General features: G+C 42.4%; 4 protein-coding genes and 1 long non-coding RNA gene across 9 annotated transcripts in view; 3 read left to right on the top strand and 2 right to left on the bottom strand.

The window, feature by feature from the left end:
* The window catches only part of fignl2 (fidgetin like 2), a 19,146-nt gene extending 16,697 nt beyond the window's left edge, over positions 1-2,449 (top strand). Inside the window, exon 3 of the mRNA XM_042099534.1 lies at positions 1-2,449. This exon is cut by the window's left edge and continues 990 nt beyond it. Within this exon, the coding sequence (XP_041955468.1) occupies positions 1-1,163 (1,163 nt within the window). The 3' untranslated portion in view covers positions 1,164-2,449.
* Positions 2,450-20,580: 18,131 nt separating this feature from the next.
* On the top strand, positions 20,581-55,989 carry stat6 (signal transducer and activator of transcription 6, interleukin-4 induced). 3 transcript variants are annotated; one of them, XM_042099578.1, is made up of 21 exons: positions 20,581-20,903; positions 23,056-23,178; positions 34,015-34,155; positions 34,613-34,757; positions 34,935-35,012; positions 35,137-35,368; positions 36,452-36,543; positions 38,865-39,013; positions 39,398-39,532; positions 39,895-40,071; positions 40,715-40,802; positions 42,550-42,672; positions 43,384-43,476; positions 45,605-45,808; positions 45,905-45,999; positions 46,116-46,249; positions 48,144-48,293; positions 48,459-48,537; positions 48,628-48,699; positions 49,148-49,240; positions 54,804-55,989. In XM_042099578.1, exons 3-21 carry the CDS (start codon positions 34,025-34,027, stop codon positions 54,871-54,873), a joined length of 2,340 nt encoding a protein of 779 aa, XP_041955512.1. In that variant the 5' UTR covers positions 20,581-20,903; positions 23,056-23,178; positions 34,015-34,024; the 3' UTR covers positions 54,874-55,989. The 3 variants fall into 3 exon arrangements, with proteins under 3 accessions (XP_041955512.1, XP_041955513.1, XP_041955511.1); XM_042099579.1 differs by having other exon boundaries at positions 34,005-34,155; positions 48,462-48,537; XM_042099577.1 differs by having other exon boundaries at positions 34,005-34,155.
* LOC121714294 lies at positions 50,919-51,645 on the top strand. The gene is made up of 2 exons (XR_006033075.1): positions 50,919-50,986; positions 51,029-51,645. It is a non-coding gene; the product is annotated as an uncharacterized LOC121714294 (long non-coding RNA).
* A 3,162-nt stretch (positions 55,990-59,151) lies between the features above and the next one.
* Positions 59,152-61,951, bottom strand: mipa (major intrinsic protein of lens fiber a). The gene is made up of 4 exons (XM_042099580.1): positions 61,083-61,951; positions 60,337-60,501; positions 60,113-60,193; positions 59,152-59,965 (listed from the first exon to the last, which is right to left on the bottom strand). The coding sequence occupies exons 1-4, from the start codon at positions 61,440-61,442 to the stop codon at positions 59,780-59,782; spliced, it is 792 nt and encodes a 263-aa protein (XP_041955514.1). The 5' UTR covers positions 61,443-61,951; the 3' UTR covers positions 59,152-59,779.
* Positions 61,952-65,583: 3,632 nt separating this feature from the next.
* LOC121714293 (prostaglandin E synthase 3-like) overlaps positions 65,584-72,089 on the bottom strand; it is a 7,521-nt gene continuing 1,015 nt past the window's right edge. Inside the window, exons 1-8 of one of the 3 annotated variants that reach the window (XM_042099582.1) lie at positions 71,391-71,501; positions 70,654-70,767; positions 70,383-70,452; positions 70,064-70,162; positions 69,839-69,928; positions 68,516-68,572; positions 68,357-68,384; positions 65,584-66,741 (exon numbers count right to left, since the gene is read on the bottom strand). In XM_042099582.1, the coding sequence (XP_041955516.1) occupies positions 66,722-66,741; positions 68,357-68,384; positions 68,516-68,572; positions 69,839-69,928; positions 70,064-70,162; positions 70,383-70,452; positions 70,654-70,767; positions 71,391-71,485 (573 nt within the window). In that variant the 5' untranslated portion in view covers positions 71,486-71,501 and the 3' untranslated portion in view covers positions 65,584-66,721. Of the gene's footprint in view, positions 68,083-68,356; positions 68,385-68,515; positions 68,573-69,838; positions 69,929-70,063; positions 70,163-70,382; positions 70,453-70,653; positions 70,768-71,390; positions 71,505-72,089 lie in introns of those variants that run through there. The other 2 variants (XM_042099581.1, XM_042099583.1) reach the window with 2 other exon arrangements.

The raw sequence follows: 72,089 nt of genomic DNA, 5'->3' as shown, positions 1-72,089 counted from the left end.
GCAACGGCTTCGGCTCGTCCGGCGCCGACCCCCAGCAGCAGCAGGGCTTCAAGCCCAGCAAGCCCAGCCAGGGCGGCATGGCCGGAGGGGAGGACGTGGGCAAGTACAGCGGACTCAAGCCTCTGGTGTCCCCCCAGTACGGCGCCGCAGGAGGCGACTACAGTCCCCCGGCGGCCATGACCGGTGAGAACGGCGGCAGCGAGCAGGGCTTCTCGCAGCACCGCTCCGGCTCCCTCAAGCGTCCGGCGGCCGGCTCCGGGGAGCCCCTGAAGGGCGCCGAGCCCCACATCCTGGAGCTGGTGACGGGCGAGCTGCAGGACTGCGGTCCGGCGCTGCTGTGGGGCGAGCTGGCCGGCCACGTGCACCTGAAGGCGGCGCTGGAGGAGGAGCTGCTGTGGCCGGCGCTGCGGCCCAACCAGGGCGGTCAGCCGCGCCCGCCCCGGACCCTGCTGCTGTTCGGCCCGCGTGGCGGCGGCAAGACGACGCTGGCGCGCTCGCTGGCCTCGCAGCTGGGCGCTACCCTCTACCGGCTCAGCGCCGCCGCCCTGCTGGGCAAGTGGAAGGCCGAGGCCGAGCAGGTGCTGGCGACCCTGCTGGCCGTGGCGGCTGCGCGCGCGCCCTCACTCGTCTACATCAGCGAGCTGGAGGCTCTGGAGGAGGCCGACGCTGGCGGCGTCCGGCAACAGCTGCTGGCAGCGCTGGACAAGGCCCAGCACGGGCCCAGCGGGGGCGGCTCGTCGGCGGGGGCCCCGCCACTCTTCCTGGCCTGCGCCACGCGCCGGCCCGACCTGCTCAAGGAGCCGCTGCTGCGCAGCTTCGCCAAGCGCTACCACGTGGGCCTGCCGGACGGTGGCGCGCGCCGACAGGTGCTCCTGCAGACGCTGGCGGTGCCGGGCTGCAGCCTGAGCGAGCGCGAGCTGACCGCTGTGCTGCAGCGCTCCGAGGGCTTCACCGTCTGCCAGCTGCTGCAGCTGTGCCAGCAGGCCGTGGCGTCGGCCGCCGGAGTGTCCGGCTCGGTCGGTGGGGGCCTGCACGGCCTGGGCGCGCCCCTCGCTGCCCCCGCCTTTAAAGACTTTGAGAACGCCTTCTGCAAGGTACGCCCACACAGCAGCCCCAAAGAACTGGACACTTGTATGGAGTGGAGCAAGGTATACAGCCATTGAGAAACAGAGAGAAAGAAAAGAGAGAGAGAGAGAGACTGAGAAAGGGAGAGACCAGTCAGCCACTGTTTGTAGTATGGGGGAGGACTGCTGATCCTATCTTCTTCTCTTTGCTTTTTCATGTGCAAAGCCTTGTAGAGTTTTTTTGTAACTACTTAATGACAGCCAAACGAATGGGGTTAAGATGGGGGATTTCATTTGGGTGAGGAGCCATTTGAATTGTTGTAGCGGGAGACATGGCTTCTGTCCCTTATAAATATACATATACTTTATTTTTCCCAAAGAAAAAAAAACAACATATTAGGCCTTTTCTTGGATAGGGCCATTTGAGTTGTTTTGGCGGCTGACATGATGGGAGGTCTGAATTCTTTACATCGGGTTTTCACACAGAGTCCGATTAGCCTTGATCCTGGACTAAACCTGGAGATTTAGCCCTTAGGTTTCGGATAATCAAGTTTAAGAAAAAATCCCCACAGTTTGCAACTCTCAGGATCCTATTTATTGCCAGTCCACTCCAGTGGCATTGTATTTTTTAATATGTCATTTTACTTTAATTGATCATTTGGTATTAAAAGGGCTTAGGATATATTAGAGCAACTATATTGTTTTTCTCGACCAAAAAAAGAAGATCCAAGAGTAATGTACAGGTCAAGAGTACCATAACGCTTCACACCAGTGTCTCACTCACCTGCCCTTGGCACAGTACTTCATGAGATCGCCACTGCTTTCCTGGGCGTATGTCCGACGCAAACGAGTCATGAAGCGAAAACCGTATTCTACTGAGCGAAACACCAGACACTGTAGACCCATCTGAGAGGGCGATCATGTGTGCACTTTTGTTGTTTTTTCATAGCACGTGTCATGTGTGAGTATCTTTCGCAATGACCTTCAGCAACTTAACGCAGCAACTTAGCGCAGGCCCACCGAACAGCACTGCTTAGCACAGCCACGGCAACATGTAGAACGCAGCACAGTGCACACACACGTACACACACACACACACACACACACACACACACACACACACACAAACACACATGCACACACACATATACACACACTACGGTTCAGCTGATGTTTCTAACCCCTCCACACACCGACCAGCCCAAGACCACCACTCGGGTGCTCAGGTGGCTGCTTTTTGATGTTTGACTTAAGTTTTTTTTTTGTTTTGTTTTGTTTTATTGTTTTGTTCCTCTTAGTATATCTAGTCTGGTTTGAAATACTCAGGAAAAAATGTCTTTACCTCAGAAATAATGAATAAAAAAGAATGTATGTAACCCTAGGGTAGAAAGTATTGTAAGGGAGGGGAGGGGAGGGGGTTGGGGACGAGGGTGGGGGGATTCTCAGAGGAGGGACAGGCCTGACACAGTCTTGCACACACTCACATGTAAACACACACACACACACACACACACACACACACACACACTTGTGCACATACACATAAAAACACACGTGGACAAACACGCTGCAGCTGTGCTTTTTACCTCGCAGGAGAAACTTGAAAATGCTACAAAGACTAACGTTGAATGTAATTCAGGTATTTCAGAGGATATCTGATGCCATAAAACCATGTTTTTAAGTTCTATATAAATACATTTTCTCCTTCTCTTTACCCTTGATTTCTGTAGATTTTGATGGAGTGGAAATTGTCTTCATAAAAAAAGTGTTATGTAGGTGACAGAAGCAATGCCTTTTTTGTTGGACAAACTGTTTTTTGACATGTTTACACCACCGGTACATGAGTGTGAAGTACATATTCTTACTGTATGCAGCTGGCCCAAGCTGAACATCAGAACCAAACGTTAACAATGATGTTCACAGATTTACCCGTATCAGTCGGAAAAGAAATCAAATAGGGCAAGATCCCAAAGAATAATCAGAAAATTAAATGAAAACAGAATCTTTTCATATGCAGGTGACCGCTAATCATGTCTAATCAAAGACTGTAGCTACAGTGGACACGTTGTAGATGCACTCAACACATAGACAATCCTGAGGAGACAGTATCTACCAATGTATCAAATTACCCTTTTTTCTCTTCTCGGCTGTCATTTTACAAGCAGCAGGTCAAACGCCACTCCCACTGGCTGTAATTTTTATGTGCTGCTGTTGACATACACATAAGGGTGCTCATTTTTGGTGTGATGTAACATTGTTCCCTGCAACTGCACCCCCCCCAATCCACTCTAGTAGCTGCAGACCCCTGTGGCCATGTGGTGGCCTGTCCACTCCCCCCACCCCCACTCCTAACCCCCTCCCCCGCCTCCTGCCCAGCCCCCGTCCCCACATGCAGCCCTTTTGGAGGAGCCATATTCTGATTGATGTCCAGTAACCCTATATCACTGCTCGGCCCTTTACAAGTACAGCTGGTGGCTTCAGTCATGGCAGGGAGCCCGGGTCAATCAGAATGACCCGTGGTGCACATATTGATCCATGCCTAAGGAGCAGCAAACGCATCCATCTACTACATTGCAGCCCAGGCCACGGAACACCTTGTGTCCATAGAACTGGGTGGGGGAGATTGGCTGCACAGTGAACATATGCACTGCTTGAACTCGATTACGTCATAGAATGATCCAAAGGGATAAAAAGGACAAAGACTGAGTTAGGTCAGTCTCGTTGCTCTTGCATAGAGATTGATCTTATGTGTAACAGAAATGGTGTGTGCTTTTTAATGCTAATCTATGTGGTTTCTGGCCCCTCTATGTGGTCAGTTAATATAGTGGGGCATTGGAAGGACATATGGTAATGTTATTAACACAAGGGGCCGAGCTGCATTGTTTCCAAATGGAGGCCAATTTAGAGGGGCTCATAGTTGCACATGTGAAAGCTTTATCTCATTTCATTATGACCAGGAAGTCACTGCAAGAACCTGAGATGTTTTCTTAAGTGGCTTTTATTGGTAAATTAACTGCTGTGTTCAAAATCACATTCCTGACTTCTCATACTACTGACTTGCATATCACACCAGTGTTTTAAGTATGTTTTATGCACGTGTTTCTGTCTCAAATGTCTCTACACAGCAAATACCAATGTGTTTTTATACTTTACGAGAAGTAATGGTACATTTAAGGAGGGAAACAGTTTGTCCAACAAAACTGGCATTCATTAGCTGTTTTTAATCTATTAGTAAAGTAACTTTGTTCTCAGTTCTTGTACATTTTCTGTAACCATTTCTACCTCATTTTTGCGACATATTGTACATGAAAGTATTTATTTCATGTCTTTTTTGATGTCTGTTTTAAAAATGATAATGTTCTTGAACTGTAATGGTCTACCTCAGAAAAGACTGTATTTTAAGAGAAAAGTATCACACAATATTAAAGAGAATTATGTCAACATTGGACTGGCTTATTTTTTCCTGTGATTTTCTTCCATGACTTCACCATCGTTGTCATAGAGCCAGGGTTGCCGAGTGCAAAAGAATGCCAAGGTTAAGAGCCTTACCTCACTCTACATCCATTGCATTTATTGATCCGGCTGTTAAGGTCACTTGCTATAGGACACTTAAATTAATTAACAAATGATTTAATGAAACAAAACACTAATGAGATTTAGAATCTGGTCGGGAGCTACCATCTGGCCACCTACAGGAGGAGGGAGCGTGCTTTAGCCTCCTGGCCGTACTGTTTGCTGTTGTTCCTCCCTGGGCTTCCTGTGGTCTGGCCGGAGTCAGTTCATTTGCTGCCATTGGCCCCATCCATCTCTGTCACAGAATTTGTTTCCTCATCGTGTCTCTGCGCCACATCGCGGTCAACCTCTAATGCAAGCTAAAGTGACCAGTTTGTCCACAAGAGGGATTATTTCATGGAAATGACCACAGTCATAGCAGATACTGCACCAAACCCTGGCCACATGTGTGTTTATGCTGCAATTTGTCTTAATGAGCAGTCTTGATGTCCTGGACATCCTATTAATCCCATACTTAATTTAAAGTGCGAGTGTTGTTCACATGATTAATTTCCTAATAAAGATAAATAATAAGGAATGGAGCCCTGCACATGTCCTACAGGCCCTGCTGAAGGGTAATTGCACAGCAGCTGTCAGAATTATAAAATAATTCCCCTTCACCATAAAAGTGCTAATTCAATAGCACCAAAAAAAAAAGAGAGGTAGAAAGAAATGTCCTTAGAAAGGCAAAGGGCATGAGGGATATCTCAAGGAGAGGGCGACAAGGTGAAGGTTAACATTAAGTACTGTGCTAAAGCTGAATCTACACCAACCAGGACCCGGGCTTGTATTGAAGACCATTTTGCAAGATTGAAGTAGCCAACTGTATGTGCAAAGAAACATTGTAAAAAATCGCTTGTAAGAGGAGTCTGAAGATTGAAAAACATAATGTATCATTGTATCATCAGCGTATGTGCATAAATATAAAAGATATTGTATACTGGGCATAAAAAGAGATTGGAAGTGTGTGTAAAAAGAAGAAAGGTTGCATTTGGAGATTGCCCCTACTCAATAAAAGAGACTGGCGGAAGGTGATGAATTGTGGTTCATACTGTACATGTCTTGAATTTCCCCTAGGGATCAATAAAGTATATCTATCTATGTTCTCCTCAATGCTTGCTCAGCAGGACAGAATTACTCATTTCCCCTCCCTGAGAATGAAGAGTAATTAGTGGATGGGAGTTTGTAATTGAATAATAAACGATGCTAATGAGTCTAGCGCAGCTGGTTATTTACCCATTAACCATTAAGGACAGCGTGATTGGCTGCCTTCAACAACTGCAGCCATGACACTTATTGTGAGGTTGCTGTGTTCAAGGAGGGATATGTTTTTTAAAAGAACTAAAGGATGACAATATTTAAGTTATAGGCTTTTCAGCTGAATAGAAATCCAGATGTCTCCATTGCGTTCTTTTCACTTCTGGCAAGGCCATAAGAGGGGGGTAGAGGAGGAAGCCTTACCCCTGTGATTCACTGTGAATCACTTGACTTACGGTATTTGAATTATTTGTCACTGTTGAAAGTGAGAGATTTTTTCTCATTTTGGAGAAAGTGAGATGGGTTAAGAGTCCCCAACCTGGAACCCTGCCACACAATCTACAAGCAAAATTATATTCTCAATGAGAACATAAAGGCTTTCTAATGGTTCTATTGATTCTATTCTATGTGTGCTCATCATTTTATGATCCTCAATATTAAAAGGTCTTGACTCCAGCAAGACAATCGAGCTCCATGAGGCCATTACTGAGATCATTAAAAAATAAGCCATTAACCGTATTTTGTTTGTAATTCGATCTATTAAGAGATCCACTTTTGTTCTTGTGTATTTTCTATTAGATTGGATGACAACATCCTCTATCAGAGGAAAAGAGAGGGAATGTGTGGCTAGCTTTTGTTCACTCATTGTATGTGGCAAGTCATTTCCATTTTATATCTGGAGTATTCAAAATGATTTTCCAGATTTCACTCTATCATAACACTTCCCTCTGTTCGCCTTGTTTTTTATACCATACTGAAATGCCCTTGTGTCATATGCAGAAACATATAGCTGAATGATATATGAGTCACACCACTATACAACATCATGAATGTCCATCATAAAACCCCATTAGCTTATTTATATTTTGACCAGGAAAAGGCTGTGAGATAATGACCTTCACTCTCCCTCCACTGGGGCAGCCGTGGCCTACCGGTTAGCGCTTCAGACTTGTAACCGGAGGGTTGTCGGTTCAAACCCTGACCAGTAGGCACGGCTGAAGTGCCCTTGAGCAAGGCACCTAACCCCTCACTGCTCCCTGAGCGCTGCTGTTGTTACACACCTCACTGTGTGTTCACTGTGTGCTGAGTGTGTTTCACAAATTCATGGCTTGGGATAAATGCAGAGACCAAATTTCCCTCACGGGATCAAAAGAGTATATATACTTCTACATATATATCTTCTTTAGGAGGCCATGTTATTTGATGACTAGAATGATTAAGGACAAGCTCTGCTGGAGTCCTGTCTGTTTTGTGAAGTGTCACTGGAGTGTCTTTCCATGGGAGCTGTACGAAATGCCACGCTTAGAGAGCTACAAAGGCTACGGGACCTGCTTTATGTCTGGGCATGGACACTTTAGAGTACTGTTCTCAATCACACTGTGTGACTGAAGTGGACTAAGTGGACTGACTGGTGGGGGGGGGGGGGGGGGGGGGGGGTTATCCACCTCTCAAAACAGTTTATTCACCAATTGCAACATTGTAACATTCAAACATCACACTGTATTATCCACATTCACAATCACAATATGTACACTCATTAACATTTCATACCACTGGTATTGTTATAAACATTGGACAATAACCTCCACCATCATCAAATATGTTCTTCTTTTTAAAAAAAAATCCGATTCCGCATGGCGCAGTCCACCTTACCAAGATCACAGAATTCATAGTTTACCCACCTCTTATTTTACCACTACATCCCTGGGGTGGCTTTCTCTTGATACACTTTTGTCGAGAATATCTTGTTAAGAGGAAGTCAAATTTCTGGTTCTAAGCACTTCAGAGAGATATCTCCGTTGGTGAGATTGGAGTAAGGGAAAATACACAACATACGGGTCCATGCCACAAGGAAGGCTATGGGCTTGTAAAACCATACGGTGTGGTTCTCAGAGAGTTACATATTCATTGTGATATGATGCAAAAGAACCTTGGAAAGGAGAATATGTGAATGCTCAGAAGAATGGTCAAGACACTTTTAGAATCTCAAATACCCAAATATGGTGGTGAAAGAAGCATCACTTGGCATATTCTAGTTTCTTATACAATTTGATGTCTACATGTTGATGAGTATGTATGTAAAACATTGCAAGAATAACTACAAAAGCTGCAATATGTTACTGTATATTCAACATGAGTACTACTGTAACAGTCCACTAACAGACTGAGATAACATCTGAAATGCCTTTGAGGGGGCCTTATATTAAGCAGTCAGATATTACAGCCATAATGGGTATAAATAATTCTATGCTCACACAGGACATAGATCCTCTCTGGGCTGCTTTTGAAGAAGAGGAGAATATCTAGCTTGGCCTTTTTTCGGGAAGAAAACATCCCAGAGAGGGGACATACCAAGATGAAAGCCTCTCTGCTCCTGTGAGCTCCGAGCACATGGAGCCAAGGTGCTCCTCCTGTGTGTGCTGTGCTGTGCCCTCACCCCACACCACCCCCACACACCCTCCTTCTCTCCCCTCGCACCTTCCCATTGCCAGCCCTGCCGCTCCGTTGTGCTGCCCAGCCTTGATACTGACAAGGTTGACATCAGAGGAGAGTCCTGACACTGGCTGAGTTAGGGCAGCCAGCTGTTAGCAATCAGGCCTATTTTGAAGTCAGGGACATACGGACCCCCGGGGGCCGAAGCAGTAACTAGCGCAGCCCTTTCAGCGCCCTTCCTCTCCCCAACCTCGCCGCAGCCCGGTACAGCTGTATTGATTCCAGATGTGCAGTGCCTGCAGCTAAGGGGCTTTTACCTAGGAGAACCCCGCAATAATTACACCCTCACGAGGAGGGAGAGAATGTAAGCAGAGCAAATATAAACATAAACACTTAGGCCCTCATCACGTCAGATTGGCCGCAGGACACACAGGCCGTGTCGCCGCACCATACCCTGAGACACTCTGTGTCTGTGTGTGTGTGTGTGTGTGTATTCTATCAACACATTTTCATGTTTTTCTCACTGACTTTCCAATTTTATGGTATCACCAATGTCCTTTGTTGTTTACAGTGAATGTTTAGGTTTATTTGAGAGAAAATGACATTTGAATATTTTGTCCACAAAAATACATCCACTTATTACATATGAAATATAAAATATTTACATTTTTTTATTACATATGAAATATAAAATAAAATATTACAAACTTTATGAAGTTCTCACTTCTTGAACTTGATCAGGAATATTCTCAAGATACTACCAGGGGAAATGTAATAAAACAGAACATTTTGTTTGCTTGATCTGTTGTCACTTATTACACTTTTTTGCAGACACAATGTTGTACTGCAAGTACAACACCAATACCTTGTCCTTGATAATACTTTCAAGTCAAAGGACTGGGACAACCACAGCAGAAAACTGTGTGAGGTCCTCAAAGAAAATCTATAAAGTCAATTTCTTTTAACATTCACTATTGACTTTCTGAATGGAGGCATATTTGTCTTCACAAATATACTTAAGGGTGAGGGATGTGTATCTTTAACTAATTAACATTAGGAGACCCACTTTGTGCAACACTCAATGAGGTAAAAACATGTAGGGGTTGTGGTGTATTTTTTTATTCAGAATATTATAACGAAGAAATGTAATCTACCATCATCCAAATAACAGTCTTGGATGAAAGGCTATTGAACATTTTCATTACCAAGTAGTATAACAGTAGTCAAAAATAAAACATGCATACAACATACAACATAAAGACAGAAATATGAACTTCAATGATGAGTTTTGAGTGATGTTTGAGCGCTATAATACCTAAAACAGTTTCCATTTCTGTTCTCGATGGCATGGGAGGGATGAGTGGGTAACTGAATCCCCCATCTCTGGAACTTTGTAAAACCTATCACACGCCATGGTTTGGCAGCCAATCTGGCTCTTCACCTCCTCACAGGAAATGAGTTTGGATGTCAGGAATGCCTTAATGTTGACTCCTCGACCTTATCTGGGATTGAGTTTTTGAAATTTGTTGATAGAGAAAAGGGCTCAGTTCTGTGTTCAATGTTAAGTTCAGAGTTGGAGTGATTACCTGCATAGAGTTGTTGGAGTGATTACCTGCATCATTTTTTTAAATATATATTATGAAGATAGTCATGAATACTCATGATGTTGCTCTTTAGCCAGTCAGGACATCCATGTTAATCTCACTTATTCTTCGAATGAGTAAAATGACTTCAAATCCTAAAATGTATGATTATCAAGCATCACCTATTGAATGTACAAGCTGTTTACTCAAACTTAAATGGGATATTTCTATCGGAAGAATCAGTCAGTTGTTTAAAATTAATCATTGCTTATAATACAGCTATGGCTCTGAGACTGTATTTGAATCCTCTCTCGTGACCTGTGATGCATCATGGGTATGATACCTGCAGCCCTCCAGGATATACTGTACAGTATCTATATACTGTATATTATGCCATATTTACCATGCTGTTTCCACTAACAGTAACAATCTATTCATCTACAGATCTCCTCTTGTAGGCCTGCTTTGACAATTAGTCACTTCGGAATGAAATGTGTGCTCTGCCTGTATGAACTCCAACAAGAACAATGTGTCGCTGGCAGGCTATCTTTAGAAAAGATTGGATCCATCAGGGCGCCAACCCATGTACAGCATTTGAGCCGCTCCAAGATCCCCCCACCCACATGCACTGGACACAAATGCTGAGACATAATTGGTCATAATTGGCAGCAAGTTATGATTATAGGCTTACATCCTAAATTAGCTTTATTGTTCAATTAACCTTTATAACAGCCTGCAACTTCTCAACTTCTTTTCAAATGAGCAGCAGTGAGTTATTATGCAGTAGTATATTGTCAAAATATTTGACCATTGTTGGTTGATTTACACACACACACACACACACACACACACACTCACTCAATCACACACACACAAACACCCCCTTTTCTAAATATTTGGTGTTTTCTTCTGTGCCATAGAACAACACGATTCTATGAAATAGCAGGAATGAAAAGTCAATTAACTCCATGTTGTGCTTTAGTTACAATTGCATACGTTTGTAGCATTGGCTAATGTTTGTTCAAGTTTGTATGAAACACCAAACACCAGCTCTTATGATGCTACTTACGAACATACAGTAACAACTCATTTGATATCATAAGATATGCTATTTTTTTGACTGAACTAAGCAAACATATTGCCAATGGTTTCACTACCTATGTTATTTTTACCTTTTTGTTGGGGCCTTGAACACTTGCACAGGAAGAAACACTGGCATGCATGCAGTAGAGGTTCAAGGTACAGATTCAGTTTTTTTTCCAAAACAAATTTAAGCTAGGCTCTCTCACATTAAGCAAATTTTATGTAATCACCCTGCAGTACGTTACCGGTGAAAAGACTGAAGATTTGGTTTATTTTCTGAAAAGGGGCCACAATACCATTTACTGCCCACAAAGACGGAAAAAGCTTGAGAGCTACTGCTGTAAAGTACTTCATCATGTAAAGTGAGACAGTTTCCCTTCCTCACCTGGCCCCTCGGGTTCCCACAGCTTGGTGCCATTACAGAGGAGGGGAAAGAAGTGTGAGGTTGCCGTCTCAGGGACAGACCCTGCAACTTCACACAATATTGTGCCATTGCTTCCTAAGCTTTTCTCAGTTTTGTGTAGTCAACAAGTTGGTCACATGCTCCAGAGATAAATCATCTCTTTTCTTTTTCACACACTTTAATGAATACCAGGAATTACTTTTATGCTCAAACAAGAGGAAAGACTCCGAAAATCAGAGCATTTTCTGAATCTCTATTTTACCAGGGCTTGGTTCCCAGTAAGACAAATATATTTTATACTGTATATCAATAACCGTAAGGGTACATTAACAACTGTTATCCCACTGTGGGTGCATTCAAGACACAACGTGAGAGGAACATATGTTTTTGACCAGTACATGCAAAATGTCCACCCATCATCTCACTGTAAATTGACAGTCTGGTGAGTGGTGCAACAGAAATACAAGGGTTGGGAGATGGGAATGTTTAGATTATTGGTGCCACCTTGTGGCTACAAACTCAAATGCCCGAAATATCTGTATAAATTAGGCTACAACACAGCATTTTAAGAATGGTGATATGTAATGACAGATTTAATGGGTGCACATTAAGTGTGCAAGCTTTTGTATAGGGTATTTGTGACATCCGTCTCTACCACAACTATCATATTTATATTAGTTATAGTGTAACAATAATGAGGAAGTTGTGAATCACATGGTGATATTGTTTACAACGGGAGTAGCCTACCTGGGGCCTGTACTACGAAGGGAGCTTAACCTACCCAGATGTAACCCAGGGTTACTTTGTTAAACCAGGGTTGACAAAACCTGGTTATCTTAAGTGGTGTTAGTCTGTACTACGACGCTGATTATGAAGTTGATTTGTTGAGCCGGGGTTAACCTAATTGGAGTTTGTGCGCGTTCACATAAAAGGGGCGGGTTGCAGCGCAGGTCACCACTTTCAGTGATGACGCGTTCACCTTATTTTACGGATGAGGAATGCACAATTATTATGACAAGTTATGAGGAATTAAAACCCATTCTACGACAAAAATCAAATACGTCGGCAGTGAACAAAGCAAGGCAAGGCTGTTGGCAACGTATTGCAGATCGGGTAGCCTAAATGCCTAAGTAAAGTTTTATTTCCACATGTTCTTCAAATATGTGTTACGGAGGATTAATAGCTTGCGGAATGTCTGAAATTAGTTGAAATAATTAAATTGCCTATTTTGAGTACAGAGAAATGCCTACAGATGCAACACAATTCAGAAGTGGGCATATAGATTACAGTAATAGGATAATTGAATGTTTAAGTAGCCCCCATTGACTGATTTAGTGTATGCCTAATCCTGTGAACATTTCAGATGCAACACCATTGCTAAACGCACATGGCAGCAGGTGAAAGTGAAACACAAACACATTATTCAGAATAGTAGGTTTATAGTTATAGCTTGCATTAATATTTCTTAATTATGAAAACATGTAGGCCTATGCTTATAGCCTTCACTTGGCCTCTGTTTTACAGCTAACAAGAAAAAGGTGTCTTTGAACACTACTGTAAGTACTACTGTACTGTAAGGCACCAGAGTGTTTTACAGTAGCAGAGGAGTTGGCCATCGCAAATAATAGTGGAAGGCTGATTATGGACAGGGTTGAGGGAGGCATTCGGTCGGATTCTGGTGCTGTGGAAATGTGTAGCCTTTATGTGCAGGGTACAGTAATATGACATTCAATTCAACAAGTTTGTTAAAATGGTGATTTGAATTTATTAGGCCTACTGTAGCCTAGGCTATGCCTATGTCCGATTTATTTTAGGCTATTCTTGCTCAGATGTTCAGCATACTGTAGGCTAGGCCTATGGCCGATTTATTTTCGGACATACTGTATTCTTGCTCGGATGTTCAGCATCACCGATTAGATGGAATACATGAATGTCCACGTAAGGGCATTGCTATGACGGGTGACATTAGAGACTTCTGCCTAGATCCTCTGACAAAGATAACGAATTCCCTCGGCTGACAATCTATATCTTCATAGAGAATATATGGCGGTCTCTAAAAACCCTCGCCCTGCGAAGAGAGCCCCTCACGATTTGCACTGCAATGTCGTAGGCTATGGATCATCCAGGTACACCGACATTGTCTCGAATTCTCGAATTGTTAGTGGAGGGGTGGTACTTATAAAGTATGTGGTTAACGGAAACCTCAGGTTAACCAAGAACATAACCTGCTCGGAGCAGGTTTGAGATGCAGCGTAAATTGCCATGGCAGCATACCTCGGTTAAAACCTATCCACCTTTCGTAGTACGGGTTAATCGGGAAGTTACGCCACACGTGATCAAGTTACTCTCGAAGTTACCCAGATAAGCCAGTAACCCCGCTTCGTAGTACAGTGGGGTATTCCAGAAAGGAGGTTTAACAAACACTGAGATAAAACTTAACCTCTGGGTTGTCTGAACCAGTGGCGACTAAACTCGAGCTGTCGGTTCCAAAACACCGGTTACCAGTTAGTTCAATCAACCCTGTGTTAGATAACCTCGAGTTGTGCGCGTTCACGGCGAACTTATAAAGGCATCATCTATTGAGAGTCGAAACCATGAGTGAAACCGGCAAAACGAAGAGCACCGTATTTTTCAGAGGCGGAGTAGCAAGTTCTCCTCGAGGCTTACGAGGAGGAGAGAACTGTGATAACAAAAAAAGAGCAATACTTGAACATCTGCCAAGGAACGAGACATTGCTTGACAGACAACAACTGCAGTGAGTTGGAAGAGAGAAAGCAAGAACACATAGGCTACTACTGGCCAATCCTCTCCAATTGTTTAGAATTGGACTCTGGGCGTTTGGGAACAGCTGAGGGAGGAGGCTACTTGAAACTGCGAGTTTCGGTCAGTGTGAGCGAGCGGACTTTCAGTTGACAGTAATTAACACCCTTTTGAACAATCTAAGCTGTGCGAACGTCAGAGGGCGGTCTACGCTGATTCATCATTAGTGAGACACGAGGACAGCTGCATGCAATTCCTGTCAGCATAACAATAGAGGCTGTTGCTGAAGTGTCAGCGTAAGCGTCAGCCCTCGTTTCAGCCGTACTCGTGTAAGACGTACGCGGTCAAGACGAGCAAGTTTACCTGTGCAAGTTCACCGAGCACAGGCGCCGACAAAGGCAAAAATGTGCCATTCCACCATATCTGTTATCACCGGCCATCGCAGAAAACGGCATCATGCCAAAAGGGGCAGAAATCGCCTTAACCTCTAGCAACTTAAACGGTCCTTACCTACAGAAACCTCCTTCTCCATGGGCTTGTGGAACTGTCAATCCGCAGTCAACAAAACGGACTTCATAGCTGGCTATGCCAACCACCTTTCATTGGAACTCCTTGCTCTCACTGAGACTTGGATCAAACCAGAGAACACTGCCACCCCGGCTGCACTCTCCACTAACCTTAGACTATCCCACACCCCTCGCCTATCTGGACGAGGAGGCGGGACGGGCCTGCTGATCTCCAACAAATGGAAATTCACCCCGCTACTGCCTTCAAACAAATATGTCTCATTCGAATTCCATGCCATCACAGTGATCGCCCCAGCAAAACTCTACGTGCTGGTCATCTACCGCCCTCCAGGCCAACTAGGTGATTTTTTGGACGAACTTGACACTCTGCTGTCCTCCATCCCTGAGCATGACTGTCCGCTTCTTGTTCTTGGTGATATGAACATCCACTTAGATGCCCCAGGCTCAGCGGACTTTTTGGCCCTGATCCACTCCTTTGACCTCAAACTGGTTCAAAGCCCACCGACTCACAAAGCTGGCAAAGAGCTTGACTTGATCTTCACTCGGAACTGCAGCACAGACACCCTCATGGTGACGCCTCTCCATCTTTCTGACCACTTCTTCATCCAGTTCAACGTCAGCCTGACAGAACAGCCTCCGGCTCCTCAGCCGATGGTCACGTTCCGCCGCAACATCCGGAACCTGTCTCCAACGCACTTCTCCTCTGTGGTTGCCTCCGGTCTACCTCCACTCAACACCTTCTCCTCTCTGGAGGTTAATGAGGCCACAGACTCGCTCTGCTCCACACTGACCTCGTGTCTAGACGAGCTGTGCCCTCTTACCACAAGGCCAGCTCGATCCAAACACTCTCATCCATGGCTAAATGATACCCTCCGATCGCAGCGCACCAAACTCAGAGCCGCGGAGAGGAAATGGCACAAATCCAAACTAACTGATGACCTCAAAAACTACCAGACACTCCTGACCTCCTTCTCAGCCAGCATCACTGCTGCTAAGACGGCTTTCTACAATGACAAAATCAACAGCGCTACAGACACTCGAAAACTTTTCTCAAACTTCAAATCGCTACTCAACCCTCAGCTGCCTCCTCCTCCATCCAGCCTTACTGCAGATACCCTCGCCTCATTTTTTACAAACAAAGTGGTGGCAATCAGCAGTCAATTCTCTACATACCCACTCAACGCATCTGACTCAGATACCGCACTCCTACAACCTCTAGGGACTGCTGGAACATCTTTTTCAGCATTCACGCCTCTCTCCGAGAGTGAAGTATCTAGACTCCTGACATGCAGCCGTCCTACCACATGCTCGCTGGACCCTATACCTACGAGCCTACTTCAGTCCATCAGCCCGACCATCGCTCCAGCTATCACACATGTGATCAATGCCTCGCTAACCTCCGGCACATTTCCAACAGCGTTCAAAATGGCCCGAGTAACACCGTTACTTAAGAAAGCTTCTCTCAACCCTGCTCAAGTCGAGAACTACCACCCTGTCTCACTCCTGCCTTTCCTATCCAAAGGCATTGAACGAGCAGTCTCCAAACAGGTCTCTGACTTCCTTTCACAGAACAACCTTCTGGATCCAAATCAGTCTGGGTTCAAAAGCGGCCACTCTACCGAAACGGCTCTGCTGTCTGTAACAGAAGCCTTAAAAAAAGCCAGGGTGACCGCTCGGTCATCAGTACTCATTCTGCTTGACTTATCGGCTGCCTCTGACACGGTTAATCACTGCATCCTTCTCTCTATACTCGCTAACATGGGAATCTCCGGTTCTGCTCTCTCCTGGTTTGAATCCTACCTCACAGGACGCTCGTTTAACATTTCATGGCTTGGTCAGCTATCTGCACCTCACCATCTCACCACAGGGGTCCCCCAGGGCTCAGTGCTGGGCCCCCTTCTCTTTGCTATCTACACCACCTCCTTGGGACAGATTATCCGTTCGCATGGCTTCTCATACCACTGCTATGCAGACGACACACAGCTCTATCTGTCCTTTCCACCTGATGACCCCTTGGTTTCAGCACGGATCTCGGATTGCCTCTCAGACATAGCTACATGGATGAAGGCACACCACCTCCAGCTGAACCTCTCAAAGACTGAACTGCTGGTCCTCCCAACTAAACCTACCATACACCACGACATCAACATCAAATTTGACTCCCTGTCTGTCTCACCTACCAGGACTGCAAAAAATCTAGGAGTTGTTCTCGACAACCAACTAAACTTCTCAGATCATGTTGCCTCAGTCGCCCGGTCATGCCGTTTCGCACTCTACAACATACGGAAAATCAGGACTTACTTGACTCAAGATGCTACCCAACTTCTGGTTCAGGCAATAGTCATCTCACGACTCGACTACTGCAATGCCCTCCTGACAGGTCTCCCAGCCTGCGCAGTGAAACCACTTCAGATGATCCAGAACGCGGCGGCGCGCCTGGTCTACAACCAACCCAAAAGGGCACATGTTACCCCGCTGCTCATCCAGCTACACTGGCTACCTATGGCGGCCCGCATCAAATTCAAGGCTCTAACGCTTGCCTACAAAGTAGTCTCCGGTTCTGCTCCCACCTACTTGAATGCCCTCATACAGACATACGCTACCTCCAGACCGCTGCGCTCCTCAGACGAACGACGTCTAGCTCTACCACCGGTACGCTCAAGCCAATCCAAACCTTTCTCATCTGTTGTTCCTCGTTGGTGGAGAGGGCAGAGACATCCTTCTCCATTTTCAGAAAACTCCTGAAGACCCAGCTCTTTAGAGAACATCTCCTCTCATAGCAACACTTACAACAAGTCTTACTGATCCTAGCACTCACCAGCCGTCTCAAACTGACAAGTAACTGTTAAAAACAGCACTCACTGATGCACTTATTCTTACTGTACTCTAATGTTTTTAAATTGTCCTAAAATTGTTGAGAACTGCTCTAAAACTTAAACTGTTTACCATGTTGTTAGTCGCTTTGGCTAAAAAGCGTCAGCCAAATGTAATGTAATGTAATGTAAAGAATAGCCTAACTGACCGTGTAAATGCGTACGTTTAGGATAGCCTATGTCAAAAACACAATTAAATAATTTAGTGGACATTACGTATTGTATTGACTGCTTTGAATGATGCTTTCTTAAACTAGTCTACCTTGTCACAGATTGAGTGGGCCATAGACTCCTTGATATTCACAAATGTAATTTTCTATTTTAACGCGGGTTTTGCAGCTGTGGGCCAAGTTAAACCTTTGCGCTCCAGCATCGGAAGGGTGATGAATGTCGGAAGGCATGGGTAGCCTATCCTCTATCCCCCAGTAGCATACCCATCAAGTTGTCCTGTAATTGCACATATAACATTAAGTTACAGCCTACACATTAATAAGTCTGTAGTGGATCTGATAATATTCTAGTAAGGTGAAGGCCTGCCCTAACGCACCCTGTTGAAATGTGTCGCTCAAATTAGCCTCCCGGATAGGCTACATCATTCCTGGCATCGTGTAGGTCTACTGGGCCCTGCCATTTCGCCTCCACGTTTGTGATAAGATGTGAAGCATAAAGCGCTTTCAGATATAACCACCTATGAGGAGGTTTGTCAAACGGAGGTCCTACCCTTCGGATGATTCAGATATGAATCTGACCTGCGGACCTAATACTGACCTTATACGGACGTATGTGTGAACGACATACACGCACATTACAGAATCTCCGTGTGGTTGTCGAGTGAGGGGTGGGGGCTTGTAGAGTTCACAAGATGTGAGATATGACGCAGAATATATGCGGCCGCTGCCTGTCACAGCTGCTTTTTGTTTACAAAATGTAGCCTATACATTATGTAGGCTAAAGAAGAGAAATCTATTGTGCATAGGCTAATACTTGAAGTAGGCTACTCACGTAAGTGCGCACTTGAAATTGACCTAGCCTACAGTATTTGTATGTGTGCTTCAAATAAACACATTTATCTGTTTTCAACGTTATGTACGTTACGTTGTTGGCTAACAATTTATTAAATACTCCTGTTATTGTCGTCAACGACGTCGCTGTAGGCTACTGCCTTTTCAGCGCCTTCTGCTTATGATGATCCAGCCTTCTGAATTCGTTTGTCCTTGCCATGCAGTTGGAGGCTAACGTGTCTGTAACGTTCCCTTCAGGTGTTCTATCAAAATGTTGTATGCCCTCATGGACAGTAGCTCCGTGATGTCTGCATCTTTCCAGGTCGGAGATTTTCTGGACAGCACTATGCCACTCCATCATAACACTGGCATTTAAGTCAGATCTAATCACATGGACGCACGAAAGAAACGTCACCAACACGCCATCTCACTAGGTGTGAATTTTAACCGCATGTTCTACTCCTCGTTCAGACACAGCATACATTACATTACATAATGGACACATAATGGAGTTGTATAAACACCGGGTGAATTCGGACTTCCATATGACCGGTTATGTCGTTCAGATATACGGCCCCACAGTTTAACATCGGCAGAACCTCCGGTCTTACACGTATGTCTGAAAGCGCTTAGTATCACATATAAAAAGAGAAGTGGCCTATGACCTATCCATTCGACCATAAGGACATTCTGAAAAAGCCAAAGCCCTTTAATTGAAGCTCACCAGCTAAGACAGCCTATCGTCGGTGCACATTAAGTGATGCTGACCTGCCAGTTGGGTACTAATGATCCTCGTGGGTTTGTGTCCATGAAAACGAATGAACTGCTTTAGCGCAAGGCAAACTTTACGCACCGACCGACACTACAAAAACTCCCAGTCGGAGAGCGCGTGTGTAGCCTATTAAAAACTATTTTATCCAAAATGCCATCAGCATTCTTAACCAAACTATGTTGTTTGTCCATCTGTCTGGTGGGCCAAAGACAAATGTCCACTATGGTGTAGACTAGCTAGCACCATGTGTAATGTAGGGATGGAGAATGCTTTTCAAGCCTACAGCCTATATTTAGGATTCAGCTGAAAAACTCTATGTGACTCACTCTCTCATGTAATGTCGTGGTCTTATCGCCCTCTCACGGTGAATTGCACGGATGAATATTACATGATTTTGTGCTTCTTTGTCAATCGGACCTTCGTCAAATTGAAACGCCATTGTGTGACAAGTGTAAAAATAGCGGCCTGATTGAACATGCACTAAAATAACCGACCATAATTGAACATAACCTGAACAAAACCTACCCCCTACCAGGTTAAGTTCAGAGCCTATGTTACCATAGTTACTTACATAGCCTGATCATTTTTGAGCTTTCTGGAACTGAAATCCCAGGTTTACCGTTTACTCTGGGTTTACATACCCAGTTCAGTTCAGAGCCTATGTTACCATAGTTACTTACATAGCCTGATCATTTTTGAGCTTTCTGGAACTGTAATCCCAGGTTTACCGCTAACTCTGGGTTAACATACCCAGCTAAGCCAGTAAACCTGCTTTCTGGAATACCCCTCAGCACCCTGGTGTTTGGTGTTTACCTCAAAGTTGCTTAACTTTAGTGGAATTATTTGCATGGTGTGGTAAGCCTACTACTTTAAAGACCCGTGTGTCACTCTGTGATATCACCAGGATATGGACAAGCAAGGAGCCTGAAATCGAAACAATTTTGCTCATACAGGATGCTTACTACATTTTTTTTTTTTAAGTCCAGCAACTTGCAACCAAGAAATGGATTATGCTACAAAAAAACAGATGCATCTATATTGAATTATGACTCTTTTCAATCTTTGTTGTAAGTCTTTAAACAACACTGTGTTTACAGTATCCTCTCATGAGACATAGGCTATTGTAGCCTATTGCCTGAAATAATGTTATGATACATTGTAGTGTGTGTTGTTCCGAATGTTGGTAGTAGGGTAGCCTAATTAGTGACTTGCAAAAAGCATTGCGTAATCATATTTCGATCACAGAATCAGTTCCTGGTTAAAAACACAAAAAGGTCCCAACTCTTCTTACGGTAAATTGTGCGAGGAACGTAGGCCTACAGAAATTACAGAATGATGTTTGACGTTTAGTCTACCTAAATTGACTCAGTTATGCCGAAAGCGAAGAACGCCAGACGTATGCCTCTCTAGTTTTCAACTGCTGCCTACTGTGCCAAGCTGGCTGCGCACTTTCAGTTTCGTCGGAGAGGGAAGTGTTACTACAAATCATCAGTGGCTTCTGTAGCCTATTTTCAGTTGAGTGTTAGTATTCAAATCTTCTTCTGATCAAGAACATGAAAACTGGATTTTAGACGCGTTGGAGTAAAAGTGAACTGGTAAGTAGCCTATACGCAACTGTCCAGATGTTACAGCATCGTAAAAAAAAAAAAATTGAGTAGCCTACAACCGATCTACTTCAAAACAGGCGTAGGCTAGCTAGCCACCAAAACGAGAACAGATGAGTTCTTGTTGAAATAACTCTAAGTATGTTTTAGATCACAGTCCTACACTTCCATTTGGTCTGTGTTTCACACAATCGATGACTGTCAACCGTCATTTGAACAGTCTGATTAATGTGAAGCATTTAAGAACACAAATTAACTGTTATGGGCCTAGTTGCCTCAGGATGGTAACATGTTCCAAACATCAGGACATTACGCTTTATCTCACTTCTATCGCTAAAAACCAACGAGGAACATATCAGAAATGATCATATTTTAGAATAGAGTCTATCATTTTGTCATAAATGCTTTGAAATTATATCTGTTTTGGATGGCCGTTGTGTGGGCTTATGTTTTTTTGTACACAATACAGGAAATGTTTTTTTTTCTTTTCTCTTGTAATTTATCTGACACAAAGTATAATACCAATTTAACCCAGATGAAACTCGTACAGTTTTACATGGTCTTGTTTGATGTGGACTAGCTAGTCTATACGGATGGGTAGGATATTCGATCAGTACAGTTAAGTTGTTATCTACTTCAGTTCAGCCTACGTTACAGTAGGCTACATTAGAAGTTGCATACTCGTGTCTTCCGCAAGAAGCGAACGCATTGCAACACCTTCTATTCTAAAAAGACCAAGTTGCACCAAGCTAAGCTATGCTGATGTGAAAGTGGTGATAGGAAGGACTAGGCTAACGACTTGTATTAATCATCCTAAAGGCCTATTTTAAGATATCTTAGGATGTCTGAACTCTCGTTATAGGGCCAGTCAAAACGTTATCCTTAGTGAAAAAAATATTTGTAAGTTAAGCAGCGGTCCTCTAGTGAGTTTGAACATTTGCGTGGGCTGACAGTAGTCTAGTGAAATAAGGGAAACTTAGTAGCCTACTTCCAGTGCAACTCCAGGTAATGTAGTTACCTTTGTGAAATCGTAACCTATAGCTTAGTTATTTAACTTGTTTAAAAGGATTACGCGCAGTGCTACAGTAGCCTAGGCCTAGGCTATAACTCCAGTATTAAGGGCATTCGTCATCGGTGGAATCAGCGTTTGAAGCCCATGTCAAAATGTAATAAATTATGATATAGGCTGTGATATTCCCAAACTCCGGAATTTTTAATATTCCCTGTTAATTATCGTTTTGACTAATCAATTGGAGTTCTGCAGCCTGCAAGTTGGGAACTTTACAATAATATTGAGGTTGCTTAAGCTTTGGCGCGAGGCAAGTTACCTGTAGTTCAGCCTAGCCTAGCCTACTATGTTCATCAGCTATTGAGGGAAACATACTAAACATGTGTTATTGTCTTGTATCCATCTGTAGTCTAGAGTTGCTTACGCAGTGCCCATGTAATGTTGGATGGGTTGACGTGGTTTGCTTGCAAGGGCCAGGTCTGCCAGAGTAAACACAAGGCGAAAAGGTTGTCCTGTGCGATGAAGGTTTTCGCAGTTTATATTTAGGCGGTGCAGTGCGATGCGAAGCAAAGTGGGAAAGTACTATTGACTAGGCTATCTAAATGTGCATGATTCGATGCAGTCTTACATTACATAAGCTTATTTGAAATGTTTATTTTTATTTAAAAAAAATGCAAAATTATAAGTGCACAGTCAAAACATCTCCAAAAAAATAAAACATTAACCTTCTCACACTCACCCTGACTCACAGATCAAAAGTAGATATTAAAAGAAACCTGCTCAAATTAAAAGATGAGCCCCGTCAATGTGACCGTAGATGTACACAAATCATCACCTATAGTACCACCCCATTATACTTGTCCTTGCTTGGCCTAAGAGATTATTAGTCAGAAACCAGTAGATCAAGACTGGGGTGATGAAATTGCATTCTTGCACAGACATCAAGACATCAGACCTGACATCAAGACAAGTTTCCCTTTGATATCATAGTCAGGTTACTGTCAGTCTTTTATAAGTGCTTAGCAACCTTGAATTTCCCCTTGGGGATCAATAAAGTATCTATCTATCTATCTATCTATCTATATATCTATATATCTATAATTATTTTGGCTTACTGTCTGTATTATGTCACAGTTCGACGCCTGTCATTATTGTGACCTATGAGTGTGGAAACATGAGCCTGCCTCCGCCCTGTATGCCCTTACATCAGGAGAGGAAGCCAGTTTACTAAGATACCTTGTGATTCAGTACTTAAAGGTAAGGTTTCAACAATACATGAAATGTGCCGAGTTTATAGCTTCGACAAACCAAACAGTACTTCACGTGTCCATTCTGTGTTTGTCTCATGGGTTAATAAATGTTTGCATTGCTGTGTAGGTTAATGGTCAGTATACGAGTAAAAACAGACAATTGTCTTATTCTGAAGTAGTTTAATAGGCAGAATAGTAATATCCATGTAAACATAATCATTGGGACTTGTGGGGAATTTAATAGACATGTTCTAACATCTGAAAATACTTTTGGAACAAAGTCTGTTTTTTTTTTTAACTATGCTCAGAGTAATTCAAAACAGCAAGGTGGAACTACCAGCTCTGTTTATTTTGGCCGTGTTACAAAACAAAACAATTCATATAGTCATAGTGGTAACACTTTATTTTAGGTAACACATTTTAGTCATTAAAACATAAGTAATATGTTTATGTATTAGTGCTTAATAGGGTCTGTGTTATGTGTCATTACACATTTATTAGATCATTGTTAATCCATTTCTTATTCTTACTGAATAGGTGATTTATTTTGGGTAAATCCTTAATAAATAACTAGTTCAGGGGTTCCCAACCTTTTTTGGCAGGTGACCCTATTTTAATGTCACAAAACGTTGGTGACCCCAACATCTCTGTTGTAACACCCAGTCGATGGTGGTACTTTGATTTTCCCCAAATGTCGTTTGTTCGTTTGTTAGTTTGGCTATCATTTACATGTCAGGTTGTTTGCTACTTTGGTTGGAAAATTGATCAAACACGATTATGCCAATCAAACATCTCATGTCTATGTTTATTTTGACGTAGTCAGATTGTAATGAAGGGTCCGTTAGTTAGTTATTAGTTACTTAACTTGGATATCATGGGGTTTTTAATATTTTTATTTAATGTATGTATATTTTAATGTAATGTACTGGCCAAATGTAAGATACCCAGTATCTCAGGCGACCCCATTTGAATTTCAGGCGACCCCAAGGTTGGGAAACGATAAACTAATTGGTCTTGATCTAAGGTTATTGATACTGTGTATAGTATGGATTAAAGTAGAAACTTGATAGCCTTCTAATACATTGGCAAAAAATTACTATTCTGTCAAAATAAGTCACATATTCAGACAGTGTATTAGGTCTATTAACTCTCTATTTTGATCTATACTATACCAGTAGCCTTACAGTACAGCAAGGCCAACTAGATAGATAGATAGATACATACTTTATTGATCCCCAGGGGAAATTCAAGAACTAGTAGCTCATCAAGGATTTACCTATTGATTAAGAATAAATTGTTCAATAAAGACCTAATAAATGTGCAATGATGATTAATACAGACCTTGTTGAGCACAAATACATGCACATATAAGTTATGTATTAATGGTTGACGTGTGTTCCCTAAACTAAAGTGTTACCGTAATGGTTAAGATTGACAACACGTGTAAACATAAACTCTGGGGCCTATTGCACAAAACTAGGATAAGGGATTAAGCCGGGATATCTTGGTTATCCTGGCTCAATTTATCCGTGATCCAGTTGCACAAAAGCAGAATAGGAGGCAGCAGGATATGTTATGGTATAAGTTACCATGGCGATTTATTCTGTGGAGCTAGCCAGGGGCCTGTACTACGAAGGGAGCTTAACCTACCCAGATGTAACCCAGGGTTACTTTGTTAAACCGGGGTTGACAAAACCTGGTTATCTTAAGTGGTGTTAATCGGTACTACGACGCTGATTATGAAGTTGATTTGTTGAGCCGGGGTTAACCTAATTGGAGTTTGTGCGCGTTCACATAAAAGGGGCGGGTTGCAGCGCAAGTCACCACTTTCAATGATGACGCGATCACCTTATTTTACGGATGAGGAATGCACAATTATTATGCCAAGTTATGAGGAAATAAAACCCACTCTACGACAAAAATCAAATACGTCGGCAGTGAACAAAGCAAGACAAGGCTGTTGGCAACGTATTGCAGATCGGGTAGCCTAAATGTTTTATTTCCACATGTTCTTCAAATATGTGTTACGTAGGATTAACCTTATACATTTCCGCCCCTATTTTGGAGTTTTTCCTCGAAATTGCACACCGCCTACTTAAAATGGCCCTGTTGCCACATACTTTGACTTACAATCAAGTGCCTGACCTCTTTGGAAAGCTAAGGCCTTGTAGAATTTTTTGGTACCAATAGATTGACTGTGTGATGAACTATCAGAGAGTGGCAAAGGGTAGAATGATAGTTTTTTTTATAGGCGGTTATGCACATCTCTAGAAATGACCACATTCTGCCCTCTTGGTCACTTATTTTCTCTTGAAAACACCACTGAGGCCCACTACCAGGTCTTGTGAATCTGTATGTCAAAGTAGATCCTTATAGGATGAAGTATGACTGTGTGGGACCCATATTTGTGTGGGCATACACATGCGTTTTGCTACGTGTCCATTTGGAGACTCCAAAAGGACCTTTGGTTACCCAAAACTAAAACTCTTCCTATACAAGAACCCCTTTATGGAGAACCATGATCTTGGTGTCAAATGAAAGGTTACAGTCTGTGTCTCATGATGGAGTGATCCCTGGAGAGCTTTGCAGTGGCTGTGCCATACATTTAGAGATGCATTATCTGACCTGGAACTCTTACTTTTGCTCCAACACCTTTGAGATTTCCATGAAAAAATGACAAACAAGGTAATGCAGCAAACATTTGTATTATAAAATGAAACAAAGGTAAAAATAGTAAATATTATTATCTCCCCCTTCCTCTGCCTCTTCCTCTGCCTCTCCCCCTGCTTCTTGCAGCACCATTTCCTCTTTGTGTCCCACTGGTCTCAGCCACCGGCTCCTCTTCCTCAGACACAGGATCCTCAGCTCTTGATGTTTTGCTTGGCGGGACCCAGTCTTCATTGCTGTCACTGAAACAATTGTACAGATGGAAGTTAGACTCAGACCCACTAAAGTATATGAAAACCCTTCCCAACAACTTATACAAATTATATAAATGTGTGTACTCAGGTCACACCTCCCCTGCACTCTTTTTTACACAAACACACACACACTGCATTCTCACCTAACTCCCCTCCCCCAGATACCAGAACTATTCACACCTCCCCCTGCACTCTCTTTTACACACACACACACACACTGCATTCTCACCTAACACCTAAAAACTATGCAATAAACATTACAAAAGCAAACGAAACTGTATCTGTAACTGTATATGGATATAAGTAGTATACTCACAGCTCGAAATCAGGGTCCTTCCCAGCTAAAAAGTTGTGCTCCTCCTCGGAGTCGCATTCGGAGAAACTACTTTCGGCTCCTCCAGATCATCGATGTCCTCCGGTTCAACATGTTTCGTTTTTGCTTGTCTTTTTGGCATGTTTTTACAAACAAAAACCTTCAAAAACTGCCTCTTGCTTGTTCAGTAAAACACTTCCAAAACACTGCTTCGGTGACTATGTTTACGCATCTGTTTTACGCATTGAATTTAGCCGACAAGGAAGTAGAATGTGACGATGTGTCACATGTCTAAAGAAAGCTCTCCTCATTGGCTACACAGACATCTAGGTCCCATCTCATTGGCTCAATCAGACGCAGCGCTATGGCCATTCAAAGACTGGTTGTCAGATTCATCGCTTACGTGACTCATTGGCTTTGATGGCATCTATCTCGACTCTCATTGGTCCTACAGACATGTAATTGGTATCGATGGAATCAGAAGAGCCTCGTGAACACGCAGAGTACCGTGAATCCAGCGACAATAATGGAAGTAGAACCGAAATATATGGATTTCCGCGAAAAATAAGTTTTTACTAAGCTTCTTTTCGTATGCATCTGTTTTGTTTGTACTGGCGTGTACAACTACTCAATATATTGGCAATAAAACAATGTAGATATTTTACATCTATGGATTCTTACGAAAATTTCAAGACCAAGCATGCTGGGCTAACTTATTGGTACGGCCATACAGACAAGTGACAAAGTATGAACGCAGCAACTTTGGGGGGTGGTGGAGGGGGGTATTCTGATATGTTATATATCGGGATAAACTTATATTTTACACACGAAATATATGTTAATTCATGGAAAGCTTTACATATATCGATTCTTGAGATTCTCAGCTTTAAAATGGTATATAGCATGACTATGGTAGTTCATGATAAGGTGCAAAAAAATGCATGGGGGTTGTTGGGGGGAGGTGGGGGGCACTGTATTTGTCCCGAATTCGGGTCACTATTAATGTACTGGGTTTTAATAGCTTGCGGAATGTCTGAAATGAGTTGAAATAATTAAATTCCCTATTTTGAGTTCATAGAAATGCCTACAGATGCAGCACAATTTAGAAGTGGGCATATATATTACAGTAATAGGATAATTGAATGTTTAAGTAGCCCCCATTGACTGATTTAGTGTATGCCTAATCCTGTGAACATTTCAGATGCAACACCATTGCCAAACGCACATGGCAGCAGGTGGAAATGAAACACAAACACATTATTCAGAATAGTAGGTTTATATAGTTATAGCTTGCATTAATATTTCTTAATTATGAAAACATGTAGGCCTAGTATGCTTATAGCCTTCACTTGGCCTCTGTTTTACAGCTAACAAGAAAAAGGTGTATTTGAACACTACTGTAAGGAGTGTTTTACAGTAGCAGAGGAGTTGGCCATCGCAAATAATAGTGGAAGGCCGATTGTGGAAGAGGTTGAGGAAGGCATTCGGTCGAATTCTGGTGCTGTGGAAATGTGTAGCCTTTATGTGCAGAGTAATATGACATTCAATTCAACAAGTTTGTTAAAATTGTGATTTTAATTTATTAGGCCTAGGCTATGTCCGATTTATTTTAGGCTATTCTTGCTCAGATGTTCAGCATACTGTAGGCTAGGCTAGGCCTATGTCCGATTTATTTTCGGACATACAGTATTCTTGCTCAGATGTTCAGCATCACCGATTAAATGGAAAACATGAATGTCCACGTAAGGGCATTGCTATGATGGGTGACAATTCTCTATGAAGATATATATATATGGCGGTCTCTAAAACCCCTCGAAGAGAGCACTTCACGATTTGCGCTCCGATGTCGTATGGATCATCCAGGTACGCCGACATAGTCTCGAATTGTTAGTGGAGGGGTGGTACTTCTAAAGGGTGTGTTAACGGAAACCTCGGGTTAACCAAGAACATAAATTTCGTAGTACGGGTTAATCGGGAATTTACGCCACACGTGATCAAGTTACTCTCGAAGTTACCCAGATAAGCCAGTAACCCCGCTTCGTAGTACAGGCCCCAGATTGGAAACACCTCACCTCACACATCAACTCCTCAGAATTCCTCAGAACATTCTCAGAGTGTCGTTTAAGGTGTGCTAGAGAATAAGAGGGTGTGTCAGACCATTTGACTTGACACAGCATAAAGAAGTAGGATGACAGTCACGGATACTGTCATGCATGGGTATATAGGCAGTACTTATCAGGCAGTATTATTATGACCGCCGCGCAGCGAAGCTATAGGTTTAGTCAGATTTATTTTTTTTTTTTCTTTTTCGCATGCCCAAATTTCCGTCAATGATTCCCGGGACACTGAAAGACCGGGGTACACGAAACTTGGTGGGCATGTAACCCCACATGGATAGCATGGAACCATCGTTTTTCGTTTTGATCTGTAGCCCCCCCCCGCTGGACTGGACCCCCCGAAAGGAGGGTAGGGCAAACACAGTTTTCTATGAATATCTCGAAAACTGTAGGGTTTAGGAGGACCATTTTTTTTTTGTATGTTGATCTCAAGGGGCCATGTCAACCCATTCCATAACCACTCATTTCATGTATAGCGCCACCTAGTTAAACACAAAAAAGTAAAAATGAGGTGTTGTAATTGAAGGTATCTGTGACCTAACATAGTCAAAACTGCACGAAATTGGAATTGTAGGATCATTATGACACCCTCTGTATGCACGCCAAGTTTTGTGGAATTCCGTTCATGGGGGGCCACACAATAAATTAATTTATGTTACTATACACCAACTGGCCTGTAGGTGGCCGGAGACAGTTTTCTGTGAATATCTCGATAACCGTAGGGCCTAGGAGGTCCACCTTTTTTATGTATGTTGGTCTTAAGGGGGCATGTCAACCCATCCCATTACCACTTATTTAATGTATAGCGCCACCTAGTTAAAAATTAAAAAGCAAAAAATTAGGTGTTTTCATCACAATATCTCTGGCTGACAAGGTCAAAACTGCACGAAATTAAAAGTGTAGGATCATTATGACACCCTCCGAATGCATGCCAAGTTTTGTGTACTTTCGTTCATGGGGGGCCTTACAATAAAATAATTTATGTGTACATTTAGTGACGTACACCAACAAGGATTCCCGGGACACTGAAAGACCGGGGTACACAAAACTTGGTGGGCATGTACCCCCACATGGATAGCATGGAACCGTCATTCTTCGTTTTGATCTGTAGCCCCCCCGCTGGACTGGACCCCCCGAAAGGAGGGTAGGGCAGACACAGTTCTCTGTGAATATCTTGAGAACTGTAGGGCCTAGGATGACCAATTTTTTCCGTATGTTTGCCTCCAGGGGTCATGTTAACCCATTCCATGTGCACACATGTGCATAAACAGATACACACGCACACACATACATTTACAGTAATCATACGTATGACACATACTCACACAGTAGACATATGTACGCATGCATGCACATGCACAAACACACATACGCAGGCAAACACACAAGCACGCACATACACACACACACACACACCCACACCCACACACATAAACATAAATTTGTACACGCACACATGCACACAATTCAAGAATTTTTCCCGTCATCTACTCCCTGAATTTTTGGTCATTGATACCCGGGACACCGAACCACCGGGGTACATGAAATTTGGTGGGTATGTAGCCCCACTAGACTTTTACGGAAAAATTTCATTTCGTCCCCGGGGTTCAGTAGGATTAAAAGAAAGCCAAAATAAATATTCATCATCATCATCATGGCTGCATTTTCAGTATTGGCGAGAAGTAGTCGTTTGTCCACTAGATGGCGCATCGTTGCAGTGAGACGTAATTTTGTTGGACGTTAAAAGTGGGTTGGAAAAAACAATGGACGCTTCATACAAGGACTGTAATTTACCGCAGCGAACATCTAATAAGGATAGGACGATGTTCACATGAAGTGTAATTCCCATTTCTTCTTGAAGCCGAAATAAATCTCAGGATGTTTATCGGACATGCTTGGTTTTTACTGCAGGTACGTTAATCTTGTAATATCAATAAGGACCTAGGTAATGTTACCGTTAGCGTTGGTTGAGTGATGGAGGCATTTGATTTATTGCATTTGTAGAAAACTATAAATGCGGTTATACCAAGCAAATGTATAGCAGCACTGTTTGTATCTTTCGACTGTCATTAATTGCACGTGCTACAAAATCATTCTGTGCAATGGAAGATTTACCAACGTTACACCGGTCTGATACAGTTTTGCCTATACATGCGTGAGACTGAGACGCCTGTTTATTATGACCGCCGCGCAGCGAAGCGGCGGTCATATAGGTTTAGTCAGATTTTTTTTTTTTTTTCTTTTTCGCATGCCCAAATTTCCGTCAATGATTCCCGGGACACTGAAAGACCGGGGTACACGAAACTTGGTGGACATGTAACCCCACATGGATAGCATGGAACCATCGTTTTTCGTTTTGATCTGTAGCCCCCCCGCTGAATTGGACCCCCCGAAAGGAGGGTAGGGCAGACACAGTTTTCTGTGAATATCTCGAAAACCGTAGGGTTTAGGAGGACCATTTTTTTTTTGTATGTTGATCTCAAGGGGCCATGTCAACCCATTCCATAACCACTCATTTCATGTATAGCGCCACCTAGTTAAACACAAAAAAGTAAAAGTGAGGTGGTGTAATTGAAGGTATCTGTGACCTAACATAGTCAAAACTGCGCGAAATTGGAAGTGTAGGATCATTATGACACCCTCTGTATGCACGCCAAGTTTTGTGGAATTCCGTTCATGGGGGGCCACACAATAAATTAATTTATGTTACTATACACCAACTGGCCTGTAGGTGGCCGGAGACAGTTTTCTGTGAATATCTCGATAACCGTAGGGCCTAGGAGGTCCACCTTTTTTATGTATGTTGGTCTTAAGGGGGCATGTCAACCCATCCCATTACCACTTATTTCATGTATAGCGCCACCTAGTTAAAAATTAAAAAGCAAAAAATTAGGTGTTTTCATCACAATATCTCTGGCTGACAAGGTCAAAACTGCACGAAATTAAAAGTGTAGGATCATTATGACACCCTCTGAATGCATGCCAAGTTTTGTGTACTTTCGTTCATGGGGGGCCTTACAATAAAATAATTTATGTGTACATTTAGTGACGTACACCAACAAGGATTCCCGGGACACTGAAAGACCGGGGTACACAAAACTTGGTGGGCATGTACCCCCACATGGATAGCATGGAACCGTCATTTTTCGTTTTCATCTGCAGCCCCCCCGCTGGACTGGACCCCCCGAAAGGAGGGTAGGGCAGACACAGTTCTCTGTGAATCTTTTATGGTATGTTGGTCTCAAGGGCCCACATCAACCTGGCTCATAATCACTCATTTGTGATTTGCCCCCCCGGTAAAAAATGAAAATCAGAAGGATTAAAAGTAAGCCAAAATAAATATTCATCATCATCATCATGGCTGCATTTTCAGTATTGGCGAGTAGTAGTCGTTTGTCCACTAGATGGCGCATCGTTGCAGTGAGACGTAATTTTGTTGGAAGTTAAAAGTGGGTTGGAAAAAACAATGGACGCTTCATACAAGGACTGTAATTTACCGCAGCGAACATCTAATAAGGATAGGACGATGTTCACATGAAGTGTAATTCCCATTTCTTCTTGAAGCCGAAATAAATCTGAGGATGTTTATCGGACATGCTTGGTTTTTACTGCAGGTACGTTAATCTTGTAATATCAATAAGGACCTAGGTAATGTTACCGTTAGCGTTGGTTGAGTGATGGAGGCATTTGATTTATTGCATTTGTAGAAAACTATAAATGCGGTTATACCAAGCAAATGTATAGCAGCACTGTTTGTATCTTTCGACTGTCATTTATTGCACGTGCTACAAAATCATTCTGTGCAATGGAAGATTTACCAACGTTACACCGGTCTGATACAGTTTTGCCTATACATGCGTGAGACTGAGACGCCTGTTTATTTTGTTTTAAGTGCGTGCAGGGTGTGAGAGGGGAATCGATGTGCTTTGATTACAGCTTGGTAGTTGTAGTCTGTGAAATTAAAAAGCACGTGTGTGTGAAGTATCCAAACAATGACACCTTCATTTCATTATGGCTGCTTTAGCAAAACACCTTAAGCTACTGTGTAGTGGGTCCCATTTAGAAGTGGCTACTTCATTCGCGCTTTCCTTGACTCATGGAGCTGCGTGAATGTTATTACAACTTTTCGCCACGATATGACAGTTTAAGTCCGCTTGATACTGTAAGGCGTAAGCCATTGGTTTCCAAAGGAGATTTTATTTGTGTCGCCAGCATAGCCTATTGACAATTTATGTTGTAAATAGGCCTACCTTATAATCCTACCTGTAGCTTAGAGAAGCTAACAGCTTTCTATTAGGATCTAGTTTGTTAGTTACCGTTTTGTCATAACTCCCTGATGCATTTTTGCATTTAGAATAGCCAGAGCGTGTATATCTCAATCGGAAAATTAAACAATATCGGGTGCCTATGGACTAGGCTGGGTGAACCCAGCCTGATCTGCCCGCTATTTATTTTTTGATTTCTTAAAAGATTGAGCTTGGTCTGATGAAAGCCAGACTAGCCATGGACCTCAGTTAAACAATGCAAGGGAACATGAATCAGCCTATATTTGCACTAACAATAACGGACAAAAGCTCTTCAACTTTGGCCCGTTAAAATGTGTATGAACAGTCTAGCGACGCATTTCATCAAGGCCCATTTGGACATGTCAGTTATTTGCACCACTGGTTAGATGTAAAACAGCATTTCGTTTCAGACTAGGCTACTGTTACTTAATTTGTGCATTAACAATAACGTTTCAGACTACTGTTACTTAATTTGTGCATTGACAATAAAGTATTACATGAACTAAAGATGACTAAAATCTTATGTAGAAGAAGAAACATTCACAAAAAATCCATCCATCCAAAAATGACCTTTGTTTTTGATAGCTGTTGAAAACGGCATGGAACTGACAGAGATGTTTTTGTTTAAAAATACATAAAAAATAAATAAATAAATAAATAAATAACATTATGCTGATACCTTTTGCTTTTCCCAAATACAATGTAGCCTACAGGTGTAAGTGACCTTTCATCAATCCAGTTGCAATGGATGAACTGTGATGAACTGCCCTACTTGTGATTGTTTAGAGATTTTAAAGGTTTTATAACAATTCTACATCTTCTTTGGCTATTCTACAATCTATTCACCTTTTCAGCACCAGTAGGCTACTTTCTGTGCAGCCGCACACACACACTCAGGCATGCCAAACAAGCATACACAAAAGTTTCAAGAGTGGGGGATGGAGTAAAATATGGAGACAAATTGAAGTGTGATTTATTTTCGCGAACAGATGTACAGGACTGAGCGGCGGTCATATTTTGTACCGCTATGCGGTACATCTAGTTTAACAGGGGTTGATTATGACTTTTCTGGCTTTTGCTGTAATTATAACTCTCCTAGTTATGAATCTTGTGCATATGAAACTGTGTCTCACCAGCTTATATATTCCCTTGTTCCATTGTTTAAAGAGGCCCTAATTTAGTTTGTTTGCTCACTGCTGGTTTCAGCGTGGTGACCATGGCTCAGTGGGACCAGATGAAGTTGGTGGTGCAGCGGCTGCCTAACCAGGCTCTGAATGAACTCTATCCCACCTCATTCCCCATGGATGTTAGACACTACTTGGCCAACTGGATTGAGGATCAACCATGGTATGGCTTATAGTTAAAGGAGAATTTAACTATAAATAGATCATGAGATGTCAAGGTCACCGAGTACTGTCGGTACGAAATGAAACGAAAAAAATAGCTCCTACCTAGCTTAAGTTGCTGCAGCCAACAGCTAGATTAGCCAGGTAGCTACAGTGCTACACTCTGCAGGCATCTTTAACATAACCTTGAGAACCGGAGATGTATGTGAAAAATTGCCAGAGGTTTCCTTTAATTGATTTGTATGATAATTACAACTTGAAAGATATTGTGGAGAAATCAACAGCTTGAGGTTTTACCATGCATTGGATGAATATTTCATATTCATTGGGTGAATATGAAATATTCACCCAATTCTCTAACTGAGATATTCGACGTTACGCCTGCGATCCTATATTCAGCTTCTCTGTGTGTGTGTGTGTGTGTGTGTGTGTGTATGTGTGTGTATGTGTCTCCTCAGGGAGGAGTTTGACATTGAAAATATGGAACAAGAGCCCCAAGCACAGAGGCTTCGGGAGCAGATTGTGCTGCTACTCAAGGAACAGGCCCACCAGCATCAAAATGTGCTTGAGAGAATGAGACTGCAGGATTTCAGCAGGAAAATGGTACTGGGCTGTTTATGTCATTTATGTCCGCCACTTACGTATGAACTGTGCGTTGTGTAAAGGATTAATGTCAGTAGTACTTAATGCGTACGGATGAGAGACTATTGCTTGTCCACAACGACCTGAAGAAGAGTCGATGTGATGCTGAGTTCACCTGTGCTTGGTCACTGTCTGTAGAGCGTTGTCCAGCCAATGATGCTAGTTCAGACGGTGAGGGATATGCTGCGGAAGGAGAGGAACTTCCTTGGCCCGACGGTAAGCACATGTTCAGCCTCTCCTGAGTACTCCCAGCGTAGTGTTGGGATGTCATAATGGCCACTATGGCCACTGTGCTGTATTCAGATTAGGTGAGCTGCTTGTTTTGGTCTCATCCCACTAGGGGCCAGCGAGGGCTCACTACCACCTTGGCCAATGTCCGCCGGGGCAAGCCGTCCACCAGCCTGGGCTCTCGCCGAGCCCTAGAACCGTGAATGGCAATCCCATAACCAAGAGCAACCAAGACATGGACAACCTGGTCCTCAAAGTGCTGGAGATACGCAACTACCGCCAAACCATGCACCAGCTGCAGGAGGAGATGAACTGGGAGAAACAGGATGGGGAATCCATGTCAAGTGTGTCTTCTCTAGGACATAGTTATGAACTTTTGCCTGTTCCTCCTCGATAGAGAATATGGGCCTTTTTACTCTTTAAAATGCATATTAATGTTGAGGACCTTCACAATTGGAAGCTGTCTATAGGAATTTGGTCTGTTGAATCCGGTCCACAAAATGTGTCACATCTATTGTCTTGACCAGTCTTTGCATGGATAAAATAGGTGATACAAATAGGTATAACAATGATTTGTATCTTATTGTTGCTTTACCTTAGGGTGCATTCACACTGGACCGTTTACTCCAGACCCGAGTTCGTTTGAACCGATTGTTCTGTGATTTTTGCTAACGTAAACGCAATGTGAACCAGGGTCCGCTAAAAAACCGAGGTCTGGGGTACGGTTTATTAGAACTCCGGTCCAGTGCAGTTTGAATGCTATCTGTTCCAAAATCAAGAAATAAACTGCCGTTTTTGTGACTTTGCCAAGCAAAGAAGCTAATGTTGGATATGGATGTATGTATGACAAACAGACCCAGGTCCGCAAACGAAAATGTAATGTGAACAGAGACCAGCTGGGTCAGGGTTAGGGGGGAGTAATCACACATGGGTACGGTCCAGTTAAACAGATGCAGTGTGAATGTGCCCTCATATAGGCATTTCCTTGAATATGCTAATCTTTCCTGTAAAGGCTGAGTAATTCCATATTCCTCAGGGACCCTACTACAATATCCCACTTGCATGTGGAATGCACCCAAGCATAAACATAAACCTGAAAGTTTATGCTAGGATGTATTCACAGCATTTGTCTGTTAGGTCATGAAAGTTCAAGAGTGCAGCACGCACAGCCAAGTAGTTGAGTACTGGGTGCTGGACAGGAAGGCACAAGCAAGTAGAAGAACGTTGAGTCCGCACACCAGAATCTGCTCCTTAGCGTTTTTTTAGTAAAAAAAAGTCAGGATTGTGTGGTTGAGTAATGAGTAAAAGTCATTTTTTCATATTTCCATGCAATTGTGAGACAGCACATTGTCTCAGCTGAAGTTTTCCACACTGTTGTTGGGTCATTGGAGTTGTCCTAACATGCCATTCTGTTTTTCTATTTTCAGGCCCCATGCACTCCAGTGAGCTTGATACATCACAGTTAGAAAAGCAAAAACGCATCCAACAGCTGGAATACAAATATCAGGAGTTTGGCAAGGTAGACCCATCCATTTGTACCAGGGGTGGCCAAACTACGGCCCATGGGCCAGATCTGTCCCATCATGCACTTTAATCCAGCCCACCGAGCATTAAATGATCAGCTACTCGCTATTTTCTTCCTGCGATAGACGATGTTGTGGTTAGCTTTACTGCAAACTGCTTTTCACTCTTCTGTTTTAGAGAATGTTTACAATGTCAATGTCAAAACAGCATGTTACATAGAAATGATACTCTTTGTAATCTCCATTGCAGCGGATCTAACTTGAACGCTACTCCATTTAATTGGGAACGCGTTTGAGTGCGCACAAGAGGGAGAGAGAGAGCGGCATGATTCAGTTGGCTTGTCATTGTTAATAATTGATATCTCCTTTTTATAAGAAAGCTTCTTTTTTTTATATCTCCTTTTTATAAGAAACCATTGGTGTTTAAAAGGAAATCATGAAGGCAACAGTAGTTCCCACTACTGACCATTTATTAACTGTGAGACAGGCTTGTGCAAAATTCAGAATTTAATTGAGAATGACTCCTAAATTCCAATTAAATTCTTGAATTTGAATTGAGGTCCAAAATAGGATGTAGAATTACAATTCGAATTTGAAGAAATTCATAAATTTCATTGAATTCATAATTTAAGGGTAGTGCTTAACAATGAAGCTTCACAGTATATGTCAGATATGATTGCATCAAACACACAACTAAATTAAGTTTATAAGTAAATTTATAATTTATATAAATTATAAATCTGTGTACTTTTGCGTTCATTCATTACTCTAATTGGGTAGGGAAATGAAAAATGAAAAACAAGTGGTATGTGACTTTTTGAAGTTATATAGTGCAATCCAGGGATTACAAAGACAATGTTGACTTAATGAATGGATAATGTGAAATGCAAAATGCAATAAATTTCCCCTTGGGGATGAATAAAGTATCTTATCTAAAGAAAAATAAATGTCATTCTAACCAGGTTATTTGGACAGTAGGCTAGGTTAGGTCTGAACTAGATAGACCTGGAAGTACAAACCAGGCCGGTTTTCGCTAATTCTTTGATGGGGGGATGGGGTGGGGGTAATATCGGGGCCATCTGAATGATATGGCATCTCTTCAGGCATAAAGGCTATAACCTACTGACATAGGCCTAATCTGTGACCTGTTGCCAAAGCATGCGATGCATGCAGACATTTCACAGTGCCTCACAGACATCTGCGCAGGATGTGGATGCGCTGTGATGAGTGTAGTGTAGATTTTGCGATGTTCACCAACTCAAGCGAGGATTAGGCTAGGCTGTTGCATGATGCGCAGTTGGAACTTGACGTTTCGTCAACAAACAGAGCCAACCCCGAGCGCATCGTGTTTAAATTTCTGTAGACTGGTCCAACCCGGTGAAAATATATGACCGCGACCAAAGGAACCGTTGTTGCAGAAAATCTAGTTCAGATCTTTTAGGTAGCCTACTGTCCAAATAACACTGTTAGAATGACATTTATTTCTCTTTATTGCATATTGCATTTTACATTATCCATACATTAAGTCAACATTGTGTTTGTAATCTCTGGAATATGTCAAAATACGACATCATTTTCATTTAGCAAGTTACTATAGAACTTCAAAAAGTCACATACCACTTGTTTTTTCACTTTCCATTTAACTACTGCAATAGAATAATGAATGAACACAAAAGTACACGGACCCTTTCAATTTTCATGAATTTAATTCCACTTCCTGTCATTACAATTCAAATTCAACTTCCTGTGGGACAGAGCCAATTCAATTCAAATTCCAATTCATGATTCCAATTCTAAAATTCGGAATTTTGCACAAGCCTGCTGTGAGAGGGCACAGCACAAGTGAGTGGAACTGGCAAAAGATCATTGAGAACTAAACATGTTCTTAAATGCTCTTAAAGTGAAAGTGCACCATTTAGAAATTAGTTAAACAGCATCAAATTAGCAGTATTTCTTAAGAAATTAATATTCTATAACAAAATTGCTTTGTCATTATTATCATTTAAATGATACAAAATGTCTAAACCCAATGTGGCCCTTGAGCCAAAAAGTTTGTCCACCCCTGATCTGTACTGTTTTTATAGATTTGTTGATTACTTTTAACCATTGGTGTTTCATTTTCTGCATGGTTTTTGTGGAACCACCTCCCATGTTTGTGTTTGTGTGTGTGCTCAAATGAACTTCAGTGTTCATTGTCAGTTCTAACTCTGTAAAACAGAAGCAAACATAGACCTTAAATTAATGTTATATAGAATCTTGAGCCAGAATTGTGAATTGTACTACTTATAGAAATCTTATGGTAATCTCATATTGACAGAAACGCGTTCAGCTGCTGCATGAGACCATCGGCATTCTCCAAGAGTGCCAGAAGCGCCTCATCCAGAGAATCAAGGACTGGAGGTGGGAGCAGCACCAGGCCACCATTGGCGGTCCTTTTGATGAGAACCTGGGGCCTCTGCAGACCTGGTGAGAGCCAACGCTCCTGTATGGGCTTTTCAGTCAGCTCTTCTCCTGCAGTGATTAGTGCAGCCTTGTTTGGGCTAAGGTGGTGTACTTGAGGTTATTGAGGCCAGTCTGTTTTTAAATCAGCTTTTGCCAGAGTTCAGGTAGATAACACATACACTACCTTCTGATATAGCCCAGATACACACATTTAAGTGAAACTGTGTGACATTTATTGCTTTCTTAGTCAATCAGAGGTGTTTTGTTTTCAGATGTATATTCTGATTCATTTGAAGATGACACCAGTTTGGAATGTTAGCAAATGTTTTGCACAAGCAACATCTACCCTGACTTCTAATTTCTGAGTTGTGCGGTTGCTGAACCCTATCTGCCATGCCTCCTTTGTAGGTGTGAACAGGTGCTAGGTGTGAACGTGCAGCTCAGACAGGAAGTCATTTTGGTGGGACAGGATCATGGCAGTTCAGATCCGTTCTCAGATATGCAGGATCGGCTTGGGAATCTGCTCAAGACCCTCATCCAGAGGTGAGACCCCCCCCATACACACTCACACACATCGACATCCCTGTTCAGATTTCAGACATTTACACCGTACCATGATACCATGACATCTGTAGGAATACACCGCTGTCTTTTCAACTCAGGTTCAAAGCAGCATTGTGACATGTGGATCTGGTTTTAGGCTACTTGTGAACATAGAATGAATGTTCTTTAAAACACTCTAAATTGATAAAGGCCATTGGCTAATGTGGAATAGATTGTATTGAATGTTCCTTATTCATTATATAATCTTTGTGATAATCTTTGAGTGTTACTGAGTAAGGAGAAAGAGGTTGCTGTGTTTGGATCTGAAAGGCTCACTGTGCTCCACTCTCTTCCTACTTCAGCTCCATGTTGGTGGAAAAGCAGCCTCCGCAGGTCATAAAAACACAGTCCAAATTTTGTACCACCGTGCGCTATCTGCTTGGAGAGAAGGTGGCCACGGGCAAGCCCATCCTCCTCAGGGCTCAGATCGTCACAGAGATGCAGGCGCGGAACTTGGGACAGCCCGGGGGCATAGCCATGTGAGCGTTGCACTATTTCATCTCTCTCTCTCTCTCTCTCTATCTCTCTCTCTCTCTCTCTCTCTCTCTCTCTATCTCTCTTTCAAGTCTCAGGTAGCTGTAATTGTAAGTGGTATTTTCATGACACCAATCCAAAGTTTCCTGTGTGAAGTCTGCAAACCTCAAAATAACCACTTTTTTTGTAAACTGCAGATTTGATCCTGTAAAAAGGATCAATTCAGTTCAACAGTTCCACAACAAATTGCGTTTCATAAGTCATGAAGATGTAATATGCTGCAAATGAAGTCTTGTACTTGACAGCTGACAAAATTATGTGATGTAAAGCTAAATGTATTTTGACCTGCATCCTCCATACTGAAAAGTGCATTACTCTTTCACATTGACAACTTCCTTTTTGAAACACTCAGTAATAATAATATGTTATGTAGGAATCATCTGAAAGCACGTGGTACTTTGCATGACATTGTGTATCTGTAATTGTGATTATTGGAAGGTGATAAAGCAATGAATCAGTTCTTAAGAAAGCGTTTGGTTGGCATGGGTAAGTGCCGCGCTATCTGAGCTGTCTGTGCCAAACTCTGTGTGAGCAGCTTCAAATTCCACTGTGACGCTGACACTATGGTGTTTCCCTTCTGTTTGGCAGTGAGAACGTTGGGGAGCTCATCAACAGCACGGCGATATTAGAGCATATCCCATCCAGCAAAAGCATGTGTGCCAACTTTCGAAATATGGTGGGTGTGGTAGCAGTGTGTGTGTGTGTGTGGAGGAGGGGCAGGTGGAAGTGAGAGTTCTGCTGAGGGCTCCTTAGTCATGGTCTTCATTGGAAAGTGCTCCATTACAACACCTACCATGGAGCACAAGGAAGATTTTTTTAAAGCTGCCGTTTCCTGCTTTAACAGGTTTGACAGGTTTATCACATGCACTGCAGGGATTTTATTTTATTTTTTGGAATTTATGTAGTCAGATTATGTGGACAGATAATGTTGAAAGTCCAACTGCTATTGGCATATGATAAGAGCCACAGAAGTGTGCTAAACAGCATCCCAGGATCTCAGGGACAGATGTACTAACGCTTTTGCGCCCACTTCAGGCGTATTTGTTTCGCAATGTGCGTGTAAAATCATTGCGAGGTATGTACAAACAGGCCGCAATGATGTAAAAGCGCAAACTACCTGTCGCGGGAGCTGAAAGTGGCAGATTGCGTTTGTCATGTCATGCATATGCATTCATGGGAGGATCCAGGGGAAAGTGGGAGTTTAGCGTAAAAAGATGGGAGGGGAAGAGTAAAGAGCGCCTAATTATGTATTCCGCGGTATGTACAAAGACTGCTCCTGAAAGCACACATCTATTCTGCGCCTAAACACTTCCGCCTTGTAAAAGCAGGTGTTAATCCAAATTGCAGTTCAATGCATCAATAAGAGAACCTTTCAAAGACAACAGAATCGCTATTTCGAGCACCAGTTTTTGTGGTGAAAGTATTTGTACTACCAAAAGCAACCTTAACTTTCGTTGGCCTTTCGAATGTCTTACTTTCACTTTCACGTCATTTACTTAAACTTTCCTACTTGCTAGATTTGACCAATCTTCCATAGCCTACGTGACAAGTAGTTTGAGTAGAACTACTGATCTTTATTATCTCCCTGCTTGTTTACATCTTATCATGTATGGTATTATTTCATGATCGCTAAACGTTTGATTCTTTTTAATGTTGTCATCAGTTAACTTCATTCAACGGTGCTTGTATGTAGGCTCTGCCATTCAGTTGTGGACGTTCATAAATTGTGTTTATGGGCGGAGAAAGGCAGAGAAAGGCGCAGTTTACACTAAGGATTGAACGATTGATAAATACGATGGAAACTTGGGTCTGACAGCGTTCGCAATCTGCGGTGTGTCCATGATGCTGATAACGCTACGTTCGCAAATGTACGTACATCTGGCCCTCAGTGTCACATTTCCGTAGCATTTACTGCTTTGCCACAGCGTATACAATTGCAATAGTGCCTAGTTTCTATTCTAAGATGCTTGTTTGTAAAATACTATGGCCATCACATCATCTATAGTCCTATTGAATTTATATATTTTTTTTTTTTACTGTTATTTTATTTTATGTATTATACTTGCCCAGGGACTACAGGTGCAAATTAGCAATTACTGCTACAACCTGGCCCAAGACATATTTTCCTAGCTGGATCCCAGGATAAATGTTATTTTGTGCATTGTCCCTGCTTCAAATAAATAGATTTCCATTCCATTCCATAGTTTCACCTGCTTCTTCCTTACAGACCTACTACACAATATGTTGTCTGGAGCAAATATTCACACTTATTAACTTGTTTAGTGAGGAGCCCTGCAGTTGCTCAGCGTTTTGTTGTGATAATGTGTTTTTATTGTTGTTGTTGTTTATACTGGGCTTATACTTTATACTCATACTACGATTTGGGCTGAAGTCAATGATCTTCTCTGTTGTCACTCTATCAGTCCATCAAGAAGATAAAGAGAGCAGACAGAAAGGGCTCAGAGTCAGTGACGGAGGAGAAGTTTGCCATTCTGTTTACTGCTGACATCGCCATCACAGGATGTGACACCACTTACGGCGTCCAGGTATGTGAGCAACCCATAGCCTCCGTTTACACAGTGCGTCTCACTCAAGCTCTGTGTACCACAACTACGCACGGCTTAAAGTTCTGGCCATTTGATCTGAAAGCCAAGGTCACTGTACCTGAATACAGGCCATTTCAGTTGATTGGACTATGCACAGGATAAAGTTCTCAGGCACTGTGCCTGAATACAGGCCATTTGATCTGAAAGCCAAGGTCACTGTGCCTGAATACAGGCCATTTCAGTTGATTTGACTATGCAAGGCTTAAAGTTCTCAGGCACTGTGCCTGAATACAGGCCAATTGGTTTGGAAATAAAAAAAACCTATGCAACAAATAGATAAGTGCTTCTAATTACTTCAGGCACAGAATGTTCTTGCTTTAAGCCCTGCCTACTACTAATAATAATAATAATCGTAATAACATTGACAATTACAATAATGATAGTGTGCAACTGTGCAAATAATTATATGTAATTATATTGTATTGTATAATTATATGCAATCATAATTATTGTAATTATTAATTTATATGTTATATTATTGCAATTATTATATTAGAAGTATTTAAAATAATCAGTCTGCTCTGCAAAAGAGTGTTGAAGAGATAAAGAGTCCCTCTAAAGGCTCCTGGGATTCTCATTGAGTGAGGAATACTCTTGCGCTCTGGCTAATTAGTTTAGCTAATAGATGTATTTCCTCCTGGGTCCTTACAGACAATCTCCCTGCCTGTGGTCGTTATTGTGCATGGCAGTCAGGATAATAATGCTATGGCAACCATCGTCTGGGACTGTGCCTTCTCAGAGCCGGTACGTTTGTCTCACCTATCACCTTTTATATCCATTTGATATCCCTTCTTCCTTGTAATACCAATTTTAGATGAAATACAATGCAATATTCACAGATTATATTGTTGTATTGTATGTAGTATATTGTTCTTTGTTAAATATATGATACTTGGTTTGGACATATTGACTTTTACACAACCGAAGAGGGACAAGGATACAAGGAAGTTTATTGTCACATGCATATAGTTACTGGAAGTAAGAAATGCAGTGAAATTATGTCTGGTGTCAGCCTATTTGTGCATTAATGGGGGGGGGGGGGGTAAAGAGTGCAGTAGAAGAGGGGTTTAGTAGATTAAGTGGCAAGGGCTGCATAAAAAAGGTGGGGGAGGATTGGGATTGGGGGGGGGGGGGGCACCAACAAGGAGCACCCAAGAGCAACAGGGGCAAGGAAAAACTCCCTTACCAAGGAAGAAACCTTGGGCAGATCCACGGCTCAAGGGGCTAACCCAACTGCCAGGGGTCTTGGTGTGTGTGTTGGGGGGATGACAGGGGAGATGGGTTAGTGTGCTGTGTATGTGGGGAGAGGGCAGTGTGCAATATGTGTGTTGGGGAAGCTTCCTCATGAGACAATGTGCTGTGTATTGGGGGGGGGAGGGGGGGCAGTGTGCTGTAAGTATGGGACCTTAGGACAGTAACTTCAATCGTCTGTCTTTCCAGCACAATCCTTTTATTAAAGGGACACCAGGCAACAGCTGGCTTGCCTCAACATACTTGACAATATCCTGGTGTTTACACTCCTCGTTATCATCTAAACTATAAATATCAACTGTTGGAGCTTCTGTCTCAGTAATGCATTTGCTATATTTAATTCACATATTTTTCAATACCCTTGAGAGTAAACCAGGAGTGGGTGGAATGAATATGTGGGAAAACTCTGGTTTCATTTTTGCATGTAATGAAGAGAAAACTGTGTGCTTGCATTGTGACATGTTGTTCCCTTGTTTGTTTGAAAACTCTGATTGGCCATTTGTTTGCTCAAGGGGTTTGAGACCCTTCCCCAGCTGTTTTTAGCATCGTTGTGAAGGAGGGGAACTATCCGTTTTTCTAAATAGTCTACCCTGCCATGTATTTCGCAATCGAGTGTTGTATCAGTTCAAACACGCCCCAATTGGAATTGTCAGAGGAATTGTAGGAACTAGTGCAGTGCCCGTTCAAACATGCCATTCCTGTAGAAAACCCGTAGCCCAATTACACGCTCTGTCTGCCACTCGTCTGTAGCTGATCAAAATGACATAAGCCTAAAGCTTTTACGTAAGGCTATATGTTTAGCCTATTGAATAGCTTATTCATTGGGCAGTTGTGGTCTACTGGGGGCAGTCGTGGCTTACTGGTTAGGGCTTCGGGCTTCAAACCAAAGGGTTGCCGGTTCGATCCCAGACCAGTGGGAACGGCTGAAGTGCCCTTGAGCAAGGCACCTAACCCCTCACTGGTCCCTGAGCGCCGCTGTATCAAAGGCAGCTCACTGCTCCTAGTTAGTGTGTGCTTCACCTCATTGTGTGTTCACTAATTCACGAATGGGATAAATGCAGAGACCAAATTCCTTGTGTACTCAAGTGTACTTGGCCTAGAAACCTGATTTACATTTTTTTTATTTTTTTTTTAATGATATTGAAGACAAACATATTTTGTGGAAAGATGCATCATCATATGAGATTTGCAACAATGTGACTCAAAAACAGTCTTTGGTAGCATAAGTGACATCGCTCTATCTGCCACTTGTTGTCTAGCTGTCTTCTGAAATGTTTGTTTATTCAAAGTCTCAAGTCCAAAGTACCCAGGGCTATTCAAAGCATCAGTTTATTACACATAGTTTTTGTCATTTTGAATGGCCACTACATACACGTGTTTGTTGACGTGTACTCGTGCCCATAGCAAGACACCTGTCAAGTTTGAAATCAATCGGTTTGAGAGATATGCGAATAACAGACACACACACACACACACACACACACACACACACACACAGATAGACGTTCCTGCAATTTATAGAAAGATGGTAGTTTTGCGAGTGAGCATTGATGGGTGTAGTCTTGCTAGAAGGTAGAGAGGACAGCACAGTTTCTTGATTGGCACTCTCTTTCACAAGCAGAACAGGATCCCGTTTGTGGTGCCAGAGCGGGTACCCTGGACGCAGATGCGGCTGACCCTGAGCATGAAGTTTATGTCTGAGGTTGGGACACAGCGTTGCCTAGACGACAACAATCTGCACTTCCTTGCCCAGAAGATTTTCAACAAACCAGACATCTCTGAGGACTTCAGCAACCTCTTAGTGACCTGGTCCCAATTCAACAAAGTAATTTCAACGCTGATTATTAGACAGGATGTTATGTTGACTTTAATATGACTAATGTAACCATTGTTTGTGAGAGCTGAAATATTTGTGTTTCAGGAAGTTCTGCCTGGTCGGCCATTCACCTTCTGGCAGTGGTTCGATGGCGTGATGGAACTCACAAAGAAGCATCTGACCCGATACTGGAGTGATGGGTATGCTCCACTTCATAATAATGTAGCTAACCACAAACAAAAACAAGCTCATGGGAAAATGGCTATTTATTTATCTGTTTGTTTGATGATTTGTGCCATTGTTTGTTTGTCTCTAGTTTGATCTTTGGCTTCATTGGGAAGCAGCACCTGCACGTGATCCTGCAGAACAAGCCCAATGGCACATTCCTCCTGCGCTTCAGTGACTCAGAAATTGGGGGGATTACCATTGCCTATGTAGCCCCAGCCGAGAGTAAGTCATTACAGTTTTCTTTCAATGGCTAACAAGCGCTTACCCATACTTCAGATACTTTTTCTTAACTCTTAACACAGACTCACACCTACAAAACATTACAAGACATTACAAAAACGGCATAGACTTTTATGTTTCAGTTTTACAGGTATTTGCATGCAAAACATGCAATCCACCGTTTTTTACACTAAATTTCTTGGTTGGGACTTGGGAACTGTATGTCCACATGTGATGTTCACATTTAAAAGCATTCCAGTAAAAAGCAAATCATTTTTTCCCCTTTTCTGTTTACTACAGGAGGTAGAGTAGAAATACTGTTTATAGTATGATAGAACAGAAAAAGTTTTACAGTATTGCTTACAGTGAACAAAATATCCATGAAACACACAAGAGCATTCTGAACAAAAAAACCAACAGCAGCCCAGATAAAAGGGGCGGGGGGGACTAAAAAAAGCACAAAATTACTATATCCAATCTCTGCGATATTCAGGGTTAGGCCACATGTTTTCATCAACATCACATCTGATATTATCAAAGGTATCACTGACTACTGTTCTTGCAGCCATTGGAATGCCACCACCACACATTCTTACACCTCTACCTTGCCCTCTCCTTGGGCCTGCTCTTCTCCCTGCACCTGCACCTCTCACTGCATCTCCCACTGCTCCTGCACCTCTCACTGCTCCTGCACCTCTTACTGCACCTCTCACTGCTCCTGCACCTGTTACTGCACCTCTTACTGCACCTCTCACTGCTCCTGCACCTCTTACTGCACCTCTCACTGCTCCTGCACCTCTTACTGCTCCTGCATCTCTCACTGCTCCTGCACCTCTCACTGCTCCTGCACCTCTTACTGCACCTCTCACTGTCATGCACCTCTTACTGCACCTCTCACTGCATCTCTCACTGGGCCTGCTCTTCTCCCTGGGCCCCTTGCTCTTATTATTCCTTGCCCGTTTTTCTGTTTCTGTTTCCAAAAACATCACTTCTCAAAGTCCTCCTTTTACAATGTAAGTGTCAATGTAATAGAAAACAAATAACCCCTGCCACTGAGTCTAAGTCAGACTGGAATCAGCTGTGGTTGGCTCAGTATACCCAACATAAATCAGCTGTGTGTCAATTATTCAATTGTTTGTTTATTATCAGCTGATATATATTGTTTTTGAACTGATGTCATTGCAGAAGCAGAGGTTCTTATACTGTATCTAAGGTTTGGAATATTGTTAACATTTGCAAATACTACAAAAACAATCCATAATTTTGTTGGGAGGTATAGCTTGTCTGTTAAGAAAATGTAAGCATTGTGGAAATGGGTTCACTGACTGCATATTGTGTGAAAACGACATGAAATGCGTGAATGGTATGGCCAGACTCTGTGTTCTATAGGTATGTTCTAATTGTGTTTAGAGTTTTGAAAATGTGACAACTGGTTGGACAAACGCTTGTTAGCGACTGAATAAAGCTGTAATATGCTATTTGAGCTGGGAATGAAACTAGACTGTAAACACATCCATGACCCAGAATGAGATCAAAAGATCTTCGTTAGAGACTGTGTGGTTTAAATCAATTCCGTATCTGATTGGAAAAAACGGCAATTTGGTGAAGTATGAGACAAGTTGATGGGTAACTTGCTAAAGGAGAAGGGGGAAAGAAAGGACATGTTGGCATAGAGTTTTTTAACTAAATGTCTTTTCATAATGCTCAGTAGACAAACTATCACATCTACTACTATTATTGGACAGATGATTTATCCAAAGGTCAAAAAACATGTATCTGGACATTTAAAAGCTACAGACAGATTTGCCAGCTCTTTCACAGCACAGTATAAATGATGATGCTCTGATTGTATGGTGGAAATGTTTTTCTGAGCCTCCATTCTACGTCTGCCCTTCAGACGGTGGCCGAAGAATCCAGAACATTCAGCCCTTCACCAAACGGGACCTGGAGATCCGCTGCCTTGGTGACCGCATCCGAGACCTGGAATTCATCACGCATGTATATCCAGACCTGCCAAAGAACGACGTGTTTGGCCAGTACTATTCAGGTAAAAAAAGACTGACAGCCCACAGTCTTTTCTTCCAGGAGTATTGTCACAAACCTGGATATGCACACATATTTTTCAACATCCCAACTCACTCATGGCAATTAACACTTGACCTGTATTACATTTGCAGTTTTTTTTTTTTTTTAACTTCATGTATCTTTGCAGCAGATATGTTAGTGCCTCTCCCGCAATCCACAGAGGGCTATCTCCCTACAACTATAACCACCACAGTCGTTGGTGCAATGTAAGTGAAGTTTAAGTGAAGTGTTATTGTTCTCCATGATTTGTTTTAAAGACTTCAAAATCTGATTGATGTGCTTTTGTATGTTTGAAGGGACCATCCCAGCCCGTCTTCGAGTATGAATGATGTACCAATGGCTGCCTTTACTCAGTTCCCTGGGCCCATGTGAGTACATGCTGTGGGTCTATCTCTCTCTCTCTCTGTCTCTCTCTCTCTCCCCCCCTCTCTCTCTCTCTCTCTCTCTCTCTCTTTCCCAGCTAACACTGTTACGTTGCGGTGCCGTCGCTGTCGCTGTCGTAGCGTTGCGGTGACCATATGGCAACTTTTGGTGATGTTGCTGTAATGTTATGTGTTAGCTGGGCTCTCTTTCTCTCTCTTTTTCTCTCTCTCTCTCTCTATCTCTTTCTCTGTCTCTATCTCTCGCACTCCCTCTCTCTCCATCCTTTGCTTTCTTTAACCCAGGACTGGGCTGGAAAGCTTGCTGCTTCAGCCGGGCTCCCTGTGGTGCAGCTTTCCTATATTAAGAAGCAGCTACTGTTTTACTCTGTGTGTACTGCATGGAATGCTCATGTACTAAATCACTGACTCATTTTGTTTACATGAACTGTTTCAGGTCTCAGTTCTCACCGGACTTCAGTCCTTCTCATTCCGCTGCCCATGTAGCGCCAGTATACCCCCACCATTTTGAAGACTTCTCCATTGCAATGTGAGTCTACAGCCATGTTGTGAGTAATGGATGTGACTCTAGTAATCACAGCAAAGTAATGCTAACTGAGTCATTCTTACTGCAATATTTTGTTTTATATAAATGTGACACTGTGTACATTTTTTATGAAAATTGTTTTTATGAAAAACCATATTCGCCTTACATACAGTATCGCAATGTATTGAATTGTAACCCCTGTATTGTAATATGTATTGTATCGCCAGATTCTTGCCAATACACAGCCCTAGTTACTGAACTCTGTAGGATATGTACTTCGATACTCATTGACATCATCATGTCATCATGACATCATCTCGATCTTCAACTCCAGTGCTCATTCTCGCTTTTTAACCTCTTTAACCTCTTGCTTTCTCTTTTTGAAATAGTTAAACTTTTGAGGTTGCGTCGTTGCTCAGATGCCTGTCTTAGTTAAGTCAGGGAGCTAGTGATTTAGCTAAATACAACATATCATAACAACATGTACACAATCAATTTCTACCTCACATGTTTTTATAGTAACACTCACTACTTTGCAATACTTGCGTTTTGGAGGTGAAAAAAGCATGTCTGTGATGAACGCTGCCTTAATGAGTCCTCTGTAATGGATTATTTCATGAGCCATTTCCTCATCATGTGTCCTTTGATTTCCCCTTGAAGAATGCTATTAAAATTGTCTCCTTAATTCCAAATGGAGACACAGTTGACCGAGTAGATTCCAGTGTAGTTAAGAGCAGGTAAAACTTGAGGCTGGCTTGCGAAAGAATAGTTCTTTATTCTGGATGTAACAACAGAGTTCTGGTAACCCTGTTGTACGCACAGCACAGCACAGTGTTGCAAGGTGAAGCCAAGGTAAGAAACTGAAGCAAAGATCTGGGAAACTCCTGGCTAATTATAATACCAGAATATACATTCACGTCTGGGGTCAAATTGGAGGGGGGAAACAGACAGTGATATAGCCTTATTGAATTAAGACGTCTTGTGGGGGAACAATTAGTTAGGTACACCATTTGCTATTGTAAGGTGACAACATTCTGTCTGCTTACAATAAACATCCTGTCCTCGCAGTTTCTGCAGTATTAAACAAAGAACCAAAAGAATGACATACAGAAAACCACTAAAATCTAACAATCCCCCCGTCTGATCATAAATCAACTACATATATGATCACAATAAAGGCAAATACAAACAAATCAAAATGATCAAACAATTTCGAATAAAACTTAAGATTGTTAACAATCAAACATTTCCTGTAGTGTAGTGGTCAAGAAAAAACAAAAAAATGTTTCTTAAATCGTAAACAATCAAATCATTCCTATAGTGTAGTGGTCAAGAAAATCTCTCAAAAGTAAGAGTCTAAAACTCTAAAAATGTTTATAATCGCCAAACGATAAAACAATTCCAACAAAACTTAGATTGTTATCAATCAAACCTTTCCTTTAGTGTATTGGTCAAGTAAATCAGAATCTCAAATGTAAGAAGCTACAAAAATACCAAAAATGTTTCTATAGTGTAGTGTCTTTTACAATTAGGATGCCAAGTTCCTGAACTCATTGGTAGGTGCGAAAAACCTATTTGTAAAACAGCCTCTGATTTTATCAATTGCAGAGGGGAAAATAACAAATGAGGTAAAAATTCACCTACTACCCTGCGAATTGCAGCGGCACTTGCATTCCACAAGCCAGAGGGGCAACTTGCATCCTTTCTACTCATATGCTTACTGAGTTTTCAATTATCACCTTAATGTCAGTCAGCTAATTCTAACTGGGGCTATGTGTGGTGTTCTTGTAGTCAGGTAACTGATATTCAAATCCTGAAAATTGCATAAATGGACAGAGTAGGAACCAAGGTTGTCATTAAAATCTGAATGATTCCCAATAAACAACACTCTTGTGTCGGAATTTCACATGTGCTACCCTTATCCGCCAGTATAATGTCCAGAGCCATTTTGTTCTGTAAGGCTACTTTGTGAATGGCATATAATTCTTCATTAATTGCGGATAGGGCTTCTATAGTATCATTGGCAATCTTATCCATAACAGAAGGTAACTCTGTATCCGTTAAGAAATGTTGGGTCGGAGCGGCATAACAACTCCCTTCCCTGTTTGAGGGCAAACATGGGTATGCATGTTTCCCGCAAACAAATATAGTCCCATTCATGCCCATCTTGACATCCAACATCTGGTTGTGGTCTGGCAGTGGGAGGACGTCTGATATGAAAACCATCATTGTCAGGATCACGGTTGTCATCCACTCTGTGCATCCTGGGGTCACTCCCATGTCGCTATGATCACTGCTGGTGTCGTCGTCAAACGGCTGTTTGGGGGTTGTGGTCACGGACAGTAGTTTCTGAAATGACAAACAAAAAAGAGCGGCAGTATACTAATGCTCACAGAAAATTGGAAAAAGCATACAAATTAAACTGAAAACAAGAATCTATCAAATTATAAAAGGGTCATATCATTTCATCAAATAGCCTAAGGTTCAGCATCATGTAATTTCTAGGACAGGACTCAAGGTTTAGCCATGGTCGTCTGAGACTGCATCAGTTGCTAACAACGTGTGGAATGGCCCTTCCCAATTAGCTTCAAAGACTACACTGAGTGGGCTGTTAATCATCGCCCAATGGCCAGGTAGGGAGTGTCCCCCGTCAAGATGCTTGTGACACTCCATTGTCAACTGATGGCCTGCTGTTTTGAATGTTTTAGCCAATTCAGAACAATATGCACTCAAAGCATCTGATCCCAAATGTACAATCGCAGTACACAAAACAATTGAAGACATAGGTTTTCCAGTCACAACTTCAAGCGGGCCAAGTCCTGTCTCTTTGTTGTTGGTAGGACTCATACTGCACACGACCGGTGGCAATGGCACAAACCAAGGAAACCCTTCCTGGTGGCCTTTATCATAACTTTCCTTCAAAAAATGATTAATTCTCTCAACTCCTGTAAAGGATTGTGGGTGATGAAAACCATGGGACGGCCATTGGGTGCCCAGCACCCTGCCAACCTCTGCACAAACAGCTGCAGTAAAACCCAGGCTATCCATTTTAGGCAGCGTCTGACATGCTTGCCCAATCCACATTTTAGCAGGCTCAACAGAAGTGGTCACATGTTGTATCTTGTTAAAGATCATTTTCTCGCCTTCAACATCACAAACAGATTGGATGTGGTTTGTAACAGGCAGAATTTGTTCATTTAAACAAGTTGGCATCGGCTCAGATCTCGCACATTGGGCACTCCTTATTTCATCCTGAGCCTTCTCTGCCTTTAGCGAGTTCTCCTTCTCTGCTAAAGCAGATATTTCAGCCTTAAGCTCAGACAATTCTCTCTTGAGCGCATCAACCCTTTCTGCCGCCTCCTTCTTCTCGGCAGCCTCGCGCCTAAGCATGGCTTGATTCAAGATGACTAAAGACAATGGCAGCTTATTTCTATCGGATAGACGTTGCATTTTCCCCCATGCTCGCTGCAAATCGGCCATAGGCCACAAATTATCATCATCATTCACAATGCCATATTTCATTTCAATCCTATTTTCGGTCTCCTCCATCCTGAGATGACCGTTCAAAAAATCTCTCACTGTTGTAACTATTTCATCTTCACTAACTTGGGGCGGTGCCATCCCACCTTTCTCAGTTGTAGGGATCTGGCTGGCACAGGCCCTGTTCCTTTTACTGAACATTGTGTTAGTTATGTTAGATGTTAAAATGAAAAGCTAGATATCCAACAAGATGTTACTGGTAGGCTACGTAGCCTACTTCAAGCATCACTGCTTACCCTTGAGATGTTAACATTAAAACAAATTGTGTTTCCCAACTTGTGACGCGTATAACAGAAATGACATTTCACACTTCAAACTGAGCTGCATTCTTGGCCAGTCTGAAAACTGCGCTTGATTCCCTCAGGCAATTCAAAACGCTGTGCCCTGATCAATAATCTCCTGTCTGATTAGTGCTGTAAAGCGCACGCAGGTTGCAGCCCAGCGAGAAATATTATCCGGCACATGAAAGACTCCGCCAAAAACACTATGTGGATACAACAGTAACTACAAAACTCTATCATAGAATGAACATTCCTAATGATAGCCTCTAACTTAGCGACCGCTATAGTTAGCCCGTGCACTATTACATTTCTCCTGTCTTGCTGCGTACAATATGCCCGTCCAGCCTCGGCTGACGCCACACCAAATCCATTCAGGATAAGACTTGTACGCAGTCTTACAGCCCAGCGCAAAATATTAACAAGCACATAAAAACTGTGCACTATCAAATTTCTCCTGCCTCGCAGCGAAACAATATGCCTGCCTAGCCTCAGCTATGCACCACACCAAATCCAGTCGTTCTTTGTTACAGCCTCACACCCTGCACCATAGAACTACAGAATAAGACTTGAAACGCTGTCTTACAGCGCAGCGGGAAATACTAACAAGCACATAAAACAGTAGCTACAAACTCTAACTTAGCCTTAAGCTACAGTTAGCCTCTAATTTAGTCAGTCATCACTACTAAATCAGCCAAGAGATAAAAATCTATCTCAAAACATCCACAAAATGAAAAAAACAATGCAAAGCTCAAAATGCTTAAACAGGCCTACGACATCAAAATAGTTGTATACACACAAAACATGCAGGACTGTTGGCTTCTAGACAGCTGCAGGCAAAACTTCTTCTTGCTCAACCCACTGGTACACTCTAGTCAAACTATAATCCCAAAACAGCAAATTTCTGTTCTTTTTTGTAGCATGAATAATTAAAAACGACTCACCGTTGAAACAGGCTGTTGTCCTCTTCAGGATGAATCTTGTTTTTTCCTTATTTCACGTACAACTGGGTGGACAACACCAACTGAAGAATGCTATTAAAATTGTCTCCTTAATTCCAAATGGAGACACAGTTGACCGAGTAGATTCCAGTGTAGTTAAGAGCAGGTAAAACTTGAGGCTGGCTTGCGAAAGAATAGTTCTTTATTCTGGATGTAACAACAGAGTTCTGGTAACCCTGTTGTACGCACAGCACAGCACAGTGTTGCAAGGTGAAGCCAAGGTAAGAAACTGAAGCAAAGATCTGGGAAACTCCTGGCTAATTATAATACCAGAATATACATTCACGTCTGGGGTCAAATTGGAGGGGGGAAACAGACAGTGATATAGCCTTATTGAATTAAGACGTCTTGTGGGGGAACAATTAGTTAGGTACACCATTTGCTATTGTAAGGTGACAACATTCTGTCTGCTTACAATAAACATCCTGTCCTCGCAGTTTCTGCAGTATTAAACAAAGAACCAAAAGAATGACATACAGAAAACCACTAAAATCTAACACCCTCCTCCCCACTGTCTGTCTCTGATCAAGGCTCGTTGATCAGGACCTTAGTAGCAATGTAATGATTCACGATTAAACATTTGAACACGATTAAGCATTTGAATCTAAGGCTGTGTTTTTACTGTGTCATTAGAATTGAATGGTAGGTTTTGCTTGTTGGTTGATTCTGCAGATAAACTTCTTGACTTCTCTTTCAAGTCCTCATTCTCTGTGTCACTGTGACTTAATCTGTGTTTTCTTTCTACAGGCCAGCAAATCAGCCTGGGTCAAGTGATGGCATATTGGACATCCTCTCAGACTTTGATGCATCTATGTGAAGACTAATGGGATGGCACAAGCCTCAAAGATGTCACCTGGCAGAAAGAGACTGTTGCAATAGACTGTGTTGCAATCTGAGGGTTTGGATTGTCAGTTTGTTGGGACATCATCAGACAGTGTTAGACTTTACACAAACTCCTATTTTTTATGATGTGAGAGAGGCAGGGTCGATAATAGCTTAGTAAATATTAGTGAAGTGATAATAAACTCAAGCAGTTGGTTGGTGGGCAGAGATTGACATTAAAGGGATCCCACACTAAATGCAGTATCCAGTCAGCAACTCTCCATGGATGGTCTCCTATGGATGGCTTTAACATGCTGAAATGGGATGAGCTGAGCTTGAGACAACAGACCTGCATCACTGTCCACTGGTGAGAACTACGAGAAAGCTTTTGGGAACCTGTCCTAGTATTGAAATGCTATTCATTCACACAACATTACCGCCAAAGTGCCTTCCCCTGCATAGTCTTATTTTATTTTTTTATTTTTGAGGTTGTGGTCATTTCCTTATTTGTCACCATGGCCTGCTTAACTTCAATGTTTTCTACATATCCAACAAAGCTGGTACAGGAACCAGAGTTTTCTATTCACCAGCTGTCTTCATGTCCCTGTTTGTGTCCCATTGAAAAGGGAGCGTCTTTTTAATGAAAGTGAGATATCTTAGTTCTGATCAGTGTGTCTTTACAAACTAAAAATAGCACTTGACTGTCAGGGGTATTTAGTGATGCTTCACTTTATATCTGACAGGAGATAACTCCCCTGTTAGCTTTGAGGATGTGTATAAGCTCCATTTGCCTTTATGGGGTCACTGAAATGCAGCTCATGCCAGAGTACAGTATATTATGTCTGTGCTGCAATGCAACAGCGATGTGAGTGTAATTGTATCCAACACGCCAATATTCAGATAGGCCCAATACTTGGTTGTATGTGTATGTACATTTTCTAAATGTCTTCTAAAGCATTCTCCACAATCATACAGTATATGCATACCTCTAAGGTGATTTAAATTACATTCTTACTTTTTCAATCTTAATTTTTCAGCGTTTTTGCCATATACTCTTGTTTAAATGCTTTTAATCTACTTTAATATAATTGTAAAATTGTTTATCTCGAAACAGTTCTAAACCGTGTCTGCAAGTATGTTTACATTACAAAAGCACACAGTAGTGTTCTTACAGTGACAAGTTTTGGTCTGACCGTGCTGTGAGGTAAATTGCAGTAATCATATGTGTGGAATAGTAGTTGCCTGTTTTGTCAGTAATCTAGTGGTGACCAAATGGACTCTGCTCGGTGGTTATGGCTTACAAATGTTCGCTTCCTGTGTAAAAGCTGCATCCATTGTGGCAAGAACAGGAAGCTATTTACAGGCATCATCATACCAGACTATGCAGTTTTTTACAAAACAATTTTCACTCTAGAGTTCTTTGGGCTAGAGAGTGGGTGTTCAAGGTTACTGTACAACTGAGCTTGCAGGTACATAGTAATTTTGGAAATGGAAATGATAGTGTTACTGGAAGACACCTATACTCTAACAGTCAAATTGAAAAGTAGGTACCTTCCGTCTTTCCATTTTACGTGTACAAGTACCCTCTCTTATACATATTTGATTAATCTTTCAAACGTGAAAATGCTTGACTGACTGGCTGTGGCTGCAAGTAGTTACACAAAAATCTAGGGCATGTCAAGTGAGTCTTGGGCAATGTCAAAAATGTGATTTAGTGTTTAACTGCTTCACGGCTTCCTCTTTTCTCATATCATTCTAATGCTGCTAGGAAGTAAGTAACCTAAAAATAATGTTGCTGCATGCATCTGGTGCTGAAATATTACTGCAGGATAGGCACACGCACAGGCCTATCTCCAATATGAACCATCGTCGGGTCTTAGTGAAATGATGACTGAGTGCACTGGACTCATTTTAGTCTTTAAGTGTTTAGGTCCACATTGGGATTAATGTCCTCTAGGCATATACAAACCATATAGAAAAATGGAATGAATTTCTTGAATTTCCCCTAGGGATCAATAAAGTATATCTATCTAGAACATGTCCGTATCAAAGGAACCTGCCCTGCTGGATTAAGTAATTCCAGCTGGTTCTGTAGACTATTCATGCCAACAGAAACAACATGAGCTCCAGACACAGACAAACTTAGAACAAGTTAAAGGGAAAAGAAAATATCAAGTATTGCAGTGGTATTTTACTGAATAACCTCAAAGTAATCGTTCTCATAAAGAACTGTTCAGTAGTCATTTTTTTCCAGTATTCAAATGATGGAAAATGAAGCAGTGAAAGCAAGTGAAATCCTGTCATGGCTAAAGATTACACGGGTCATTCCAGAAAATGTAAACATCCACTCCCCGAACATAACCCTTCAGGTCAGCAAAGAGGACAGGAAAAATATATGCAGTCTAAAAGTACAGCGACAAAGAGGGAAGACATGAAAACAAAACTGCTCATTAGTGTTCCTGACAGAGACAAAATGTCTGTTATTTGGAGTCCAGCTTGCTGACAGAGCAGCACACTGGTGGAGAACAAGCTTAACAGACATTGCCATAGTCAAGTGGCCAAAGAAGAGACAATGTATAACTTAAAATGATTGTTTATATTTATCTAGACCAACAATCATGTGAATTGTTCTTTTTTTTAAAAAAAAAGAAATGTCTTTACACTGTACATTACAAACTCCTCTATCCCAGCCTCCCGCCCCATTTTGTAAATAATTATCCATTTTCAACATTTCAACATCATTTAAGAAATCAAACAAGCATATTTCTTCAAAAGCCACAGGAGGGGTAACCTGACTCGCCAGATGAATTTCGTTCCGAGTGGAGCTACAGTAGGCGGAACGAAATTCATCTGGCGAGAGTCAGGTTACAGGATGGGGGCAGAGAAAGAGAAGAATAAACTCTTGGTCTAGCATTGGTCTGTCCAACAGAGGGCAAAGAAGAGAGGGTGAAAATCTGCTGGTCACTGCCAACGAGATGTTGAGCCATTCACTCCTCCGCTCATCCATCCATCTGTCCGTTTATCCCCTCACTCACCCGAGGTCCTGCCACATGAGCTGCTAGCAGCAGGCCGGTGGGGCAAACAGAAGGAGGAGAGGAGAGCTCTGCTGACGCATCACTCAACAGACACCTCATGACTCGCCAAAGAATGAAATGCAAATGATTCACTAGTTAGAGTACAAAAGCACATCCAACAACCCCTCCATAAAAGAATAGCGAAATTGCTCAGCTGCCAATAGATCTGGCCTTCCTCAAAGACACAGGCAGTGACAGTGTCAGGGTTTGAATGGCCTTCACTAAGGCAGAGGGAGCACACTGCGGAGAGAAACCCAAGCTCAATAGCCTTTCCTCTTCAAATGGAGAGGAAACCGAAAAAATTAGGTGAAAAGAAAACTCACTGCAGCACTGTACACTCTTTTTTTTGTCTGTTTCTTGTGTTTTCTAAACCACAATATTACAATATATGAAAATCAAATCAAATAATATATTCAAATAATTGTTTTACTACAAAAATAATGATACTGAACAAAAAAGAAACTCTAAAGTACTGTCTTGCTCCCAGCTTTAACATTAAGTGTATGTCTACAAGCATGAGGATGTCTTTTGGTAAACGTTTGTTTAAAAATACACTGTCATATGTTATTCCAAGTCAGGCCATATGATGCTCTAATGAAACTAGCAGTGGTTCAAACAATATGGAAGGTTATCTGAAAATCTTTTAAACAAAAAAATATAGAAGCAGTTAAAGTTAAGAAAAGACCAGTGTTGTTTTTTCTGTCTTTGTGTTTATTTTTTCATATGAATAATAATTGATATGTGCTCCTTGTAAAGAAACACAGACTAGGCCTGAAGCCTTAAGAAACCAACGAAACAATGTCCAAAAAAAGAGAGACTAGACTAGATTCCCATAATATTCAAGGCTGTTGTTATGGGAGAATAGAAAGGGGGAATCCCAACATAATGCGCGTAAAAAAAAAATCAAGAACCTGTACTTGTTTTCAGCAAAAATTAAATGAGCGATGGGGAATATCTTTTCCATGAGCGAGGTAAATAAAAAAGGAACAAGGTCATGATACAAACATAAGATTGGTGATAATGAAAAAATGTAATAATAAAAAAAAACCCGCGAGTAAAACACACTCATGCACACACACACACTGAAGAAAAATGAAAGTGTGGTTGAATATATCCTCGAAAAAAAAAACTATTGGTATATTACAAACACATGGATTTTATGTAGGGAAAAAGAATGGTAGCGAAGTGATCAAACTCAATGAAGGGAGGCAGGCGGGGGGGGGGGGGGGGGGAGGAATAAAGTGGAGAGGGATAGGGAGGTGGGGAAGCATGCGGAAGTGCACTGCTCTACGGTAGCTCACTCCTAGTAGTCTACATCTGAGAGAAATGCCCCTGTCCTGAGGAGTCCCGGCCGGCCTTTCAGCCAGGTCCACCCCCCCCCCGGCATCAGCAGCAAGCCCAAGAGTGAGCAAGCGAGCAAGCACCGTCTTCAGGGGGGGAGTCCTCCTCTCTCCCCTGTCCATCTTTGTCCTGCAGGGGAAGGTGGTGGGATGAGTGGAACGCTGAGATGAGAGGGCCAGGCGGGATGGAAGGGACAATGGAGTAGAGGGAAGAGGGTTTCGTTTTTTTTTTTTGTCTTTGTCTTTCCTTGTGTTTGCATGGGTAAGTGACTGTGAGACCTCTGTATGAGCAGATGCGTGTGTGTGTGTGTGTGTGTGTCTGTGTGCATGTGTACAGGAGGATGCTATTGTCACTGTGGTGGTTTTTGGTGCTAAAGCAAGCTGTGTGACTTGGGTAAAGGTACACATGTGTAGGTGTGTGTCTGTCTGTGTGTGTGTGTCTGTGCCTGTGTGTGGGGGCTCAGGACGATGCCCCTGTCGGTGGTATTTATAAGGCCTGTGTCTTCAGCTCGATGGGCTCTCCCCTGGTGTCCTGCTGTCCCTCAGCCTCAGGGGGTCTGTTGCCCTTGAGCACGGCCAGCCTCTCGGCCAGTCCACGCATGCGGGGGAACAGCATGAAGTCGTAGAGCAGAGCGCCCATGGCCCCACCAATCATGGGACCTACCCAGTACACCTGGACCAGGACATGGAGGAGAGAGAGGACAAAAAGTTGAGTATTAAACGGCATGTGTCAATGCTCTCCAAAGCATGCTGTGGACATTTCAACTTGGGAAGTGAATTAAAAAGAGGAAGTTTTGGGCTGCTATCTTGAAAGTCTTACCCAGTGGTTTACAAAGTTTCTGACCATCACAGCAGGGGCAAAAGATCTGGCAGGGTTCATTCCAGCTCCAGTGTAGTACATCTGTAACGAAAAACAACAGCCTTCTCAGGAGACATCTGGTGCAACTCTTTAGCAGACTTGTAAGACTTTGTAAGACTTTATGAGCACAGCGTTGCTCAGCACTGATGGGGATCGATGTGTGTCACACACGGCGGATGACCTACCCCCAGGAGGTGACCCATGAGCACAGAGAAGCCAATGGCCAGGGCGGCGGAGCCCAGGCGGCCGTTCCTCCTCTCGTCTGTCACGGCGAAGATGCAGACGACCAATTGCATGGTGAGGAACACCTCCATGGTGGTGGCCATGCCCAGGCTTATGCCAGGCTGCAGCTGGATATGTGTCAGAGAGAAACAGGACATGTGTCAGAGAGAAACAGGAAAGTGGGTAATCTCCACCATCAGCAGTTTGGCACTTCCAGTGTAAAATATTTGTGAGCAGATTGTTCCCAGAAACACAAATTAGCAAAAAACACTGAGTGGACAATAGATGGGTGTGAAGAGACGGCAACAAAGAAAATCTCACTACAATCTAATTTTATCATCTGACCAAACCGTATCTTAAATATGCAGATACAATCATTCCTTTACTCCACCAAATAGGTGTTGGTAAATGAGTAGGATACAACCATGATTTGCACAATTTACTGTCAGTACCAGATTGTCCATCCTTATTTAGCCAGAACTCCTCATAACATTACACTGCATAACATTGCACCATAAAATGACTGATAAACTCTTCAATTTCCTTCTCCCATCACATTAGACCAAACAGAAGACAAAAAAGACGCTTCCACAGTCAGCTCTGCGAACCCAGTGTTGGGGTTTGCTTGTATGCATGACATGTACAAAAATCCAAACGGGTCCAAATGACCAATAATTGGCAATAGTCTAGAGAGCTGGTGTCCACTTACTGTGTTGAGAGCCAGGTTACCCCTCATGTTGTTGGGTGTGACCCCATATAGCACGGCAGCACCGGCCAGGGCTCCTAGGCACTGGGCGCAGATGTAGAAGACGGCGCGGAACAGGGACATCTGAGAGCCGATCAGGTAGGCGAAGGTGACGGCCGGGTTGATGTGTCCGCCGCTGATGTGGCCAATGGACTGGATGAGCGTGGCGGCCGCCAGCCCAAAGCAGAAGGCGATGTGGAGAACGTTGTGAGGCCCGGTGGTCCAGCGGAGGGCCGCTCCCAGGCCAAAGAACACGAAGAACATGGTGCCATAGAACTCGGCAAACACCGCCCGCCAGAACGTCATGGACCGGAACTCCCACATGGCTGCAGTTAGTCAAACAGTAGTCAAACGTAGGCAGGCAGGAGAAAAATATGCAAGCTGGAGGTATATGTTAAAAAAAAGGAGACTGGGAAAAGTAAAGCCCTCTGGAGAATGTGGACAAGCCCCCAAAAAAAACGTTCTTGTCCTCCTCTTCTTCAGCGACAAAAATGACCCACTCTCAGACAGAAGCCACGAGCGACGGGGGGGGGGGACAGAGTGAAGCACCAGGTGTGACAAATGGAGACAGAGAAAACCTCTAAAGCTAAAGCCGCATCAGCCACTGCAGACCGCTCAACAGGGGACTGAGCGCAGGTCAGCTTTACTGCTCTGAAAAGGTCTGTGCCGCTGGCCCCTGAGAGCAGTTGCTGTGGTCATAGAGCCTTCAGGTGTGTTGTGTATGGAGCTTCGGGTCTGTCTCTGAGACACCTATGGGAGAAACCTCTAGCTCTGCTGCTGCCTCTGCTGCGGATGGTGACTTAGGAAAGGAACATGGACTGACAAAGGTTGAGCATGTCCTGCAGACATTCAGCCTCTCTGAGCGAGCTGGGGGACTCCACGGGGGTATTTATAACGCCCCTGGGGCCACGCTGACGCCATCACCCCTGCGGCTGCCCGGGGGGGAGGGCGCCCAGGACAATACAACAAATCAAAACAAAAATACTTAACCCTTCGGTCACCCACGCTCGAGCCCAACGCTGACCCCTAGTTCACCGTCAGGGACCGTGTCCATGTCCATCGAAACTGCGTGACATTGACTGTGCAGGATGTATGTATGTGTGTGTGTGTGTGTGTGCGCGTTTTTTTTTTTTTTTGGGGGGGGGGGTAGGAGTGTGCACTCTTAAACATTTTCTGGTGGGTTATGGTAGGTTGTATTCCAAATTTGGGAATGTAAGATCTGTCCTCAATAAACCATAGTTTTAAGTGTAGCATATTGGTGGTCACCTTCTCTGAGGACCATATGAATGGTCCTCACTGGGAACTGGTTTATGTGTAAAGTGTGTAAAAGTCTGAATTAATGAGTGCTGAAGACTCAAGCCCCCAGAGATGGACTTAAGGAACTTTTCCAGATGCTAAAATAGATCTTTAGGCTCTGTGCCTCCTGAGCTATATCAGGAAGTGATGCCAGGAGACACCAAGCTCACATGGTTCCACTTGAACCAACACAATGCACGCAAAAGGCAACAGCCTGCCCTTGGCGTGGATTAAGTGTTGTCCCCGGTGAGCCGTCTCACATGGAGAAAGAGGGGCCCCGGAAGGAAACCCAGCGGAGACAATGATCAGCCAGAGCCATCGCTAAAACAACCGATTCTGCTTCAGCACTTCTACATCAGGGGCGGGGAGGGGGTTAAGCAACAGTTTCACAAAAAGGTAGGCCTGCATCAGTGAGCTCTATCTATTCATGTTTGAGACAGGAATCGATACAGTCAATTAAAGTTTTGAAGAATATGAAGTGGCCTTACATTCCATTCTCCTGCAATAACCATATTGCCATATAATTGCCAGTTTCATCAATGGCTGCATTGTATTATTGACTATTTATATATGGCAAATGATTGGTACCTAGGACCTTGATGCCATCTTACAAGATCATAGAAGCACACATGTAATTTAATGTAAAGGCCTGTCGGCAGTATATCTAGCTCTGCAGCTCTATTTGATGATAAGCTTTGCTTTGGTCTTGCACAATAATGGAGAGCCTCTCACCCCCACCCAAGCCTGCCACTAAAGCCCCATCCACACTTGACACGCACTCCGCCCCCATCCCCATCCTCATCATCCTCATCATCCCCATCCCCATAGCAGCAACTAAAATGGCACACAGTGGGCATTCCACACTAGCTCTAGGTCCTTTTCCCCCAACTATCGCCGCAGCCACTCGAGGCAGTGCGAGTTTGTTCTGTGCAGAATTGATTAGGCAGAGGTTTTGCATTGTGACGGCTGGCGAGGCTAGCGGGCTGAGGCCAAATAAGCTCTGGAAAATCCATGTTTGGAGAGGAGGAGGGGACTGCAGGGCCCGGGCCATTGAGCCTCTTCATTGGAGCATCACAAGGCCGTGGCCGTGGCCGGCCGCTGAAAAGATACTGCTGTGCTCACGCTTTTTCACCCTTTTCAAGGGCAGCGCAACAAAATGCTGGCAGCAACAATTTCTGTTTGCTTTCTTTGATCTGTTTGTGTTACAGGGGCTTGCTCGAGAGTGCATTGAACAATCCCTCAATCCCTCGTCTTTTTCCCCTATTTACCAATTAAACATTACCATCATACATCTGGTGTCCTCTCTAGACTGGGGAAAAGCTGTGTGCATCAGAGAGAGTGTGCAGGTCTCTGCAGAAACTGCACTAATGTGTAGTACTGGAAGGCTTGATGTACTTGTACTTGTCTAGCCCTCGTCAGAATGATGTATCAGTAGAGAGACCAAATGATATGGTAGACAGGGACAGGCAAAATCGGACTAAGATGGGGAGGGGAAAATGCACAATAGTCTATTAAAAGCCCTGGGGGTATAATGTTACACAATAATCAGTCTTTAAGCAGGTTCATGTTTCATATTCCAGATAAGGCAACATATGGCCGTTCAAAGTCTCTCATCATATAGGCTTATGCCACCAATGAAAAGTGTGAATTTCAGTGTGCCCAGCAGGCAAGCACATAACCTACACTTTCATTCAAGTTCCACTTTTGTCAGATGGCGATTCCCTCATGACACTTTGGACTAAAATAGAACTCTGCCGATCGGAGAGTAAAGCAGACTAGGTCCAGAATTAACTAGTTGGGCAATTTGTGTGTGTCTATTGTGGGGCGGATTACAACTCTCTCCTGGCTTCCCCAGAGCTGGTAAGCCCCCTTTTGTGGGTGTAAACCTGCAGCGCGGGGACGGCTCACCAAACCCGCTTGCGTGGGGACTTTTCTATCATTGCTCCTGCAGACTGCTGACACCAACACAAGCTCCCGCCCACAAAAAAAAAAAAATCCAAACCAGAATCCCAACATGCCTCACACCTGTGAACCATAACTAGATCAGATGTGGAACTCAGAGATAGACTGGCCCCAGACACACCTTTATTTTTTAGAATGAAGATTCCCCCTGCCACTTGCAAAAGACAAATCGCCCCATATTATTTCATGTCTATTTTTGAGGCAGTAAAGACCACCTAATGCATCTTTGGCTGTAGCCTACATAGGATTTAGGACTCCTGATATCTGATAGCTTGAATGACAAATGCAGCGTATTGTGAATCATGTAAGGTTTTATGTTCCCACCAGAGCAGGAAATTCTTTCATGTCAATAACTCTCTCTGAATGTAGCCTAGCTGATGGCCACAAGCCAACGGACATCTTACATAACTCGGCTGGAATAATTTAGCGCCATCTTGTGGTGATTAAACACCATTCCCTCCAGTTGAGATATCTTCGACAGGGGGTCCATGACCCCTCAAGGGGCCCTCAGAGTTACTGCAGGGGGTCCAGCAAGTTATTTGCGCTTATGGTTTTCTGCCAAAAAAAAAGAATTGCGCAAAGAGCAAATTGCGTAAAAATAGAAAGTGAATAAATATTAAAAGGGATTCCATTGCACTCCAGTCCTTCCCCAGGTGGTCGGAGCTCACAGAACAGGAGCTGATGCAGACATTAGTCGTTTGCACATAGTAAAAAAAGTCTTAAAGTTATTAGTGGTCATTTTTTGAGTGCAGTCCTCTGAAGTGGCCGATTGTATTTGTCAATACTGAATGGCTTTTGTATCATCACAATGTTTACACATGGATTGGCTGCCGTACGCATTGTTGGCCCAATTTAATAAGCAGCACAATTTAGCAAAATATGTAATCAGTTATTTTTGGCAGACTGCTAGAACACTTATCTCGCTAAAATGTGGTTTCTGTCTTTAAAAATAACCAATTTATGCACCGCAGTGCAAGATGCAAGCCAAATATGCAACGCTCTGGAATGTAGATTAGGGCATGAAGCATGTTCTTGATAACGATCTTCTTTTTGTAGTAAACTGATTAATCCGGAGTTCCATCCCTCATTTCACACGTTGCTGTGAATCATGGTATACAGCATGTCCTATTGCAGGCATCCATAAATGTTATAAGAAAATAAAAGAAAAAGTACACCTCAAGTTTAAAAATAAGAAATTCGACACAAGTTTTCTTAGTTTGAGACAAGTTTATTAGAAATAGGTAGACAAAAAAATCCTCACTGCATTTAACTAAAATTCTTAACTCCGCTGAGACAGGTCAGCACAGGATACAGTAATAAGTGTAATCTTGCTTTGCTCACACTTGCATTGATATTCCGAGTGCAAATACAATTTTGGTCATCTATTGGTGTCATCCTTTTCTTGGTTTCTTTTGTTCTGCCCAGCTGTTTGACGCATGTCTTTAGCCATTTCATCTTATATTCATCATATATTGGAAGCAATCAGTGTTTTGATGCCTGCTACACTTTTAGGTGTTATGAAAACAGAACAGAGTCATAGCCATTAACTTGGAACCATTCAATAGTTTGTACAGACAGTAATATGTATTTGCAATATATCTTATGTACATGGATTTACTTCAAGGGGTAGAGATACCCCTTTGTCAAAAGTGATTCAAGGGCGGTACCAATAGAACCTGACCAGCATACACACAAATCAAGCATTTTCATTCATGGCCTGGTACACCACGGAGCGATTGTGGACATCATCCACACTGAAGGAAATGACAGTCTCACTTGCAAAAAACAAATACCTTTCAATTCATAAATTAACAAAAAATAATTTACAGCCTGCATCACAGAGTAGGTGGGAAAGAGTGTTGAGGGGCAATTAAAAAGTGAATTAAAATATTTTCTTTGCCAAAATTTTGACTCCATCAATTGCGAGACCAATGGCAAGCTCACAGAGTACGCACTCACTGATATGGAACAGAGAAGAGGGAGTAAGACTTGTGCAGGAGCCCACTGCAACCACTTTTGTTAAGTTTAATGGACAATAACTATGACCCCACAACACGCCATGGAAACTATATTGTCCGTGCGAATTTGAACAGATAGGCGCGGGAACTGCCAAGACTTCAGAGGCAGCCCTGCACATCAATACACAGTAAGCTCTGCCCCACGCAGATCTTCAAAAAGAGATAGGAGAACAGCTGCTTTAAAAAAAAAAAAAAAATTGCAATGTTTCGGTTTCTTTTGTATATGGCTAACAATGGATACCCTAATCTTTTTTTTTTTTTTTACCAATTGACATTATGTGACAGTCCTTGCTTCCAAGTATTACACAGACTTCATCATGACTTCCTTCACTCCAGGTCAGGCATCTCTGCAGAGAAGAAAAGAACAATGTCATTTATGGAGTTTTGAACAGGCATCTGTGTATTCTGATCTGACTAAATAGTGTTTTGTGGAGCCATGTATGTTAGTTTGAGCTCACTGAGTCAGGGAACAGACGTACCATAAGCTAGTGATTATGTCTGAAATGGCAGACAGTAAAGATATTTGCAATTGAGAAGTATGCGTCTTACACACTGAGAATGGCTTGTTGGTGCACTCTTTGCCCACTGTGAATTATTGCTTTCTCACTCTGCAACCCACTAAACACCACTTTTATGAACATGGAGGTTCAGCAAACACAGTGTTTGCACAATCAGTTGCCATTTTATTTGAATGACTAATTGCAGTACTGCCTTTCCTAATGCAGAGTTAATACAAATGCAAACACTGCTCAACAACAAAAAAAAAACATGCAGTAAACATGTATGCTTCATTTCCCCAAGTCATGGACACACAAATGGTGAATGAGTCCATTACATAAAAACAATTTTGTTAATGGAGTATTAACAAAAAACAGTTTGTTAATACTCCATTAACTGTACTGAAGGAAATTAACTATTTTAACTTCAACAACAGGAAGCTTCTCTGCATGTTCATACGAGGCCCCATCTTGGCTGTCTGGTGAATCTACAAATGAGATCTATGCACTCAGAACAGCAAAGTAACTTTGCGATCAGTGGCATCTTGGTTTGAATGTAACTGTATTATGCTGCTGGCTGGTGAACAGAATGACACTACGGTTCTGGAAAACACAGTAAAAGGTAGGGTGTAAGAAAAAATAAAAGATACACTTATTGCACAATATTTTATTTTGCAATACCCACTGTTTCCCCTACAGGTAGCAGTGTAGCGGTGCACTTTCAATTGCCTTCATGTGCCACTGGTACACTTAATTCAGTCCTGCACCTCTAACTGTAAGAACATAATCCTAGCAGGATTTGTGGATCTGCGTTGAATCTACAACAACTTTACCTGACCCATGCAAGTGGCATACAAGTTTAGCATTTATATCGTTTATACTGTGTGCACTGGTGTCAGTGTAGATCTACACGTCACTGTGGTAGTTGAGGAAAAGTAAACAAAATGAAATTTTGTAAATGTTAGAGAAATAACTGGTCCTTTCCAGATTCAGGTCCAGACCATAGCAGGACCGAAGTTATAAGACAGGAACGGCAGGGCTAACGCCTTTCACCTCAACGTCAACGTCAGGCTGGTAGAGGGCAACAGTCGAACACAAGATACAGCTGTAGTCCGGGAAGTTGCTGCTTTATTCAATGACCAACAATTCAAACTCTGCTTTAATCTGCAGCTTCCTTCTTCCAGCCTCTATCTGTTGATCAGCATTGTGTCACTCTCTCCTAGTCACTCTCTATGCATCACGTTATTTAGCCACACCACACCACCTTGCTATATGAATGTTGTTGACTTAATAGCTTTATTGCTGCTGTACCATTCCTTATACAATCACAATGTTTCTAAAATTAGATAAAATAGTCACAATATATCGTTGTACATATAGTATCGCAATATATGGAATCGTAACCCCTGTATAGTGATATATATTGCATCGTCAAACAGTGAAAATCATGATACGGTGAACTTACTTTCATCATCACTATCGGCAGAGTCCTCCTGTGGGGGTAGATTTCACAAAGACACTTAACATTGTTCACATTCCCAACACAGATGGATATGATGCAGAAAACGTGGTGTTGTGATGCATCATATCGTAATATTTCATATTTAAATTAGAAGGGCCTTACATCATCTGCAGGATCCACATCTGGTAGATCATCTTCCCCTCCCATGCTGTTCATCATCTGCAGGTGAAACCAACAAATCATTGACGAATATTCCTAACAATTCATTAACAAATATGAAAGTGAACTTAAAACATTAAGAATAAGAGCTCTCTCTGCTCTTCCTCTTCTCTGTCCAATGACATAAGAACTTGCATATCACATCTTGCATGAATAATAATTAGACTGGCATTGGCCAATTGACCGTTCGCAAAACCCTGCCCATTGAACGCAGATGAGCCAATGACAGTACAGTAGCTCCGTGCAGGCAGACATGGCCCGTCAACTTCACCTTATGGCTCCATAGAAATGTATTGGGAGCCTTGATATTTGTCCGGTTTTATGAGATTTTATAGTGATATGAGTTGAAAAGGACAGTCAAATGACATATGTAGGATTAGCGCAACACCGATACACAGAAAAATGCCTTTCAATCTTGATTAAGTTTTCTGCAATTATGTTAAATTCTAGATTAAATTCTCGCCACTATTTTAAGCAAAGGGTTAACATTACTCCTTAGCAAACCATAACGAAACAGTGCTCCACCACATCTGTGGATTAAGCCACACAGTCAACTCAATGTAAGTAAGATAAATAAGGATGTTAATTGTTTTCAGCATTGCCAGCATTGTGTATAAAATGATTGTCACTTGGAGGAGACTTGTATATAACTAACGTTAGCATAGTTAGCTAACCGCTGCTAATAACGTGCTAGCTTCAACACGTCAGAGAAGCATGGGGCTGTGTGCACAGTAGTGTAACATTTATTCACCATAAAATAATAAAGTTGAAGTGGCTCTGCAATGTAGGCTATGTTTCCGTTTTTTAGCAGCATCATGTTCCTTACATGACATGGCCCAGTGTCCTTGTAACATGCATGCAAGTCTATCTAGCAAAGCTAATATTAATATCAGTGAATCATTAAGCTTGTCACCCAACAAAGCTAGATATGATTTTTTATACATGTGTCTCCATGTCATACTGCAGTCTTTCAACAGATTGTAAATGATTGTAAATGAATTTAGGTCCGTGGCTCTATAAAAGAGCCTCTTGTGCTGTAACTTTTACAGACAGTAAATTAACAACTACCATTGAATTTCTAGACAACTCCGGTCTGAGTTTGATGGGCGTAGTAATAATAACTAGGGGGCGTGGCTTTTGCGAACAGTCAATTGTGGTGTGCAGTACTATTGAGTGTCAAAGTTTTAAGCTAATTTCTTCTCAAATAGTGGACATTCGGTTTGCATCACCACAGATATGACTAGGGGGAAGCAGTGAAGTCCGCACCTCTGAGAAGCGATCGTAATTGGAGAATTCTTCATCCGAGTCATCTTCCCAGTCTTTCCAGTTATTGAAGTCCACACTGAGCCAATTGAGCTGAGATACCAAAACAGATGGAGGTTTGTTTCAAAGTTATGTTTCTCTGTATGAATGTAATTCAAGGCAAAAGGGCAAGTCTGAAAACATTATATACAAGTTACATCTCAGATATGACATGCATATCTATCTGACCTTTGCCTTTTCTTTTGTTAATCGAGGCCATGACTTCCCAACCTCAGACTTCCGTAGACAACACAACACAGACCTGTCTGTGCGCTTGTGCTTTGAGTCCTAAAACGATATTCAAGTACAATTCAATGACAAAAATGAACAGACCCTGTAACCTGCAAACAAACAGCATTTAATCAATACATCAATTAACATCACAAACTTCTATTACATAACGGTAAAAAGGACACCCAACATGGTTGGATTGCCAATGTAGTATTTAGTACAGTAATATTGGCTATTTCCACAACAGGACATTATAAAATACTGCAATCATACTTACATTTGGGTCAATCGCCCCAAAGAGATCAACTTCATTTAGGTGTTTAGCGTTATCTGTTCCCCCAACACAGCTTCAAAAACAGAGTGAAACAAAAATATATTGATGATTACTGGCACACACGTTTAGTCAAAGGTATAGTTGATCAATAGCCTACTTACTGCACTTCATAACAACCGATGGAATAGAATAATATAGTGAAATAGGTTCAATAATACAAATGGACAGAACATTACGCAATATATCAAATGGATAACTGAAAACCAAAGCTTACCTGAAAATAAGTTTTGATGGCTCGAATTTTACTTGGAGATCTTTAGTGTCTTCTACACAAAATTCCACAAAGACTGCATCCCTTCTGTCATACCACTTAGCACTGGCTGACTGCCTGTTGAATAGCACAAGAGAGGGGGACAAAGTTTGAGTCAAGTTTGAATTTTTTTTTCCTCCACCAAACTGAATGGCATGGTGTGATCTAAAACATCAGGGTTACCCTTTAGCCTACATGTTAAAGTCGATCTCAACTCATGCAAGATTTGGAGTCTGTTAGGATAGACACATAAAGGGGCTATACAGAAAGCCAAGACAACCCTATGAGCTTATATTATATTGGAATAGCATAACATAACCTACCACTGTAACAAGCTTCCAAAAACAATGCTTGTTGGGATGCATTTTACTCCAACAGAAAATGTTAAGTTGCTCCTCACAATGCTGATATGGGGTAAATTGTGGGGCAGCCATGGCCTACTGGTTAGCGCTTCGGACTTATAACCGGAGGGTTGTCGGTTCGAACCCCGACCAGTAGGCACAGCTGAAGTGCCCTTGAGCAAGGCACCTAACTCCTCACTGCTCCCCGAGCGCCGCTGTTGTTGAAGGCAGCTCACTCCGCCGGGATTAGTGTGTGCTTCACCTCACTGTGTTCACTGTGTTTCACTAATTTACGGATTGGGATAAATGCAGAGACCAAATTTCCCTCACAGGATCAAAAGAGTATATACTTATACTTACTTAATACAACATGGACTGACTGCAAGGCAAAAAGCTTTAAAGGCATCTAACATTGACCATCTACATTCCAAAAGTCTGCTCATCTCCACTGACATGTACCCCCTGCTGGCGATGCTAGATGCACGTGAGGCAGACAAAATGATTTAGCCAACAGTTGGCGTTACCAAGACAACAGCCACTAACCTAGCATGCCCAAAGATTCTAGAACGCTCTGCTCTAAAATCTTTGGGCATGACCAGAGAGGGTTGAAGCGGAGCAATCAAGGACCTTTGAGCATGATGACTATGCAAGATATAAACATAAGAATATACTGCTACGGCTACGCTACATAGTCAATCGTGCCGCAACACAATTCAAGACACGATCATACCAAAATCTCAATACATTTTAGTTCAGGGACATGCCCATGATCTTACCTTGTATGTTAACAAATGGCATAATACTATATACAGTTACATGTCGAGAACTTGGGATGCAACAGGGGGATGCAACAGACTGCAACTTACATGCATTGCAATATCCCAAAGAGGCTCACATTTCACCGGTTAGCTAGACATGTTAACGTGACGCTATTAATCTCACTGTTAGTGTAACTGGAAATACACAATCGGTTAACTACGTTTAACTGAAACCTAGCTGTAATAATAATCATCATCCTAGACATTGTTTTACAACTTCTTAGATAATGTTTAATAAGTG

Source organism: Alosa sapidissima, chromosome 7 (assembly GCF_018492685.1).
Source record: "Alosa sapidissima isolate fAloSap1 chromosome 7, fAloSap1.pri, whole genome shotgun sequence".
NCBI lineage: Eukaryota > Metazoa > Chordata > Actinopteri > Clupeiformes > Clupeidae > Alosa > Alosa sapidissima.
This window is presented reverse-complemented; position numbering and strand designations above follow the sequence as displayed.

Coding starts and splice junctions, on each gene's coding strand:
- stat6 (XM_042099578.1), top strand. CDS start 34,025: ATGGCTCAGTGGGACCAGATGAAGTTGGTGGTGCAGCGGCTGCCTAAC. Junction 39,533..39,894: donor CTCAAGACCCTCATCCAGAG/GTGAGACCCCCC, acceptor TTCCTACTTCAG/CTCCATGTTGGTGGAAAAGC. Junction 40,072..40,714: donor CAGCCCGGGGGCATAGCCAT/GTGAGCGTTGCA, acceptor TCTGTTTGGCAG/TGAGAACGTTGGGGAGCTCA.
- mipa (XM_042099580.1), bottom strand. CDS start 61,442: ATGTGGGAGTTCCGGTCCATGACGTTCTGGCGGGCGGTGTTTGCCGAG. Junction 60,194..60,336: donor TCATGGGTCACCTCCTGGGG/GTAGGTCATCCG, acceptor TTTTCGTTACAG/ATGTACTACACTGGAGCTGG. Junction 59,966..60,112: donor GAAACTTTGTAAACCACTGG/GTAAGACTTTCA, acceptor GTCCTGGTCCAG/GTGTACTGGGTAGGTCCCAT.